Source organism: Triticum urartu, chromosome 3A (genome assembly GCF_056163025.1).
Source record: "Triticum urartu cultivar PI428250 chromosome 3A, HENAU_Tu73, whole genome shotgun sequence".
Taxonomy (NCBI): Eukaryota; Viridiplantae; Streptophyta; class Magnoliopsida; order Poales; family Poaceae; genus Triticum; species Triticum urartu.
Genome location: NC_141875.1, coordinates 443,226,250 through 443,298,338, shown reverse-complemented (window position 1 = coordinate 443,298,338; position 72,089 = coordinate 443,226,250). Strand labels below are relative to the sequence as shown.

General features: G+C 45.8%; 1 protein-coding gene across 1 annotated transcript; it reads right to left on the bottom strand.

Moving 5' to 3' along the window:
• Window positions 1-38,994: 38,994 nt before the first annotated feature.
• On the bottom strand, window positions 38,995-44,591 carry ORG1 (OBP3-responsive protein 1). The gene is made up of 13 exons (XM_048707875.2): window positions 44,134-44,591; window positions 43,991-44,034; window positions 43,836-43,914; window positions 43,610-43,732; window positions 43,197-43,379; window positions 43,028-43,114; window positions 41,790-41,896; window positions 41,607-41,694; window positions 40,746-40,826; window positions 40,580-40,656; window positions 40,345-40,480; window positions 40,093-40,155; window positions 38,995-39,782 (listed from the first exon to the last, which is right to left on the bottom strand). The coding sequence occupies exons 1-13, from the start codon at window positions 44,386-44,388 to the stop codon at window positions 39,156-39,158; spliced, it is 1,950 nt and encodes a 649-aa protein (XP_048563832.1). The 5' UTR covers window positions 44,389-44,591; the 3' UTR covers window positions 38,995-39,155.
• Window positions 44,592-72,089: the final 27,498 nt, after the last annotated feature.

The following is a 72,089-nucleotide window of genomic DNA, read 5'->3' as shown; positions in this document are numbered from 1 at the left end:
GCTACAGAGATGGTATCAGAGCACACGCTGACTGTAGGACACGACCACTAAGCTAAAAAACTAGATCACTAGATCACTCTCTTCTCTTCTGACTTCTCATCTTTTCTACTCTTTAGGATGGCGGATGCAAGGAACAAGTTCACACAACCGGATGTAGATACACCCTTTGGACACCACTTGAAGGAAGTCACTAGATACCTGAACATAGGAGTACCAAGCTTCACGGGAACCTACAACGCCACTTTAACTAAAGAAGAGCGCTGGATGATTCAAGTTCAAGTTCCAGGAAGGACGTTCATGCCAGTCACTGAGCCCATAGAGTTTTCTTTTGATGCACCAACTTGGAGTCTAGGAAAGAGTATGGCAGCTCACATCGCCATGGGACGCATTGGAGAAGTCTACCGCAAGGATCTTAAGGATACTATCTACCAGATTTGTGGGCGCCGAGATGAACACTGGGAGATGATTAGCACCAGGAAGGATAGATCAATCGCGGCTTTTATTCAGGAGTTAAACCAGCACATTCGACGACAGGAGAATCAGATGTGCGCCGACATGATAGATCTGAAGAAGGCTAAGACTAGAATCAAGGAACTGGAGGAAGAACTCAAGGTTACATGTGAAGATTATGAAGAAGAAATTGAATTATTGGTGGAGAAGAATGACGACCTGATCAAGAAGATTGGAATATTTATGGGAGGCCCGACACCAGTAGGTGAAGACGAAGAACCCAAGGAGATTAGCCCGGAAGACTACATCATCATTGACGGCACCGACTCGGAACAAGATAGTAGTGATGATGACTATATTGATGAAGCAGGAGCGGATATCATGGAGTCTACAACCGTAGAATATTTCTAGTAGACCACCTTATCAGTAGTAGTAGTCCACCATGTAAATATAGTAGTCCGAGCACTTTGCGATAGTTAGATCGATTGTATGCCTTTGTTTGATTGATTGAAGTGAAATTGTGTGCTTTTGCCTCATGTGCATATGGGTAGTGTTTTCCCTTTAGACCCCCTCTATTCTTATATCTCGTCTTTTCTAAAACCCTCAGATGCCTCCGAGACGTGACCCCGGATTTGCCTTTCCGCCGGAGCTCACCCAGTTGATCCAGCAGCAGAACACCTTGATGCAGTTGCTAGTTCAGAATCAGAATCAGGGGAACAACAACAACACACCACCACCACCACCACCTGTTGACCACTTAGCCCGTTTTCTTAGGCTGACTCTGCCGGTGTTTTCCAGTAGCACCGAGCCGATAGTAGCAGATGATTGGCTCCGCAAGATAGCTAGGGAGTTGACCACAGCAGGATGCACAGATGCGGAGAAGGTGAAGTTTGCCGCACATCAGTTAGAAGGACCCGCAGCATCTTGGTGGGAGAATTTCACAGCCACCTTCCCAGTTGACACTGTCACATGGGACCAGTTTCAGCAGGCTTTTCGCATTGCCCATGTTTCAGCAGGAGCAATGGCCATGAAGAAGCGTGAGTTTCGTAACTTGCGCCAAGGAGGGCGGACAATTGGCCAGTATGTGGAGGAGTTTAGTAAGCTAGCACGTTATGCCCCAGATGACGTTGCTACAGATGCAGCTAAGCAGGAGAAATTCCTGGAAGGACTGAATGATGAGTTGAGTATGCAGTTGATGGTAGCCACCTTCACCAACTACCAGGAGTTGGTAGATCGTGCTCTTATGATTGAAGGGAAGCAGCAGCAAATTGAGAACCGCAAGAGGAAGTATGGACAAGGAAACTATAATTTAGGAGCTCAGCAGAAACCTCGTTTTACCCCTAGACCGGGAGGACATTTTCAGCATACCCATGGAGTAAGTAGCTCGCACAATCACAATGGCACCAAGAATGGTAATGGGAATGGAGGAAGTAATGGACAGAACCGCAGCACCCCATCGACCCCAGCCAAGAAGGACTGGAGCCACGTCACTTGCTATAAGTGTTCGAAGCTAGGACATTTTGCAAATGAATGTCCTGAAGGCCAAAATGGCAATGGAAATTATGGGAAGAAGCCGAACCCTTTCAACAGGGGACAGGTGAACCACGTTAGCGTGGAGGAGGTTGAAGTTCAGCCCGATGCAGTAATAGGTAAGTTTTTGGTTAAGTCATTTACTGCACTCGTTCTTTTTGATACTGGTGCATCGCATTCATACATCTCAAGGGGATTTGTGGATAAGTATAACCTACCAACCCAAGCCCTTAGGTCACCCATGTTAGTAACCTCGCCAGGAGCAGAGTATGTGGCAAGTCTATGGTGTGATCGGTTACCATTAAGGATTGGTAACTATGTTTTTCCCTCAGACCTAATAATATTGGAATCTCAAGGATTGGATGTGATATTAGGCATGGATTGGTTATCAAAGTATAAAGGGAATATTGAGTGTGCTAGTAAGTCAATTTTGCTTACCACACCAGAAGGGAGAAGGATCAAGTATGTATCCCGGCATGTGCCAAAGAGGACCCAAGTAAACTGCCTAACAGGAGTTGTGCAGGAGGAAGTACCAGTGGTAAAGGATTTTCCTGATGTATTTCCCGAAGAGTTGCCAGGCATGCCACCGGATAGAGACATTGAGTTTTTGATTGAGCTATTGCCAGGCACTGGGCCAATATCAAATAGACCATATAGGATGCCAGCAAAAGATTTGGTGGAAATTAAGAAGCAGATTAAGGAGTTACTGGATAAGGGATATATTTGCCCAAGTTCTTCACCTTGGGGATCACCAGTACTTCTAGTAGAGAAGAAGGATGGATCGTTAAGGATGGTTGTTGACTATCGAGGATTGAATGAAGTAACAATCAAGAACAAGTACCCACTACCAATGATCAACGATTTGTTTGATCGGTTGCAAGGAGCTAAAGTGTTTTCCAAGATCGATTTGCGATCAGGGTACCATCAGTTGAAGATTCGAGAACAGGATATACCTAAGATAGCATTCACCACAAGATATGGACTATATGAGTATACCGTTATGTCATTTGGACTGACTAACGCGCCTGCCTGTTTTATGAACATGATGAACAAAGTGTTTATGGAGTTTTTGGATAAGTTCGTCGTAGTGTTCATTGATGATATCCTGGTTTATTCGAAGAATGAAGAGGAGCATAAGGAGCATTTGCGTTTGGTACTTGGAAAGCTCAGAGAACACCAATTATACGCCAAGTTCAGCAAATGTGAATTTTGGTTGAAGGAAGTAGGATTCCTCGGACACGTTATATCTTGAGAAGGTATAGCAGTAGATCCCGCTAAAGTTGAAACTGTGACCAAGTGGGAAGCACCAACAACAGTTGGAGAGATCCGGAGTTTTCTTGGACTCGCAGGATACTACCGGAGATTTATTGAGAATTTCTCAAAGATTGCAAAACCTATGACGGAGTTGTTGAAGAAGGATACTAAGTTTAAATGGACTGAGGAGTGTGAGGCAAGTTTCCAGGAGTTGAAGAAACGTTTGGTTACCTCACCAGTGTTGATTTTGCCAGATCAAACCAAGGATTATGAGGTGTATTGTGACGCTTCACGTCGAGGACTTGGAGCAGTGCTTATGCAGGAAGGAAGAGTTGTTTCGTATGCTTCACGACAACTGAAGCCCCACGAATTGAATTATGCTACGCATGATTTGGAGTTAGCAGCCGTAGTGCATGCGTTGAAGACATGGAGACATTTCCTCATCGGAAATCATTGTGAGGTGTACATGGATCATAAGAGTTTGAAGTACATTTTCACGCAGAAGGAGTTGAATCTCAGACAAAGGAGATGGTTGGAGCTCATCAAGGATTATGATATGAGATTGCATTATCATCCCGGGAAGGCTAATGTAGTAGCTGATGCATTAAGCCATAAGAGTCATGTCAATACATTAATGACGGGAGAATACCCAAGGAGTTAGCAGAAAATCTTCGTGAACTATGTTTGGAAATAGTTCCGAGAGGCTATGTAGCAGCGTTGGAAATTCAGTCAACTTTGATGGATAGAATCAGAGAAGCTCAGAAAACTGACAAGGAGATTGCTTCTATAAAGGAGAAAATGAGCCAAGGAAAAGCTAAAGGATTTCGTGAGGATGAGCACGACACCCTATGGTTTGAAGACCGTGTTTATGTGCCCAATAACCCGGAGATTAGGAAGTTGATTCTGCAAGAGGCCCATGATTCACCGTATTCGATTCACCCAGGAAATACCAAAATGTATTTGGATTTGAAGGATATTTTCTGGTGGACCGGAATGAAGAAGGATATTGCGGAGTATGTAGCAGTTTGTGATGTATGTCAGAGAGTAAAGGTAGAGCATCAGAAGCCAGCAGGATTGTTGCAACCATTGCCGATACCCGAATGGAAGTGGGATAAGCTAGGCATGGATTTTATCACGGGATTACCAAGGACTCGTTCAGGCTATGACTCGATTTGGGTTGTAGTCGATCGATTGACGAAAGTATCTCATTTCATCCCAGTAAAGACCACTTACACAAGTGCTAAGTTGGCGAAGATATACATGACCAGGATCGTATGTCTGCATGGAGTTCCGAGGAGTATTGTATCAGATAGAGGAACCCAGTTTACCTCAAAGTTCTGGAAGCAGTTGCATGAGACTTTAGGTACTAGGCTAGAATTTAGTACAGCTTTTCATCCGCAGACAGATGGACAGACCGAGAGAGTCAATCAGATTTTGGAGGATATGCTGAGAGCTTGTGCACTATATTATGGATCTAGTTGGGACGACAATTTGCCATATGCAGAGTTTTCTTACAATAATAGCTATCAGACCAGTTTGAAGATGGCACCTTTCGAAGCTTTGTACGGAAGGAGGTGCAGGACACCGTTGTCATGGGACGAAGTTGGAGACCGCCAGTTGTTTGGACCAGATTTGATTAAAGAGTCTGAACAGAAAGTGAAGTTGATTCGCGATAGGCTCAAGGTAGCCCAGTCCAGGCAGAAGAGCTACGCAGATTCTAAACGCAAGGAGACAGTTTACGAAGTTGGAGACAGAGTTTATCTCCGAGTATCCCCACTTCGAGGGATTAAGCGTTTTGGAGTTAAGGGGAAGTTAGCGCCACGATTTGTAGGACCATATCGAGTTTTGGAGCGTATGGGAGAAGTGGCCTACAAGTTGGATTTGCCAGAAGGATTGACAGGAGTTCATGATGTGTTCCACGTTTCTCAGTTGAAAAAGTGTCACGCGGAGATGGCTGACATACCTTTGAGAGACACCGTACCATTGGAAGCAATTCAGTTGGATAACAATTTGACCTATGAGGAGAAACCAGTCAAGATTCTTGAGTTTGCCAGCCGAGTTACTCGTAGCAAGGTTATCAAGTTTTGCAAAGTTCAGTGGAGCCACCACACGGAGGATGAAGCCACTTGGGAGCGAGAGGAAGATTTGCTCAAAGACCACCCTCACCTATTTTCTAGCCAACCCGAATCTCGAGGGCGAGATTCATCTTAAGGGGGGTAGGTTTGTAACATCCCAAATTTTCAATTTGGAATGTTATACATTAGGTCATCATACATATCATATTTTATTTTGCTTTTGGTTTTGATCCTAGAAAATCCTAAGCAACTCAAGGACCCATGGAGAGAGTTGGGGATTTCGTTATTTACATATTGGAGTTTTCTCAAATTATGTAAACAGGATCATTTGATTTTATTTATTTTATCATCAATTATTTCTATTACAAAAATATGAGAGTGGGAATAAAATGACTTTCCCAAAATATAGAAATATTGAGGATTTAATAAAAAAATCAAATAAGTTTTATTTCGGAGTTTTTCGGTATTTTTATTTGAATATAGGAAAAATGCGCGTTTTTCAAAGTTGTAGTTTGGGCCCAGATAAATGTTCACTTTATCGGACTTGATTTTAGAAACCCGGCAAAATTTATTTCGTGATTTTTGGAGTCCGTTTAGTATTTCTTTTTATTTTTCTTTCGAGCGGAATTATATAAAATAAAAAAACTGGAACCGGCTACGGGCCGTACCCGGCCAGGAAACCTCCGCCCGGAGCCTTTATATAGCGCCCGAGCCGGCCCGAGAGAGCCGAGCCAGCCCACCCCGCCTAACCCTAACCCTAATCCGCCGCCGCCGCCGGAGCTGCGCGCCTTTCGAGGTTCGCCGCCGCCTCGTTTTCCGTGCTGTTTTTTTTAAAAAAAATCTGTTCGTCGTTTTTCTTTTACGTCGGATTTTTCGCGGTTATTTTCTGATCGCGATTTCTGATCCGATTTTCGTTTTAGTATAACTTTTCGCTCGTTTATCGGAATCAGGCGATTCAAGCGCCTGGAGTTTCGTCTCAAAACCCTCTTTCCGAATAACCAACTTAAACATGTTTTTGCTATTGTAAAATTTGCCCTAGATCCAGATTACTAGAACGAAGTTGTTTTCTTTTGCCGTTTGATTTCTTTTGCTTCGTTCGATTTGATTCTTTTTGCCAACCAGGGTTCTTAAGTTGAACTTTCTGGTTAGATCTTCTACTTGAGTTTTACCTGTGCATTAGATGAGTACTTATTGTATGCTTGTTTGTTTGTCTGCGATAGAATACCCGGAGTGCGCCGCCTGTTACGTTGAATCTCTAGGTTTCGCGGATCATCAGCAAGGCAAGTAACACTTTGATCATACCTTTTCTACAACCCAGTTTTATTGCATTAGATCAATCCTCACACATTGCATGAATAGGATCTAATTAAACTGTGGGATGGGAAGTAGATGAGGTAGTACCTATTACCTGTTTATTATCAAACCTTTGGGAGTTACTTCTACGTTTGCTTATTATGCCATGCTATGCTAGTAGACGTGGATTGGGTGACTGATATCCATGACAGATGTGAGATTGATAATTAAGGGTTTATCTAAGGTGGCAACCTAACACACATCTGGGTGGATTGAGGCACCTGGGGTATCCAGGACTTGCCTGTTTTATTTGGACCGCCACCCAGGCTCAAAGGGATCATGAGATTATTCATACTAGAAACTTACGTGTGCAGCCACAAGCCATTATGGGCTCTGGCATAGTTAACTAAGTTGTGCGAACTCTTACAGTGGTAGACTAGCAGATGTAGGGGATGTAGGTGGTACGGTCTACCCGATCGTAAGGTGCTAGCGCTTCTGAAAGACTATGTCTCGGTCATCCGTTTTCTCAAACACCCTGTAGTGCGAGAAACCAAACGGAGGCGATTGAGTCTTGTGGGGAAAAGTGCGCAAACCTCTGCAGAGTGTAATAAACTAATCATGGTTAGCCGTGTCCCCGGTTATGGACATCTTGAGTATCTAGTACCTGGATTATCATGTGAATCTCAACATGTTACTCTAAATTAATTTTGATGGGTTTTAATGATGTTACTTAATTGGGATTGAGAATGCTGTCAACCATTCTCAATGTTTAACGACCACCATGATAGTAATAAAATTTATTCCTTTGAAGTAGGGAAAAATTGGCTTTACGCAAAAACAGTAACCATAGAGCTTTCCACCAGCCAAATATGCATATAGTATAGCTGTTGCATTCCATTATTCTCTATGTGTTACCTTGCCAGCATATTCCATGTGCTGACCCGTTTTGGGCTGCAACGTTAATGTTGCAGACTTTTCAGACGATGATTAAGGAGTTTTAGGTCGTGGTTCTATACTCAGTGATGCCGTTGGAGTTGATGGACTCACTTATCTTCCAAGCCTTCCGCTGTTATCGTCACTAGATGGCCTTAAGCCATACTTATTGTAATAAGTTCTCTTTTGAGACACTCGGTGTAATAAGTGTGTGATTGCTACTCTGCTATAAATCCTCCGAGTACTGTGTGGTGTCAGCATTACTGATCCAGGGATGACACCGGAGCACAGAGATCAGACTGTTTGAGGTCTGGTCGCTACAGTGATGTATCAAATTCTTTTTGCTTGTAGCTTCCATCCAGTGTTGCGTCTTGAGAAACAATATCGTCAATAAAAGAAATTGCAGGAAAGGAATAGGTGCATCGAGGAGACGGTGAGAGGATGAGGTAACAGTCATATGGGACGATTTAACTATCATGTACCGGTGCAGGATCGCTTCCAAGCAGGGCATAATTTTCAGTGCAATCATGTATGGAGACGCAGATGGTAGACGAAAGGCCCTCTAAGAAAACCCCACGACAAGGCCATGGAAGGAGCATCCGAGCGGCGCACACCTCAAGCTCTGGCCGTCAAAGAGAACATGGGACTCGATGTCGTCGTAGTACAGGCCGGTGCACCAAGAACCATCAAGGCGGAGCTGCTGGCGCGGGTGCAAGGCACCCCTGTTGAAAGAGGAAAGCGGATCCATCAGTTACTATTGCATTTGCTTGATAAACAAGATGAGGAAAAATGCAATCATGCAGGAGACGAAGAGAGCGAAACTGCCGGCTTAATTAGTGGGCGGAGGAGATGATACAGCCGTACGTAACACACATTGAGAGTTCTAGAATATATATGAAAAACGAACGATGAGCTCAATAGCAATCGATGGGCTGGATTTATGGGCTGCATCAGACCTCAATAATTGGATGCCCCGTTGGTCTGGCTTGAATGAAACCAAACGCACATAAATTGACGGAGCGACCGAGCGATCCTAAACGAAAAAGAAAGAACGGGAGGGAGTGGGCAGTTTTTGCTGATGTGGCAACTTGCTGAGTTGGATAGGCTGCATGTTTAGAGAAATAGGTTAGTGGAGATGAAATATTTAGGTATTATAGATGAGGGCGGTATTGTAACTGTTGTTCTCCGTGCACCAAGGACAAAAGGGGAATTTCACATGCTAAAGACTAGGTGGCGGAAATTTTAGAAGGAGGCAGGAGATTTTGCCGCCCGCGGGATCGTTTATATCCAGTTTCAACTAATTTTGGATAGTGCTAGCGGGAAGGTCATGCGAGATTGTGTACATGGGGCACGCATCAGCAGTTAATAACTGGTGTGAAGTCCACCCCCAAAAAATGACAATAACTCAGGATGATGCATTGATAATTTGGACGTTCAGACGGGTGTAGCCAATCGTACGGTGTAGAGGCGCGTTCACAAAAAGGGATTAGACGCTCAGCCTATGTATTTCTTGTGTAAGTAGATAATTTAGTGCCATTGGTTATTTACTTTAAACATAATGCATTGACGTGTTATTGTAGAGGCACACAAAAAGAAATGGATATTGTAGTCCCACAAAAGAAAAGGATATTCTAGTCTGCTACTTAAAAGTGTTACCTCATATGATTACATAGCCTCCATTTCATAAATTGCGTACCCGTTGAATTCATATATGAATATTACATATATTACTTCATAATAGAACCTTAAATCATCCAAGACTAATGAATTTGATTGCAAGACTAACAATGGTGAATGTACATGATAGCTACATTGGTTGTTTGAAGAAACATCATTGTAACTTTGGCATGCACAATTGAAAAGGATTATTTAGAAGAAAAAAATGTGATATGTGAGTGTCCAATCTTTATAGCGTTGAATCGATATTGTATCTTTGGCCACGATACGAAGTAGATATTGACTTATGTTCAAGCGATGCACGTCCACGATCTCTAGATAGTGATACGTGAATGAATTGTGCAATCTCTCTCACATGCATACATATCTCATTTCTCCGTGGGCATCGGAATCACACACGAGCACTTCGTGTATTTCTCTCCCTCCATCAAGGTTAGAATTTGTCTTTCTACCCCGTCCTACAAGTCTCTCACACAGAAATACACACGCTCTCTCTATCGAACACGCCCACCCACCGCCACTAATGTCTCAAAAGTATAATTATGTCTCTCACACATATGCCTAAGGTTAACTCGAGTTCCAGAACCATATGAATACATACAATGGCATTCCAGCAGAGCACCTTTTGTTTTGAGATTTTGCTCTCTCTCTCTCTCAAACACACACGCGCGCGCGCGCACGCGCGTAGACATTGTTTCTCTCTTCATTTTTTCCCGCACTTGCATGCACACCATTTGTTTATCTCCGTGATGCTTTAAGTATGCCTCACACACATGCTATCTACATATCCCTTAATATAGATATGTGTCACACAAACTCCTTCTCCCTATATCTAAGTGTCACTGCCCCCACACACCCACACACACACTTCCTGACACCGAAGGAGTAGGGTGACACCTCGAGCTTGATACTAATCTATCTACTGGCTTCTCTCTCAAGCACACACACACTACCCGACACCGAAGGAGTAGGGTGGCACCTCGATCTTGATAGTAATCTATCTACTGCCTTCTCTCGCAAACACACACACATACACACACACTCGCTAGTTGTGCCTCTGTGCCTACCGCGTGCACAGTCTCGATACGTCTTTCTCTCTCTCCCCCTCCCCACCCCCAATAATGATAGCAGAAGGGTGACAACTCGATCTTGATCTTAATCTATCATTTGGTTTCTCTCTCAAACACACACACACACGCTAGTTGTGTCTCTGTGCCTCGCTCAGACACACTCGATACGTCTTTCTCTCCGTAGCCCCCTCGATATGTAGACTTCTCTCACGTGCACAACTATAGTGACGATGACACTGAACCCAGTGTGCCTTGTTTTTACCGGCCTCATGTGATAGTTTTCACCCTGTTTTCTGTTAATTAACAAGGCAACCTTTTCTTTGTTACTACTAGTGAATCTGAAATCATTCAGGGTAGACATAAAATATATTACTTCAACCCAATTATCGCAGTGACTATTTTAAAAGAAACTAGCTAGATGCTCGTGCGTTGCACGGAACATCAAGATGCATTTGTATGAGTAGTTTATCTTGTGAGAGAAAAGGATGAAGGAGGGAAGGCCTTATTTACAAATGTGGATAGGGGTGTGGGTATCTTTTTGCAAAATTGCCATAGTTTCCTCCGTTAGATATAAATCTGTCGGCCTATATTGCAGGATGGCACGCACACCAACATCACAAACTCTGTTTTCTACTCCATCCGTTCCTAAATATTTGTCTTTTAGAGATTTCAACAAGTGACTACATACGGAGCAAAATGAGTGAATCTACACTCTAAAATATGTCTACATACACATCCGTATGTGGTATTCCTTTTGAAATCTGAAAAAGACAAATATTTAGGAACGGAGGGAGTATAAGAGTAGACATAGAGATATATCTCTAGCATGGTCCACAACGAAAATGTGTTGGACTGGTTAGCGCCGGATGCTCGCAATGCGATGACCTGAGTTCGAATTCTGTCTTTAACTTTAGATTTTTATACTATATATTATTTAATATATACTTCTTTCACTACTGTACTAACAATGGAACCCACATAGTACTTGAATACAAGATTAAGGATGGATTTGTTTCTTTTTAACTTTCTGTACGAAGTTGTAGCCACCCTGCAAGTCACGTGTACATTGTACATGCAATTAACTTTTTATAGAGGGAGAATCATACATGCAATTAACTCAAATGGATTGGATGTGACTAATATTTCTAGCATAAGAGCATCTCCAACGGCAGCCGTCAAATTCCCTCCCGCTTCCTTCCGCAGAGGACGACATCAAACGCCAGCAACATACATTTTCACAACTCTAACCAACCAGAGGAAATTCGTGCAAACATGAACTAATTTCATATAAGCATCAAGGATTTCGTATAAAAATGTCGGATCTTCATATAAACATGATGGATTTCATTACATTTACATGAACTAAGTGGTGCTAATCTGGCTCTCGTGGTATAATTAATACTCCCTTCGTCCGGAAATACTTGTCCTAGAAATGGATGTATCTACACTTATTTTAGTTATAGATACATCCAATTTATCCATTTTGAGAACAAATATTTCCAGACGGAGGGAATACCTAATCTAAATGGCCGCACGCGGATCCCTTTGTCTTCCTCATGTCTGGCAGACACTTGCAGGGTCGACGAAGGTCCTCAGAAGAGACGAAGCAGCAAAGAAACCACCTGAATATGCAGACGGTGCCTCGACGGTGACCTTCATGGACCCAAGTGGCGGTGGCCTCCCGTGTTCTACTTCTCCTCGATGATGGCGGCGGACACGGAGAAGCTGGCCACCGACTCATCGCTCTCCATGCACCCAACTTTTGTCTCTGCCTACATGGCACTGCCACTGGCACGGGAGGCGTGCCCACAGACACGGGAGGCGCGACCACCACAGACATTGGTAGCGCGGTATGACGCTGCAGCGACAACGCCTGTGTCGCCATGCTCGCCTCCATGCCAGCGTGGAGCAACTCGCCACTCCTCATCGAGCTGAACTGGAGCGGCGAGTTGCTGAACCATGCGCCAGCTTGGGGCGGCAACTGGCTCTGTTGGGCGAAGCGAGGTTAGTGAAGCACCGAGCGGCTTCGCTCGTATTCGGAGGGCTCGGCGGGCCACCCAGCCGGGTAGTATGCCGGAGAATGGCTCCTCGGAAGCCATCGGAAGAGTGGAGAAAATGGTGAAGGAGGAGATGGGGGAGCGTCGAAGGGGTGCGATTCTTGCCCGTTGTCTGTCTGGCCTCGTTTAAATAGAGGGAGGACGGTAGGAGCTTGGACGGCGTCTGGCCTCGTTTAAACTGAGGGTGGACGGGTGGAGCTCGGCCGGCGTTGCGTTTAATTTCAGCCCGCTCATGAATGGACATGTGGCCGGATTAGGTTTATCGGTTTGCATGTGGGTTTAACGGAAGTGTTTGATGGAGGCGAGGAGGCGTGTTTAGCCGGGCGTGTAGCGGGCGGCGCGGTACTATTCGATTTGACAGCTACAAGTAAACCACGACAGTTCCCGATACGGCTTTAATGCAGACGAGGGAGAGGGTAGCAGTTCCTGAAATGTTGAACGGCCAATGATGCATCCTCCTTCAATTAGCATCCTGAATGCATGAGGGAAGTGATGGGAGGAGGACGGGGAAAAGAGGCAGCACGATGTGAATGCAGCGCAGTTTGCACTCATATAAAGGTGCCCCTCCATTCCAATGCATCTACCACATCGTACGCACCTAAGCACCTACAGTAAGCGCAAAAGTGCTCACTCCAGACCCATGGCGGCGATGCACGCGAGCGGTCAACGGCTGTGCCAGATGGTCCACGACACTGGCCTATGGCATGGCACCGAGGATCGTCTCCAGACGGTGTTGGCAACCGGCTGGTGGATGGCCATCATCGACGCCAGCTACGACTCTCAGTTGGACTAGATGATCGTTGCCACCATCAACAAGTTCACGGTCGTCAAAAAGATCATGGACGACATCGCCATACTCCTCCAGCCTGCCCACCCGGGCTCCTCATTGCCTGCCACCCTCATCGGCCTCCATGGCGAGAACCTCTTTCAAGCATTGGTGGCCCTGCGACTGCCCGCCGACACAACGAAGAATGTCCACCTAGAGGTCGCGCTCGCCATGAGGCGCCTCGCCCTACAAGAATTCGTCAACCTACACATCCACGTGTATGAGCAAGTTGTGTACATAGGTATCTACAAGGCCGGTGAGGACGCTGCGACGTTGGCCTTCGTCAACCCACTGGAAGCATTGGACGCTTTGTTGAGAAGCACCTTGACCTCGCCACAAAAGCCGCCGCTCCTAAGTCGCCGTTTGGTCGCCCAACGCACTGAGTTGAGGAGGAGGAGGTCGTACGTTGATGGATGCATCTTTCTTCTTGCCTCTTGTAACCACCACTGCGATCGCATCATCATGGACATAATTCTTATTGTGCTATTGCATTCTCGTTCCAGTCAATAAAGACATGTGCGATCCCTTTGCTCACATTTGGAGGCAATATGCAAGTTGTGCTTACCTTTTCCATAAACTTCGTGCAACACACGGGCATCTCGCTAGAAACATGATAACATGTCGAACCGCATGTGACCAAACCGATGATGCGCCAACCTAGCTACTACCCTTCTTATCTGGTGGAAAAAGCCCCGCCCTCACCTCATCAAAACAGTCTGAGAAATATATTTTGAGTGAAAAGTAATATATTTCTAGTGGTATATATGTATATCAAAACAAGAGTGTTTTCTTTCAAGTCTGTGAACAAGTACTATTCTACTTTGGATCCATTGCAACGCACACGCACATTGCTAATAAAAGAAAAAGGCCTGTCGCGTTCGCGTCGCACCCCCACACGCCCGGGATCGGGAGTACTCCATGGCCCATCCGGCATGCCACATAGCTAGGGAAGGCGTATTGCCTAGCATTTTCACTTTCATGTGGGACCGCAATTGAGCAAGCCGACTATCGGCAAACCGCACCTCGCCCGCCGCGTTGGAAAACAGAAACAAGGAGGGGAAGATCTTAGCTGTAGCACGGAAGCTAAGAAATTTGGTGTCAGATGGGGCTCATTGATAGAGTAGGAGCACTCTGTACTACTACTCCTACTAGTACGAAGTTTGTACAACAACTAGTACTACCACTATACAACTAGGTACGTGCACGGCACAACATCGTAGGAACAAAAAACAGGAAGATCTTGTTTTGGGTGATTTATCGTTTTTTCAGTCAACGTAGTATGAATAATATGATGTGGGGGGGCAACCATGAAGCTTATGTGGCTTGGTTGCATGGCTAGGAAAGGCTAGAGAAAAATAAATAGATAATGTGTTTAGAGTGCACTCCACTAAATAGATAATACTTTGGATCCATTGCAACGCACGAGCCGACACATTGGTAGTAGTAAGAAACAAATTCCGGGTTTGGCACGAGTTCATACTGTGGGAGCACCACAAGGCCTGGCGCAGGAGTTACATTTCCTTCTCGGGGCCCATGGGATCAAGCTTCATTGGCTTAGTGCACCGGCCTATGAGTCAATGACATGTGGACCTTAAATGCGGCTGACTCACATGTCATTCTCATGAAAGCAGAGCGGCGGTGGGACCGAGAGGGGTGAGGCGCAGGTCAGCGAACGAGACTTGCCTGCTCCCCTCCCATGCTCCGATCCGTACTCCCGCACCACTAATTTTCATCCAACGGTTATAATAGATTTCCTCGTGTGGGTCATCTATATCCTCAAAGAAAGGTAAACAAAGGCCGTATTTCTAGGAAATAATTTCCTGCATGAATCTGTACACGCATGCAAGACCCTTTCCTTTCCTGCTCGTCCTCCTCTAGATCATCAGCTGCGTTGACAATGACGGTGCCAACACCAGAGCGTCACAACAGGTGCCTGCCTAAACCATGTAGCACACTACGGCGCTAGCGAGTACCACCTCCTCCATGCCAACATCGGCGTCTGGGCCATGCACATGCAACTACTCCCGTAGTATTTTACCCGCATGTTCGACTGCAGTACCACACTGATCTTGGACAAGACCATGGAGCTTGTGGCCAAAAAAATTCTCTGCCCGGCTGATGCATGTCGAGGTGCTTGACTGATGTGACGTGCCGCACGATGTCATTTACTAGCTTGCGCTCCGGATGAGCGAAAGGGTGTTGCTCCCGATTGTCAGTGGTGCGACGGCAATGACGGTCGGGTGGGAGCCCGGGCGGGAGCCAGTGATCTACCCGGGCACATAGCTCGACTTGGGCTCGAGATTCCGACCGCTTGCACCGTCCCGAGGATGTACCACTCAACAACAAGGCTAGAATGCTGGATATGTATAGGCGTGTGCTCATGGGCAGGAGAAACTTGCTCAACGGATACTGGTTTGCGAACATGATGAACTCGACGTAGTTGACCTAGTGAGCCTAGAGGCGTTCCTGCCGTCGTACGTTGACGCGCGGCTTAATGGCGTGCGGCCACATGCCAACATAGGTCGACTATGGGGAAGCGGCATCGGTGTGGTTCGATATGCCCAGCTGGCCATTGTCGCGGCGGCGTTCGTGACTCACTCGTTTGAGTTGAACCGGCCGGTGGTGGCCTGGCCGTGGCAAGGGTGCCACAGCTGGACGTCGGGGCGTTATGAGGCGTAGGATGTCCATCGAAGGAAACTATGGCAATTTTGCAAAAAGATACCCACACCCCTCTCCATATTTGCAAATAAGGCCTTCCCTCTTTCATCCTTTTCTCCCACAAGATAAACTACTCATACAAATGCATCTTGATGTTCCGTGCAACGCACGGGCATCTTGCTAGTAAGAAACAAATCTCGAGTTTGGCACAAGTTCATGCAGCGGTAGCACCACAAGGCCTGGCACAGGAGTTACATTTCCCTCTCGGGGCCCACAGGAGTGAGCTTCAATGGACCCGATAGGTGGCTGGTCCACATGTCATGCTCTCGAAGGCAGAGGGGCGGTGGGGACGAGAGGGGCGAGCCGCAGGTCGGAGTACGTGTGGTGTCATGGGTTCGAGCGACATCATGGGAATCGCGTGTGACTGTGGTAGAAACTTGATGCTCGCCGCATTTCAGCTGGCCCACATGTCATGCACACAAAGGCAGAGGGGCGGTGCGACTGAGAGGGGTGAGGCGCACGTCGGGGGACGTGGTGCCGTGGTTTGGAGCGACATCGTGGGAATCGCAAGTGGCAGTGTATGAAACGTGATGGTCGCCGTAGTTCAACTTCCATGGACAAGTTGTTATGTCTACTGACACATGCATTGCATACCGATCATTGGAAGGATTAGTAGAGAAAGCTAGGCGGATAAATAGTTCCTTATAGTCAAGCGGACCTACGCTGCTACTTGTTCCAAAGACATGCACACCATCGAAATAGTTCATCTATATCAATATACACGGAGAGGAAATAATTTTTTACAAGAGAGGAAATAGTTCATCCATCCATAATGCCATGCTGCTGGTGCAACTTCTTCTTCTTCTTCTTCTCATTTTCTATGGGAGACGCCTTCGCAACATGCTCTTTGGACCTTGCAGCTATTTTGAAACTCACACGGGCATCGAGGGCAGCATATTTTATACGCTCGTACGTCAAGGGATAATTCTCCCATCCAGACGACCTTAATGCCAGCGTCTCGTCACCCTTCTGAAGATTTGTACCGAGCACAAAATTTGCTACGTCGAATAGGGATGGTGTCTGTTTATCACAATCTTCTACAGGAATTTTGATTCTGGTTTGTAGGTCAGCGATGCTTTTCAAATCAAGGTTGTACGGCGCCAGCTTCTGTTTGTCCCCTTCGATGGCTGCCCCACAGAAGTATATATCCTCTCAAGACAAGAAATTGTGGAGCTCACCTGGTATGGAGGGCGCGTGTATGATGTGGTACACCAAAACATCATCTTCGAGGCACAGTTGAAGGACGGCGGCGCGTTGGATCTTCCCAGTGGCACGCTCCATGTACTCTGCGTCGAGACCGATGACCTTCATCTCTACCTTTTGGAGTGAGTTGGATACATTGTTGATCCACTTCCGAACAACCCTTGGGTGGTCGGGGACGGTGGCAACTATACTCAACGAGCCTTCGACGAGGACATGTTGGACGCTAAAAACCTGCATCTGGATCTCTTTCACCATTTGGAACCGCTGGACCGGAGGGCTATGGTTTGGAGAATTAGGATTAGATGGCTAGTCTAACTGAAGAAGATGATTATTTAAAGGGGCTTCGGAATTACTCCAGGAGTATGTGAAGACGTTAAAACAATGTGAATGCAGTGGGGTTTGGGTGCAAATGAAGATGAAGGAGAGGTGAAGAAGCCAAGGAAAATCGATTCCCGGTGGAGAAGTAAATGGGAGAAGTGGCCTGTAGGCAGTTGATTAGACGGCTAGGTAGACTAAAAGAAAAGGCTATGCGGGTATACTGAGTAGTGGTACCTGTACGTCTACGTGCCCATCCTTCTAGCGCTACATGTGCCACTGGCTAGTTGAGGTCACTCCTTCGAATCACCGTGGCAAGACATCTTATGATTCTTTTTATTTCTGCACCGACCTATGCAAACAAATATAAAAAATGTGTTGTAGCTAGTTCAGATGGATATTGGCGCGTGCATGGGAGACACAACATTCTCTGGTTAAGGAATATGCGGTTATCCTCAAAAAAGAAAAAGAAAACCTTCTTCGCACTTCCGCATGCACGAGAATTTGGTTCTGCTCGCAATATGGATGATACCTGGAGAATGAAGTGAACCCAGAGGCATGCTAGCATGGGAGACCTATTTCCACTATACAGTACTACTCCGTATGTTCCTACTAGTAGTATTACAACTGTGGTACACTTGATGGTCAAAATATTATTCATCTGGTCCTCACAGTGAAGTGACAAGACCCTGCACCCGAGGTGACCCTAGTCCAGGCGGCATGTTCGGGTTACCAAAGTTAGCCTCACCTTGTGCACTGTGTAGTTGATACGTCTTCAACGTATCTATAATTTTTGATTGTTCCATGCTATTATATATATTCTGTTTTGGATGTTTAATGGGCTTATTTATACACTTTTATATTATTTTTGGGACTAACCTATTAACCGGAGGCCCAGCCCAAATTGTTGTTTTTTTGCCTATTTCAGTGTTTCACAGAAAAAGAATATCAAACGGTGTCCAAACGGAATGAAACCTTCGGGAGCGTGATTTTTGGAACAAATGTGATCCAGAGGACTTGGAGTGGACGTCAAGCAATCAACGAGGAGGCCACGAGGTAGGGGCGCGCCTACCCCCTCGGCGCGCCCTCCACCCTCGTGGCTCCACCGACCTACTTCTTCCTCCTATATATACCTATGTACCCCCAAACCATCGAGGAGCACCACGAAAACCTAATTCTACCACCGCAACCTTCTGTACCCGCATCTTGGGGCCTTTTCCGGTGCTCCGCCGGAGGGGGCATTGATCGCGGAGGGCTTCTACATCAACACCATAGCCTCTCCGATGATGTGTGAGTAGTTTACCTCAGACCTTCGGGTCCATAGTTATTAGCTAGATGGCTTCTTATCTCTCTTTGGATTTCAATACAATGTTCTCCTCGATTCTCTTATAGATCTATTCGATGTGATCTTCTTTTGCGGTGTGTTTGTCGAGATCCGATGAATTGTGGGTTTATGATCAAGATTATCTATGAACAATATTTGAATCTTCTATGAATTCTTTCATGTATGATTGGTTATCTTTGCAAGTCTCTTCGAATTATTAGTTTGATTTGGCCTACTAGATTGGTCTTTCTTGCAACGGGAGAAGTGCTTAGCTTTGGGTTCAATCTTGCGGTGCTCGATCCCAGTGACAGTAGGGGAAACGACACGTATTGTATTGTTGCCATCGAGGATAAAAAGATGGGGTTTATATCATATTGCATGAGTTTATCCCTCTACATCATGTCATCTTACTTAAAGCGTTACTCCATTCTTATGAACTTAATACTCTAGATGCATGCTGGATAGCGGTTGATGTGTGGAGTAATAGTAGTAGATGTAGGCAGGAGTCGGTCTACTTGTCACGGACGTGATGCCTATATACATGATCATACCTAGATATTCTCATAACTATGCGCAATTCTATCAATTGCTCGACAGTAATTTGTTTACCCACCGTAATACTTATGCTATCTTGAGAGAAGACACTGGTGAAACCTATGGCCCCCGGGTCTATTTTCCATCATATTAATCTCCCGTCAACAAGCTATTTCTTGCGCCGTTTATTTTGCTTGCTTTACTTTTAGTCTTTATCGTAAAAATACCAAAAAAATTATTTTATATTCTCTATCAGATCTCACTTTTGCAAGTGGCCGTGAAGGGATTGACAACCCCTTTATCGCGTTGGTTGCAAGGTTCTTATTTGTTTGTGTAGGTGCAAGGGACTTGAGCGTGGCCTCCTACTGGATTGACACCTTGGTTCTCAAAAACTGAGGGAAATACTTATGCTACTTTGCTGCATCACCCTTTCCTCTTCAAGGGAAAACCAATGTAGTGCTCAAGAGGTAGCAAGAAGGATTTCTGGCGCCGTTGCCGGGGAGTCTACGCACAAGTCAAGACATACCAAGTACCCATCACAAACTCGTATCCCTCGCATTACATTATTTTCCATTTGCCTCTCATTTTCCTCCCCCCCCCCACTTCACCCTTGCCGTTTTATTCTCCCCTTTTCCATTCGCCTTCTTCATGTATGTATCTTTCTTTGTGTTTCCATGTGCCTTCTATTTTCTTGCATCTTTGCTTGCTAAAAATCTATTGATATGGATCCACTTAAAGTGTTCTACTTGGATCATCTTCGATCCTTATGCGCTCGTGCTGAAACCCCAACTAGCCTTGTTGATAGGAAATCTTTAGATGAGCATTCTCATTTTGTGCATCACCGTTTGTCTGAAAAAGGGAGACTCTTATGGGATCAAATAAATAGATTGCTATGTTATGCTTGGAATCTTTGTGAAATTTGTGATCTTACTTGTTGCTCTAAGAACCCTAAAAAGCACCTCCCCTACCTATGTGAGTTTAATGATAATGAAATCTTATCTTCTTATGCAAAGGGTGTTTATAGTTACTACGATATCGAACAAATTGAAGAATTTGTTGCTTTTAAGGGTGCTTATGAAGTTTCTTCTTTGATTGAAAAGTATGATATTACTCTCTACGAATCTGAAAATTTTGACACACTTAAATATTGCTATGAAAACTATGCTCATAATGTCTATGTCAAAGAATTTATTGAAAGAATGACCGTTGCTTCAGAAGAAAATAATGATATGCATGAATCTATAGATAATGATGATTCCAATGATTTGATTGAAATATCCCTTGATGATCATGATGATCGCTATTCTTGTGGCCATGATGCCAATATTTATGAAGATGAGTTTGCTATCGTTCCTTATGTTAAACATGAGATCGTTGCTATTGCACCCATACTTGATAGTTCTTTCGATGAAAAGCGTGATTGCAATGATGTTACTATAAATTCTATTGATGTCAATTGTGCTAATAATATGCAAAACCCTAAACTTGGGGATGCTAGTTTTGCTATGACTACTATTTGTTGCAATGATCATGATTGGGGTGATTCTTCTTATGACCTTGAAAATTTATTTAAGCCCCATGATGAATATGAGATTGATAATAGTGTTTGCAATATTATTGAAAGTGGGTTTGGAAGAGTGTCAACTTTAGATCCCACATATTTGGAGAATGTTCAATCTTATGAAATTTTTGATAAAAGTGGGTTTGGAGAGGTCATGACTTTAGTTAATGTTAATCCCACTGTTTTGGAAGAGTGTCAACTTTACATGGATGTGGATCGTGTTGAAAATATTTTATGTGATAGCTATTTTGTTGAATTTGCTTATGATCCCACATTTAATTATTATGAGAGAGGAAAATATGATTGTATGAATTTTCATCTTACTAAATTACCTCTCGTTATGTTGAGATTGCTATTGTTTCTTTCTGCTTCCTTGCATATGCTAGTTTTTGCTTGCTATGGTAATTTGTTTGCCTATAAGATGCCTATGCATAGGAAGTATGTTAGACTTAGATGTGTTTGTCACGCGTTTTATGATGATCTCTTTTGTGCTTCAATTCTTGTCTTTCATGAGAGCATCATTGAATTTATCAATGCCTAGCTATAAGGCTTTAAAGAAAAGCGCTTGTTGGGAGACAACCCAATATTTTTACTTGCTATTATTCAATAAATAATTCATCTAGCCTCTGTTTAGATGTGGTTTTATGCTTTTAATTAGTATTTGTGCCAATTAGAACCTTTGGGAAGACTTTGGGAAAGTCTTTGCGATCTTGCTGTAAAAAACAGAAACTTTAGCGCTCGCGAGAATTGATGCCATTTATTATTGGAGAGTGCTATTTAGTTAATTATTTTTGAATATGATTAATAGATTAATTCCTCACATCCAACAATTTATTTTAGAATTTTTGGGGTTCCAGAAGTATTCGAAACCTACAGATTACTACAGAATATTCTGTTTTTGACAGATTCTGTTTTTCGTGTGTTGTTTGCTTATTTTGATGAATGTATGGCTAGTAACAGAGTTTATGAACCATAGAAAAGTTGGAATACAGTAGGTTTAACACCAATATAAATAAATAATGAGTTCATTACAGTACCTTGAAGTGGTGGTTTGTTTTCTTTTACTAACGGAGCTCACGAGATTTTCTTTTAATTTTGTGTTGTGAAGTTTTCAAGTTTTCGGTAAAGATTGGATGGATAATGGAACAAGGATTGGCAAGAGCCTAAGCTTGGGGATGCCCAAGGCACCCCAAGGTAAAATTCAAGGACAACCAAAAGCTTAAGCTTGAGGATGCCCCGGAAGGCATCCCCTCTTTCGTCTTCGTCTATCGATAACTTTACTTGGGGCTATATTTTTATTCACCACATGATATGTGTTTTGCTTGGAGCGTCTTGTATGATTTGAGTCTTTGATTTTTAGTTTATCACAATCATCCTCTCTGTACACACCTTTTGAGAGAGACACACATGATTCGGAATTTGTTAGAATACTCTATGTGATTCACTTATATCTTTTGAGCTATATAGTTTTTGCTCTAGTGCTTCACTTATATCTTTTAGAGCACAGTGGTGGTTTAATTTTATAGAAATTATCGATCTCTCATTCTTCACTTATATTATTTTGAGAGTCTTAAACAGCATGGTAATTTGCTTTAATTGTGAAATTAATCCAAAGGTGATAGGCATCTAAGATGAGCATAATAAAAACTTCCATATTGAGTTCATTGAATACCATGAGAAGTTTGATACTTGATAGGTGTTTTGAGATATAAAGGTGGTAATATGTGCTAGTTGAGTAATTGTGAAATTGAGAAATACTTGTGTTAAGGTTGGCAAGTCCCGTAGCATGCAGTATGGTGAAAGTTGTGTGACAATTTTGACACATGAGGTGTTCTTTTATTGCTTTCCTTATGACTGGTGGTCGGGGACGAGCGATGGTATTTTCCTACCAATCTATCCCTCTAGGGGCATGCGTAGTAGTACTTTGCTTCGAGGGATAATAAACTTTTGCAATAAGTATATGTGTTCTTTATGACTAATGTGAGTCCATGGATTATACGCACTCTCAACCTTCCACAATTTTCTAGCCTATACAGTACCGTGCATTGCCCTTTCTCGCCTTGAGAGTTGGTGCAAACTTCGCCGGTGCATCCAAACCCCGTGATATGATACGCTCTATCACACATAAACCTCCTTATATCTTCCTCAAAACAGCCACCATACCTACCTATCATGGCATTTCCATAGCCATTCTGAGATATGTTGCCATGCAACTTTCCACCGTTTCGTTTATTTTGACACGCTCCATCATTGTCATATTGCTTTGCATAATCATTTAGTTGACATCATATTTGTGGAAAAGCCACCATTCATAATTTTTCATACATGTCACTCTTGATTCATTTCATATCCCGGTACACCGCCGGAGCATTCATATAGAGTCATATTTTGTTCTAAGTATTGAGTTGTAATTCTTGAGTTGTGAGTAATAAAAGTGTGATGATCATCATTATTAGAGCATTGTCCCATGTGAGGAAAGGATGATGGAGACTATGATTCCCCCACAAGTCGGGATGAGATTTTGGACTAAAAAAAAGAGGCCAAAAAAAGAGAAGGCCCAAGAAAAAAAAGAAAAAAAGAGAGAGAAAAAGAGAGAAGGGACAAGTTACTATCCTTTTTCCACACTTGCGCTTCAAATTAGTATTGTGATCTTCATGATAGAGAGTCTCCTATGTTGTCACTTTCATATACTAGTGGGAATTTTTCATTATAGAACTTGGCTTGTATATTCCAATGACGGGCTTCCTCAAAATGCCCTAGGTCTTCGTTAGCAAGCAAGTTGGATGCACACCCACTTAGTTTCTTTTGTTGAGCTTTCATACATTTATAGCTCTAGTGCATCTGTTGCATGGCAATCCCTACTCCTCTCATTGACATCAATTGATGGGCATCTCCATAGCCTATTGATTAGTCGCGTCAATGTGAGACTTTCTACCTTTTTGTTTTCTCATAACCCCCATCTTTATACTTTATTCCACCCATAATGCTATATCCATGGCTTGCGCTCATGTATTGCGTAAGGGTTGAAAAGGCTGAATCTCGTTAAAAAGTATGGACCAATTGCTCGGCTTGTCATCAGGGTTATGCATGATGAGAACGTTTTGTGTGACGAAATTGAAACATAGCCTAACCATATGATTTTGTAGGGATAAGCTTTCTTTGGCTATGTTATTTTGATAAGACATAATTGCTTGGTTAGCATGTTTGAAGTATTATTGTTTTTATGTCAACATTAAACTTTTATCTTGAATCTTTTGGATCTAAATATTCATGCCACAATAAAAATAATTGCATTGAAAATTATGCTAAGAATCATTCCACATCAAAAATTCCGTTTTTATCATTTACCTACTCGAGGACGAGCAGGAATTAAGCTTGGGGATGCTTGATACGTCTCCAACGTATCTATAATTTTTGATTGTTCCATGCTATTATATATATTCTGTTTTGGATGTTTAATGGGTTTATTTATACACTTATATATTATTTTTGGAACTAACCTATTAACCGGAGGCCCAGCCCAAATTGCCGTTTTTGCCTATTTCAGTGTTTCGCATAAAAAGAGTATCAAACGGAGTCCAAATGGAATGAAACCTTCGGGAGCATGATTTTTGGAACAAACGTGATCCAGAGGACTTGGAGTGGATGTCAAGCAATCAACGAGGAGGCCACGAGGCAGGGGGCGCGCCTACCCCCTGGGCGCGCCCTCCACCCTCGTGGGCCCCTCGTGGCTCCACCGACCTACTTCTTCCTCCTATATATACCACGTACCCCCAAACCATCGAGGAGCACCACGAAAACCTAATTCCACCGCTCCAACCTTCTGTACCCATGAGATCCCATCTTGGGGCCTTTCCGGGCGCTCCGCCGGAGGGGGCATTGATCATGGAGGGCTTCTACATCAACACCATAGCCTCTCCGATGATGTGTTAGTAGTTTACCTCAGACCTTCGGGTCCATAGTTATTATCTAGATGGCTTCTTCTCTCTCTTTGGATCTCAATACAAAGTTCTCCTCGATTCTCCTGGAGATCTATTCGATGTAATCCTCTTTTGCGATGTGTTTGTCCGGTGAATTGTGGGTTTATGATCAAGATTATCTATGAACAATATTGGAATCTTCTCTGAATTCTTTTATGTATGATTGGTTATCTTTGCAAGTCTCTTAGAACTATCAGTTTGGTTTGGCCTACTAGATTGATCTTTCTTGCAATGGGAGAAGTGCTTAGCTTTGGGTTCAATCTTGCGGTGCTCGATCCCAGTGACAGTAGGGGAAACGACACGTATTGTATTGTTGCCATCGAGGATAAAAAGATGGGGTTTATATCATATTGCATGAGTTTATCCCTCTACATCATGTCATCTTGCTTAAAGCGTTACTCCGTTCTTATGAACTTAATACTCTAGATGCATGCTGGATAGCGGTCGATGTGTGGAGTAATAGTAGTAGATGCAGGCAGGAGTCGGTCTACTTGTCACGGACATGATGCCTATATACATGATCATACCTAGATATTCTGATAACTATGCTCAATTCTATTAATTACTCAACAGTAATTTGTTTACCCATCGTAATACTTATGCTATCTTGAGAGAAGCCACTAGTGAAACATATGGCCCCCGGGTCTATTTTCCATCATATTAATCTCCCGTCAACAAGCTATTTCTTTCGCCATTTATTTTGCTTTCTTTACTTTTAGTCTTTATCATAAAAATACCAAAAATATTATCTTATCTTCTCTATCAGATCTCACTTTTGCAAGTGGCCGTGAAGGGATTGACAACCCCTTCATCGCGTTGGTTGGAAGGTTCTTATTTGTTTGTGTAGGTGAAAGGGACTTGAGCGTGGCCTCCTACTGGATTGATACCTTCGTTCTCAAAAACTGAGGGAAATACTTACGCTACTTTGCTGCATCACCCTTTCCTCTTCAAGGGAAAACCAACGCAGTGCTCAAGAGGTAGCAGCAGTCACTATCACCGCCGTTGTATAGCATGCCTCGCCTCGTCTCACTCTCCCCTAGCACCACTCCATCTTCATCTCCGTCTCGCCGGAGATCTTGAGGCACTCTTCATCATCTCACCGTGCCCCCGCGTACCCTCGCCTCGCTCGCCTCCCCCAGTACCACTATTCCCTCGCCAGCTGCTCCAGCACCGAGAGCCTTCTCCCCCGTAAATCAAGCCCCCCAAAACCCCACCTTCCAAACTCCACCATGGCCGAACGTGAACCGCGCATCATCCATATGAGCTGTGATTGGAGCAATCTCCCCAGTGACATCCTCGACCTCTATTGTTCATGTATGGATATGTTGAGCGCCCTGCGGCTGGCTACATGCTCGAGGGACATGCACACGGCCATCATCGAAGTGAGGCCTAAGCTTTTCAAGACACCCTGCTTGCTGCTATCTGGTCTTGCAAGATTTTCTCACCATGATACGGAGGCGTACATGATGCCCCTCAACTTCAATTCGACCTCCATTAGCCGAACCTTCTTTACAGGTATGTAGTTGGTCGCCATACATCATTTCCCTCAACTTCGATCCGATCACCATCGCCCGAAACTTCTTGGCAGGTATGTACTAGGTCGGCATGAACTCCCACTGGATGGCTGCCTTCAGAGAAGATCGTAAAAAGTTGGTGCTCGTGAACTTCCAGACCTCCCATGAGATTATGCTTCCTCAGTTGGATTATATAGAGTATTACCATCGTGGTCCAAGTCATCTAGATTACTACGTCAGTTAGACGGACCTTGTTTTGTAGAAGATTGTAATCTGCCAAGTGCCCACACGAGATGCGAATTACATAGACTTCAAGCTAATTGCCTTGTTCGACCGCGAACTCTCCTATCTTTCCGCTGGTGCCTTCTTTAGCTAGAGACAGCTCACCTTTCAGTGGATCGTCAAAGCTGATACACACTTCTGATGCTATTGATCACAATGGCATCATCTACGCGATCGACAAAGCTGATGGCACCACGTATTGCTGGGACGGCGTGTGTAAGTTGTTTCCGTCTGATGTTAATGATAACGCCATGAGACTGTTTGAACTTTTTGTGATGATTGGCATATCCCTGTTTGAGCAGAATTTGAGTAGAACTATGGCAATGTATTAGAGACGCCGTAAATCAGCTATATTTGGAATGAGTTAATTCATGCGATTGTGACCATGTCATTACAGCCAATTTGTACCCCTGAATAATCAAATGGTTAGGAAGATATGGATATTCTCCTTATTTTATAGTAATCTATATACTACTAAATATGAGTGTGTATCAATGGCCATGTTAGTTTCCTCATTTTCATGATGTAGAAACATGCATCACACTGTTGGTTTCATCTAACCACACATTAGGGAAGTAAATGTGCATATGGAGAACTCTATATTTGGAAGTAGTGAAATCCTGTAATGCTTATCATGTGTACATACCTATATTCGCCCTTCAGTAATCAAAGGCTAGAATAATATCCTCACAAAAAATTTGCCCACAGAACATGAGTATATAACAATGCATGGTCTGTTAGTTTCCTTGAAGAATTTGTTTGTGAAGATAGAACATGATTACATAACATGCATGGCATGGTACTTTCCTGTGAAGAATCGATTTCGAGATAACATGAGTATAACCATGCATGACACTTCTATATTTTCGAATCCAGTATACATTTCCCTATATTTTCCTCCCAGTTCCAACAGGGACATATCAATGTTGTTTCTTGCATTATCCTACTCATACTCTGAACAATGCTGATCTTACATTAACAATGCATGTCCTTTGTGATATGATGTGGTGTCCCTATAGTTACTGCCCTTTGTAATCACACCACCTTTGCCAAAAACATGGAAGCACAACTGGTTCCTCGCTCGATCAAACGACAGCAAAAGACTGATGACCATTCGCATACATGAGCCGGAAAATTTATATTGCAAAAACCCCACTGTGTACAAGCACCGTGAAATACATGAGTATCCAGACAGTGGTTGTTATGTCTATGAGCATGACACCAGCTTGTTCGGGCCTTCAAGATTTTTGAGTTGGAGGCGGGTAAACAACCTTGGTTCACACTCTCTGTTTCTTAGACTCAATTATCTGATTAACCAGGAGATCACCGTTGGCAAGGACCTTGATGGCAGAGAGGCTCTGTTTGCTATGGAAAATCGTGTCTACATGACGAGCCCTAGGACTTCGGGAGCAAACTCCCCTGATTGTCAACGATACAGCCTGCAGCCAAAATAAGGTAAGAATGACAAAGGCATCAGGATTAACTTTGATCCTTGGATGTCTCAAGTCTGACAGGCAGTGATGTGGTTCAAGCCTTCAGGTTGATAGGTAACTGGGCTGTTGCGTCGAAAGGGTGGAGTACTGGTGTCTCTGGATCACTGGTCGATGAAGCGGGGCTGCAAATTATGATGGTGTTGGATCATCCCTCTTTGAATGACTTGTTGTCTTTGTTGCTTGTTCTGGATGGGTAGTTCTCTCTTTTATTATGCATATTCCTTGTCATTTGGTCATCCTCGTCTATGTCACTCTTACTATATAATAGTTGCCTCTATTTAGAATGTCATTCTTGTCTGGATCACGAGAGTCTGAGCGCTGCAGATGGGTGTGTTTTGGTGGTGTAGCAAGACTTCTTATGAACTATCATGTCTTGCTGTTTATGTCAGTAGTAGTCACTAGTCAGTGTTTTAATGTTGTATATATCATTGTTTCAAACTGTTTATTGTCTCGAACTGCTGGTGGGCTAAATGAGGACATCACCATTCTCTAGTGTTCAGAGTATACCTCCTTTTTTCAAGTTATAATTTGAGCTCGGTGTCTTTTTGATGATGTACACTTGTTTGGGCCAGTGAGGTGTCGTTGAATATGGGTCGAGTAGTAATGCAATGCCAAACAGGTCAATTATGACTCTCAGGTCGAGCTCTCAAAAGATCCTAAAAAAGGCCGGGCTCTCAAAAAAGAAAGAATAAGGACTCTTAGGCCGACATGTGGGTGCCACCGGTGTTTTCGTGCACTTGCGCGCCAAGAGCATATTAGCGCGTGTTATAAATTCATGCTACCTTTTCATCTCCAATCTCCCGCCCCTCCCCCACCACTGGAATCTCGGTTCCTACTCCAGTTCCCCCAAGTCCCCCTCTTGTACTCCATGTACTCAAGCGCACTATCATGTCGCTGGTCAACGCGGATCTCCGAGCCGGAGATCCTGGTGTCCGTCCTGCCTTCGGGCGCTGCATGCTGTCGCTCAACAGTGGCATGGCGGCGCTTGACGACCAGTTTGCTAGCAAAGTGCTGATGGGAACCATCAACGGCGACCGGCCTCCTGTCTCGCCGGACGACCTTGTCAAAGCTCTTGGCATTGCGCACGACATCCAAATAAGTGACTTGCTCATCGAAGTCTGTCCGCCATCGGCTGATTTCTTCGTCAGGTTCCGAACAACTTTCAACTGCAGTCGTGTGTTCGAATCTTTCCGGCGTTTGTTCTGCGATGGCGCGCTGGTGAGCTTTGATCGGTGGCACCCAAGATGGGGCTCGGTGCCCTCTGAGTTTGAGTTTTTAACAAAGCTTACCTTCCACGGCATGCCTCGACGTGCTTGAAACAGCGAGTCCATGAATGAGCTTATCAACGACCTTGGAGGTGAGCTCGTAAGTATGTTTGTTCCTCCAGACAGCTGGGCTCTAACGGTTATGGCATGGATGAAGAAGCCGTCCACCATACCGAAGTTGATTGGTGTTGAGATACCGGTGTAGGAACCGGGGTTGTACTATTCGTCGCCACCAAGGCCACCGCAGAATACGTTAGGGATGTACCTGTATCGAGTGTTCGTGCATGACAAAGAAATGGTCAATCCATCAATCGAAGTCCTTCCACCGCCGCTGGTGCCACGGTCCGTCGATGACGTCCATTACAAGAGTCAGTGTCAGACTTTCCCCGTGTTGCTCGGAATGATGGATGGCACATGGCCTACTCCATCGCGCGGCGGAGGCCACTTCTTCTTTGGGAGAAGTGGCAGGATTGGCTGCCTAGACGTGCTCTAATTTGAGGTAACAACCGATCTTAGCTATGGGTGTGAAGCACTGATGTGCTAGTATATTTGATTGTGACATGTTCTATTTTTCTACCTGGACTTTTTTTAGGAAGGGTTCTACGTCAACTTAATGTGCTAACAGAACTTATTGTGTTGTCTATTTGTTTTCTTTGCACAACATTGAAGATATTTCCCCGTCATTGATAAAGTTCGTTGGTTTCAACATAGCCCTACCCGTAGCGATCCACTACTTCCACCCTGATTGTGCCGTCTACGTGAAATTTTTGTATGCAAGTTCAGTGTGCTATGTTGTTCTATATGATTGTGTGAACTATATAAGTTTTTACTGAGCATCAGCAAGGCATATGGCTGAAATATGTATTTACGAGCATGGACTGATGGGTCTCTCTCTCTCACACACACACACGCGCGCGCGCACGCGCACAAGTGGGACCCTTTGAATTATTTCTTCGCTCGTGACAGCTTTTAATTAGGTTCCACTGTACTCTGACTTTTTTCTTAAGTTATTAATTGAGCTCATTGACTTCAAAAAGTTGTATAGAAGCCATGTTTGGGCCTTTTCGGCGTCGCTGAATATGGGCTGAGTAGCCATGTAAAGTTGTACTGTACTACACAGGCCTTTTTTGAATATCAGCAATGCAACTGGGCCGACAATTGTACACAATATCTGGATCAACTTGTTATTCTCCCGCCCATTGGGCTACAAATCTTTCCTACGAGGGATGCATTAGGCTTAACAAGAAAATGAGCTTTAAGAAATAATAAATGGGATGTAATTATAAAAACTAGACACTAACTATAAAAAATGCACCAAACACGTAATTAGTTAAAAAAATGTTATTTTTGGATTTTGAAAATTTTAATTTCACTACTTGTTGCGCGCGCAATATTTTGTTGGATTTTACGTAATACAAATTTATTTTAAAATTATATTTAATCTGACTAGAAATTTCAGGATAAAAATATTTTGGATCCCTTAAAAATGTGGGAAATTTTGTTGAATTCTGTTTTGAGCGGTTGGTTGAAATTATTAAGCATTGTCCTAGCTAGAAAATGGACTGTACTTTTAACAAACTATAAATGGGCTGTAATAAATTCCATTAGAATTCAAAAATGGGTTGTACATTCTTACAAATCGCAAATGGGCTATATGTTCTCTGCCACACACTTGTGGGCCTACTAAGTTGACGCGTACGCAAGGCTGGCCGTTGGATGTCCATCCAACAGATGTCGTGCTTCTCCTTCAATCTCGGATATTCTTGCTTCAGCCGCCCAAAAAATGATTCCTCCCCTGACATCTGGGGTGCACCATTTCGAATGCTGACCTGTGGGCCTACTAAGTTGACAGGTACCAAGGGATTTGTCAACTTAGTCAATATAAACGATTCTAGCTGCAGTGACCGTACGATGTCCATCCAACGGCTGTCATGCTTCTTCAACCTCTGGTCTTCTTGCTCCGGCCGCCCAAACCAGCGCCAGCCGTGCTGCCTGCTCCTGCCTCCCGTGTCCGGCTGTGCTGCCACCGCTGGCCATGCCACCCCTCTATACTCACCCACACCTCCTGTTACTCTCCGGCAACGGCAGCCTCACACCGCAGCTGAAGCAGTCAACCCACATACTCCCCTCCGCGTGGGCATCCACTGCCACGTCTTCCCGGTCCGCGTCGTTCCCTTCCTAGGCCTCGCCGTCGTCCACCGCCTTGGTGCTCTCGACGCGGCGTGGTCAACGTGGTCAACGAAGGACAACCATCGGAAGAGGACTTTAGGCGGTGAGGCTGACAACTGGACCCACCAGCTACATGTGCCTCCTTATTACTCGCAAAATAAAAACGATTCCTCCCCCTGACAGCTGGGACTGACCAGCTATATCTTCGCACGCAAGGAAGTGAGTCCTCACCCTCCCTGACCGCTGGGACCCACCCGATCAAAGCGTAGGTAGCGTTGTCTGTCTGGTCACGAACGGTGTACGTACATACTGGTCGATCGGTCTCTTTGCAAGTATGAATTGTGGCCGAGTAAGTAGCGGCACGTGTAGTTGTAGAGCACCCGACATAGCAGTTCATGCAGCCCCGTCTAAGTCCTGTACACGTACGTACAACCACAGGGCAAAAAATATGGTCACGTATGTACATACGGGTGGGGTCTCGAGCGCGTACTCGCGCATATATACGGACGGCCAAGGCTTGTGTACATGGAGAGGCAACGGATGGCAGCAACGGCATCCTTCTCATCAGGCAGCGAACCGGCTGGGAAGGAACGGAGAAACAACGTCCTGTTCATCGGGAGGCAACCGGCTGGGTCAGAATGCGTCCTGTTCAACGGGAGCCAACCGGCTTGGACAGAACAGCCGAAACAGGGTCTGGCGTACCACAGAATGGAGGAAACGGCCTTCTGTTCGACCGGCCATGGTCGAAATGGGATCTTGTTCATCGAGAGGGGTCTGGCGTACCACAAAACGGAGGAAATGGACTTGTGTTCGAGCGCCTACGGTCGAAAGGGGGTCCTATTGATCGGGAGGGGTGTGGCGTACCGCAAAACGGAGGAAACGGACTTGTGTTCGAGCGCCTACGGTCGAAACAGTGTCTTGTTCATCCACTGTCTACTGCCTCGCTCTAGCCTCCACGGGCTACTGTTCATCCACCGTCGACCTCCTCTAGCCTCCACAAGCAACTGTTCATCCATGGCTATTGTTCATCCAGCCTCCACTGGCTTCTGTTCATAGAGCCTCCACGGGGTCCTGTTCATCCAACAACAATGGCCTACTACCACGGGGTCCTCTTCATCCAACCCCCACCGGGAACTGTTCATCCACAGCCAACCAACCAGCTCGACTCACCACGTCTCGACTTGTTCTACGTACCGCGCGCACGGTAGCAACGGTCACTGTTCATCGAGAGGCAACCCAACATCGGCTGGCTACGTCTTGCACGGGGGCTCGATCGGCTTCAGTAAGCAGCAAGAGTGATCGATCGCTCGGGTTCAGTTAGCAGCAGCAGCGAAGGAATTGCTCGGGTTCAGTCAGCAGCGAATGAATCGCTTGAGCTTAGTTAACAGCCAAGGGATTGATCGCTCGGGTTAAGTAACATGCGACCGCTCGGGTTCAATTAGCCAACGCCTCGCACACACACGCATACACGAGAGAAACGCGCAAACCACTGTGCATCGCTTGGCCCCGACCACCCACCATTACCGGAACTCCGCGATATTTTCCTCGTCCTCGCTTCTACCATGATTTTTTCCGTCATGCACGGCCCAAAGAATGTCATGCAGCTGCGTCTCTGGCCTCCCCAGGACAAAAAGCCCATTTTCTGTCATGATTTTTTGTCATAGAAGTAGGAGCCCACCACATCTATGATGATACCGGGTTTTGTAACAATTATCGTCATAGAAGTGTCATAAGCATGACAGAAAAAATTCGTTCAGCCCAAAATGTCACGGATGTGTCTCTTTTTGTAGTGTATAATGCTACTGTCGTACTAAGCAAAATAAGATGCATAAAAGATACACATCACATGCAATCAAAATATGTGACATGATATGGCCATCATCATCTTGTGCTTTTGATCTCCATCTCCAAAGCATCGTCATGATGTTCATCACCACCGGCTCGACACCTTGATCTCCATCGTTGCGTCGTGGTCGTCTTGCCAACTATTGGTTCTACAACCAGCGCTAACGCATAGTGATAAAGTAAAGCAATTACACGGTGTTTGCATTTCATACAATAAAGAGACAACCATAAGGCTCCCGTTGGTTGCCGATAACTTTTACAAAACATGATCATCTCTTACAATAACATATATCACATCATGTCTTGACCATATCACATCACAACATGCCCTGCAAAAACAAGTTAGACGTCCTCTACTTTGTTGTTGCAGGTTTCACGTGGCTGCTACGAACTTCTAGCAAGAACCGTTCTTACCTACGCATCAAACTACAACGGTGTTTCGTCAAGTTTGTTGTTTTAACCTTCTTCAAGGACCGGCCGTAGTCAAATTAGATTCAACTAAAGTAGGAGAAACAGACACCCGCCAGCCACCTTTATGCAAAACTAGTTGCATGTATGTCGGTGGAACCGGTGTCATGTGCATGGACATGTAAGGTTGGTCCAAGCCGCATCATCCCACAATACCGTCGAATCAAAATAAGACATTGGTGGTAAGCAGTATGACTATCACCGCCCACAACTCTTTGTGTTCTACTCGTGCATATCATCTATGCATAGACCTGGCTCTGATACCACTATTGGGAAACATTGCATGGAAAACAAAAAAAATTCTATGCACACGCAATGATCTATCCATAGAGATGCATAGCAACAAGGGGGAGAGTGTGTCTAAGTACCCTTGTAGACTGTAAGCGGAAGTGTACCTCAACGCGGTTGATGTAGTCGAACTTCTTCGCTCTTCAACCGATCAAGTACCGAACGCACGACACCTTCGCGTTTTGCACACGTTCAGCTCGGTGACGTCCCTCGCCTTCTTGATCCAGCAAGTTGTCGAGGTAGTAGATGAGTTCCGTCAACACGATAGTGTGGTAATGGATGGTGAAGTGATCCTCGCAGGGCTTCGCCTAAGCACTACGAAGATATGACCGTGGGAGTAAACGGTGGAGGGGGCGCCGCACACGGCTAACAATCGTCTGGGGTGTGCTAGGGGGTGCCCCCACATATATATAGGTGGGAGGGAGAGGGGAGAGGCCAGGAGGCGCCCCAAGTAGGATCGAATCCTACTTGGTTCCTCCTAGGCCGGCACCCCCCGCCCCCTTCCTTATTTACCGGAGGGGGAGGAAAGAGGAGGGAGGAGCGAAGGAAGGGGAGGCCGAATCCCCTCCTTTCCTTCTCCCTTCCCCTCTTTCCTTCTCTGGTTCGGCCCATATGGGGGCGCACCAGCCCCTGGTGGCTGGTGTGTTTTCCCCTCTTGCTCATTAGGCCCATATCTTTTGCCGGGGGTGCCCGGAACCCCTTTCGACGACCCGACATGTACCCGGTACCCTCCGGAACACTTCCGGTGACCCGATATGTACCCGGTACCCTCCGGAACACTTCCGGTGACCCGATATGTACCCGGTACCCTCCGGAACACTTCCGGTGACCCGATATGTACCCGGTACCCTCCGGAACACTTCCGGTGTCCGAATACTATCGTCCTATATATCAATCTTTACCTCTTGACCATTTAGAGACTCCTCGTCATGTTTGTGATCTCATCCGGGACTCCGAACAACATTCGGTCACCAAATCACATAACTCATATAATACAATATCGTCATCGAACGTTAAGCGTGCGGACCCTATGGGTTCGATAACTATGTACACATGACTGAGACACCTCTCCGATCAATAACCAATAGTGGAACCTGGATGCCCATATTGGCTCCTACATATTCTACGAAGATCTTTATTGGTCGAACCGTTATGACAACATACGTTATTCCCTATGTCTGTCGGTATGTTACTTGCCCAAGATTCGATCGTCGGTATCTTCATACCTAGTTCAATCTCGTTACCAGCAAGCCTCTTTACTCATTTCATAATACATCACCTCGTGACTAACTCCTTAGTCGTTTGCTTGTAAGCTTATGATGTGTATTACCGAGAGGGCCCAGAGATACCTCTCCAATACTCGGAGTGACAAATTCTAATCTCGATCTATGCCAACTCAACGAACACCTTTGGATATACCTGTAGAGCATCTTGATAATCACCCAGTTATGTTGTGACGTTTGATAGCACACAAGGCATTCCTCTAATATTTGGGAGTTGCATAATCTCATAGTCGAAGGAATATGTATTTGACATGAAGAAAGCAATAGCAATAAAACTGAACGATCATTATTCTAAGCTAACGGATGGGTCTTGTCCATCACATCATTCTCTTAATGATGTGATCCCGTTATAAAATGACAACTCATGTCCATGGTTAGGAAACCTTAACCATCTTTGATCAACGAGCCAGTCAAGTAGAGGCTCAATAGGGACATAGTGTTTGTCTATGTATTCACACATGTATTTAGGTTTCCGGTCAATACAATTCTAGCATGAATAATAAACATTTATCATGAATAAGGAAATATAAAATAACAACTTTATTATTGCCTCTAGGTTATATTTCCTTCACCTCCTTCTGGACATCCAGAAGTCCTTTAACTGGCGGGTCATTCCCCAATCCCCGAAAGTTCCATATGAAAACCTCCATTGAGCGGTGCAAGACTGCTCCGCAGCCCGCCCTCATTGGTTTGTTTCATGTCATTAACGTGTTCCCCTTCTCCCTGTCGTGCCTTCTTATGCAATCCGTCATCCTGCTCGTCCACCTCCATCTCAACATTATCTCTTTTACCTCCTACCTTCACACTCCTAATTTGACATCACTCCCAGTCACCTCCCAGCTACGCCTATGGAAACTCCTTTGCCCATCTTCCTTATTAGCTCCCTTTCCTCTGTTGCTATTCTTTCCGGAACCGATGCCCTTATTTTTGTTATGGACGTTCAAGCTACCAAGCACTATTGGGTCCATAACAGTAGGCTTCACACCAATAACTATTTTGTCAGGGTCATCCTACTCCGCCTCCTTGCCTAGCCCATCCAAACCAGAAATTGCAGCGCCTCCCTTTTTGTTATTACTTGCAATTGTAACAACAGCTACGACCTGGGTAGTTACATTATTTTCCTTGTTTACCAAGTTATCAGACTTCTTATACCCATCACCATCCTTTCTCCATGACAGCCTATCACTCCCTAAGGATCTAGTCCTATCTCCAAAACCATACCCCAAACTCCTGCTACTACTGCCCACACTCCTCGAACTAGACCATGATGGTCCATCTTCTTCAACTGTCTACTCGGCATCAGTGCCTTCATCCATCTACCATACTACTAGATCTCGCCCCTTGCCAATTTGGTGGAACATAACTTGTCCACGTGACCTATGATTCTACATGTGTAACAAAAATCTGGCAAATATTCATACTCTAGAGGACATAGCTTCTGATCATCTCTCTTCTTTTTATCCTTGTCCACTTCCATCTCTATATAGGTACCCCTAGCTTTTTCCTTCTCCCTCTTAATGTCCAACGTAACACCCCGTAGGAGAGGCATGGATATGTCCAGTTTCACCTTCACTCTTAGAAAGCTACCTATTGCCGAATCATCCTCTCCAATCTCCACCTCCAGCGTATCACCAATTTGGTTACCAATACTTTCTCCATTCTCCTCATTCATCAGACCTAGTGGCATTTTCATGACTCTGGCCCAGGTCGGAATATACTTGAATTCATACTCTTCGATAGTCTTCAGCGGGTCAAAATCCTCCAAAACTATCAGATCCTTCCCCACCATCCAAGGGACATTCCCAGGCGCTTTTCTTTTACCTGAAGCATGCAGAAAAGTGAATAGAAACACATTTTCACCCAGATCCTTGCACTTTATCCCTTTTAGCGGACACCAGGCTCTCCCGAGGGATTTGATCATGCCTTCAACATAAACTGGCTTCTCCGCCAACACCTTACCCATGGCTTGGGGGTCTGCAGCCGTCCCCTTCCCCCCTTCCCCTCTTCCAATCCTCACCCCCTTCGTCTCCGCCTCCGAAAGGTTCAACTTCTGTAGTAATCCTTCCACCTTCTCCATGGCCTACACCTTAACCCCTTGAAACAATGCAACTAGTGGCTTGGTGGTTAGCTCGGTTCCTCGGATCACAACACTTGGAAATGTTGTCGGAGATTGCCTTAGTCCAAAAGGAGACCAAGGTTTAGGGTTTCGCTGTCGCCGCCCCCAATCGCCTTGGAATCGCCAGAGCGCAAAATACGGAACCGTCACACACGGGACAGACAATCTCTTCTTAATTTGCCCTAGTCAATGTTTGACCTACTAAGGTGGGCAGGGGTCCCACTGGTCTGCCTCACACCTCCTTCTTCCTCCTCGAATTTCTCTCTTTCCTTCCCCTTCTCGCCAGATCCACCGGCGGCTGGAGGCCGAGCTCAAGCAGGCGGACGCGAGGGTTAAGCCCGCCCGCATGCCCCGCCCCGCCCGCGACTGGGTGCCTGGATCCGGACATGACAGTCAAGCCCACCCCACGCCCACCGACAATCCCGCGGTTGCAGCTCCGCCGCCCCGCACCCGTAGACAAGCTTTTATTGTAGTGCTGCTGCCCCGCGACATCACCCTTGCCTCCTTTCCCCTGAAGCGCGTCGCCGCTCTGTCATCGCCGTGGAGCTCCGGCTCGTCCAACCCACCGCCGACCCAATTTCCGGCTCCAGCGCCATTGGCTCCAGCCGCCGTTGACTGTGGAGGAAGAGAAAATGCATGAAAATAGATGAGGGGCAGACTGCTAGGGCCATCTTCCACCTCAGTGTATTGTCCATGTAGGCATGCCAAATCAGCCTGACGTGTGGGGCCAACTGGCCAGTTCCCGAATTTGTATGATTTGTTACTCACTTGCCGCGGAAGGGGTGGTTTTTTGTGTTTTTTTTGACAAAAACGGTGACAATCCGTTATCCTAGCCACAAATGTGGTGATTTTCAGCAATCAACTCTATTCTTTATGGCGGTGCCATAGGCTAGAGAGGCATGTGTTTTCGTGCAGATGATTATTCAAATATGACGAGTTTATGTTATTGTGTCATGTTGCTTTTTCTTTGTGGAGTTCAAATATTTCATCTACATTATGGCAATCTTGTGGTTCGACAACTTGCACTTCTACAGAATCATCCCCGGTCCAAGTACGACTTCCCATCTTTTGGATAGGCAATTCAATAATGCTATTCCCATCTAACTGCAGTCTTGATGGTATTTTTGTTTTGCATGGGAAACTTCTAATATATTTATTTTCAATCATGGCAATTCAAAGAACACCAAAGATAATAAAAATTACAACTAGGTTCGTGAACCACTTAACAACGACTACAATCATTGGAGTGAGCCAAAGACGTACCGCCATCATCGCCCCTCCCTTGCTGGAGTCAGGCCAACCTTGTAGTAGTAGGGGAAGCCTCCAGGATATTTTATTGTATCTCTTAGCTGTAGAAGTTACTTTGTAATTAAATTTCGTGGATCATGGATCCAAAGCTGTGTACCTGCAATGGTTGTGAGCATGAATAAAATCATGTGTGTTTCTAGAGAAAAAAGTCCCTTTCTCAAGATTGTGTAGAACCCTCCCAGTTTATGTAACATACTAGTACATTTTTAACATAACACTGATTTTATTTCTAGAACCTTTATTATGTACACTTGCTAAAAAAGAATAATGTACACCTACAGATACAAGAATGCTACAGGAGACAATGGGTTACAAATATGCTCCTCAGGGGTCAGACGTACGGTTTGATCTAACGAAAAGTAAAGCCGACCCATTAACACCGCGAAGAACCATCAACCTTGAATCAATGTATGTACCGCAAACAATCTTTGACAGGTCGAACATCTCCGGTGGCGTCTGCGTACGGACCTCTTGCAGCACATTGCGTGCAGACTTGACGTTCAAAGTTGAGCCGCAACTCATGGACACGTCGACGTCGTCCTCATCCACGTTAACGCTAGCGGTGGGGAGGCTGGCTGGCAGCTCCTTCATCTTTGCGGCTTTTCCCCATTTACCACCAAGATATCTGGAAGATGTAATCCTACTACTACTCTCTTTACCATCCTCGGCATTGGTGTAAATCCTCCCAGGAGTTATCCTTGCCGATGTGGTAACTGACAGATTTCCTTCGGTTCCAGATTTGTCATGGGGCCAGTCGGATTCCGGCATGATTTTGAAACCAATATCTGAGGTCAGAGATAAAATGGGATCCACAGATTCTGGGGCTTCGGCGAATGTGAGGAACGCATCGCTGATGAGGACTCTGGGGGTAGGCTGACGAAGTGTTAGACCGATGTGCCTTCCAGTGCAGTACAAGAGGCACCAGCGACCAGGTAGGAGGCGAAGCCAATTCTGAGCAAACAAAAGCAGAGAGGAATATATGAAATAAATGAAAATAGATTGATAGGACTTAAGTAGAACCATCACATACACAAAATATATGATCTCTCGATATCCTTATACGGAGGACACACGCGCTCTGAATGTAACGGATATATCAAGTGAACTCATCACACATACACCCTAACAATTGCTGTAATGAAGAAACCATAACGGCTTATCACCAAACTAGAAACTATCCCCCAGGTAAACAATTAGCTCAAAACAAAGTTCACCTTGCATGGTATTCATAATTATCAGGACTTGGAGCAGGAATAATTACCTCTGTACTTGAATTAGGGTTTAGCACCTCCATCAACTCAATGAAATATGCTAACCGTCTACGCTGTAAACATGGTAAAGGAAGCCTAATAAGTTAACTGGAGTTCCACCATACTTCTTCATACAAGTAACAAACAAATGATAGCTTTCAGTAAAAATATCAGGTTCATTTTGGATTGACACTCGAGCATCTTGTGAACATTTGGATGGAGATGCAGCTTGAGTCATCCATTTTTTGCGAGAAAAATAATACCTGATGATGCCCATAAATATAATCTTCAGCCAGGCGGACAGCAGTAGATCCCAAGCCCCAGCGTACGACATTCACTGTTGGACTTATACGCCATTTAGGTCCACAAAGGAAGGGGTGACGCAGTGCATCGACACAACTGTAAATTAAGTTGATACAGCAAAGTGAGAATCTAATGTAGATACAAACCTGTTTTAAATCTGCAACTTTAGCTTACCAACAGTAGGACTAGTCTTACCTTATCCTTTTGTCAGATTTTGTTGCCAGTAATAAGGCCAAAAGATTCCAGCCAGCACCCCAGTGCCTATCTAGCATCTAAGAAATAGCAAGAGTAAACCCCAGTATCATCAGACAACTTCAAGAAATAATATGCCGACGGTAATACCGTAAATACAAATTCTTACCTGCAGACCAATATTCCCAGATGGAGAATTTTGGCTTAGAATCGGTACAAGGAACTCACGCAGACATGATGGATCATTTCCCTGCAATATGAGATACTGATCATGAAGTCATAGCTTTTTTAGTTCCACCATTGATATTTCTAGAAACTTACAGAGTTGAAATCGCTTGCAAAAACATGTGGTGTTGAATCTCAAACAGAACTAAACAGAGTATAAAATTAAGTCAGAGGACATCCACGATCTTGCAACAGAACACTTAGCAACATGAAATCTCCAATATTAATTAAACATTATGAAGTCCATGTTGGCATGCCCGACCGCCAGAAGGGAATGAGGCACTAGCTGCTTAGTTTGCACTCCCTCCGTTCCTAAATATAAATCTTTCTAGAGATTTCACTATGAACTACATACGGAGCAAAATGAGTGAATCTACACTCTAAAATGCATCTACATACATCCGTATGTGGTTCGTAGTGGAATCTCTTCAAAGACTTATATTTAGGAACGGAGGGAGTATATAATTGGTAGAATACCTTAAGGAACGACATGTCCTTGTCCTTGTGACTTCGTAATTATATAGCTATTTTGTCCTTTTATTTTTAACGAAAAATATGTGTATTCGACAAGAAGAAATGGGGGCCATGTTTTCATTAAATATGCCTTATTATTAGCTTAGGATGGTATTTCCCTAACTTCTTTCTTTATTTCGATGCAAATTTTACCAAATAGCAGCCTGAACGTTCAGGGTTAGAATGCAAAGTGCTAAACTATAATACAATGACGAACACAAATATTCGTGAGAACAAGGAGGGAATAGAATATGGCGGAAACGATAAAACTCAAAAGATGCACAAGACAAACCTTATTCAAGAATGACTTGAATTTTTGGAATGTCGATGAATCCATGAGCTCTCTCAAAACCATCTTTGCCATTATGAAGCCCACGCACCTAGAGAAAAAACAGTTAATACTTTTTATCTTATACTAGTATATATGCGTACATATTAACCACTGTTAACTGTAAACAGAAGCTCTCAAACCTACCTCATGTCAAATGCTATCATCATTTTCCGCCTCTCATTGTTACTTGCTACTGCACTGTTGCTGGGGTCATTGTCATGAAAATCAACAGCATTCCCAAGAATACCAACCTAAAAAAGATGAAGAAAACACGAAATTGATCGGCTGTTTTAACTTTAGATGAAATGAAAGCTACAGAGCACTGGGACACAGAATGTGCAAACTTTGCAGGGTTTAATCACACATTACCTTTATGGTCTGGTTTGATTAAAATTTATTTTTTCAGATAGAACAAGGAGATCACTCCCTGGTTCCATCTCATCAGTGGAACCTGGGGTCAAGTTTTCAATTCAAATATTTTGTACCTTAACAAGACGAATACACATGTGGCAAGTGATACAAGTGCACTTATGTACACCGGCATGCTTAAAGAATGCAGCTCAAATGTCGTACTCAGTTATTTACATAAGGAATGGCTTGATCGGAACGCCTCACCTACTATTATCTGAGACAGCAGCTAATTCTTTTCATATGGATGATTCAGAAAAAGCACAGAGTAGGATGACATAGAGTACATTTGGTTCATTACCTAGCCTTGCTTAGCTAGGCTAGATTTTACTAGCCGATTCAAGCAAGGGCTCGTAGGAGCAAAGCTGGGTGTTTGGTTGCAGCTTGTAACTCGTCCGAGAGCATATCGTAAAAAGGGGACCATGGGGCCGGTGCATCATGGACCACGACTCATAACATGGAAGTTAGCTACGGGTGCACGCACGATTCAGGTTGTTTTTTTGTGCTTGTTCGTTTGCCGGGGTGAGCGAGCCAAATGGGCTCTCCTTCGTGGGCAAGGATTTAGCGGCAGTTATGGGCTAAATTGCCATCAAAAGCCAGATTTACTTGTCCAAACCAAATGCCTAGCCTTGCCTAGCTAGGCTAGTTTACCTTTTGCCGTGGATCCAAACGAGTCCATAGTACTTTTGTCATCAATCAACACATAGAGGGAAAATATACTACAGAGTTGTCCTGAGCACGATCTCACTTATGTCAGCAAATCAAAATATGAATACACGGTTAAACGGAAATGATTAATACACGCTGATGCAAAATCATGATGAAACGGGAATGTTATGTTTAGTAGTTCAACTGTATTACATGAAATGGGCCAAATGACATTGATTTATTAATGTTCCCAGTAACCTAAGCATGATTGCAAGGACATAATACAACCACTTGTGTAAACAAGAATAAAAGGAAATGGTGCTTACTTTGACATGCTTGTCTACTGGGCTTACATGAACATTCTCCAGTCTAAGCTCAGTATGCGCCATTCCATGGCTATGCAGATAATTTACCTGCATAAAGTAAGACATATCTTCAGTCTAGATCAACTGGTAACTGAATAACATTAAAAAATCTTTAACTTTTGAAGCTTACACCAATCAGAAGGTCTCTCATCAATATCCTGATTAAACGCAGCTGCCGAGTTACAGCAGGCCCTCCAACCGAATCATCTCCTACCCTCCTTACTTGTTCTTCATCCAATGCTAATGTTGCTTCCAAGGTTGGAAGCCAATCCGAGAGTTGCAACCAGTGACGCAAGGAGTAACTCCCATGGTACTGCATTAACATTTTTTTATTGTAAAATAACGATTATACCAGCACATAGCTCAATCCAGCAAGAACAAACAAACCTAAAGTAGCAATTACATCTAGACTAGAAACACCCCTAAACGGCTAAACCCAGGCAGGCCCTGACATGAATATGAGATCATGAAAAATGATACTCCTACTTCCACATTTAACTTAAAACAAGATCAGCTCGAGGAAATTAAGGCAAAAGCTCTGACCCCGTGCACCAAGACAAGCGGACTATCACCCTCTTCCATGGCCTTGCTCGGAGTGACGTAGCCATGGACCTGCATCGCGTAAGAGTGGTACATCATCTGGCGACGGGCCAGCTTCTTCAGCACCTGTGATGACACGAACGAAACCCAATGGAGCTCAGCCAGATAGATCCCCATATATTCCAAACGCACTAAACAGCACCAGAATTTAACAGGAAGAAAAAAACACCTCTAGCGCGCGGCGGCCCCTCCGCTTCGCCTGTGAGCTAGTCAGCTGCCGCAACACCACCGTCGACCCGTACAGCTCACTGAATTAAAAAAAAGGTAATGATTGTGGGTTCAAAGAATTCGTACTGTCCAGTGTGTTACATGCCGCTGACCGACCTGCTAGGATCGCGCACCGTGGCCTCGAATATCATCTCATCGGACTGTAGTAGAAAAGGCAAATCGCCGACTATTAGCAACAAGGGAGAAGCGCGACCGAATTAGCGCGTGGGGGAGTGAATCAGTGGGGGCTAAACACCGACCCGTCCGTGGAGCCCGACGCTGACGCGGTCGGCGACAGTGAAGTCGGCCATGTCGAACCTGACCACGGGGCACGGCCCCGCAGCGGCCCCATCGTCCGCTGTCGCCGGCGCGGGCGCCGGCGTGGAGGCCGACAAGCTCGCCTCCAGCCGGAACCGCGGACGGCGGCACGGATGCGCGGAGGCGCGGCATAACGGTCGGGGCAAGCCGGCCGGGGAGGGGCGCGAGGCGGCGACGGCGGCGGCCGCGAGAGCCATGGTTCCGTTGCGGTGGAGGAGGGAGGGGCCGGGGTTGGGGGAGTGGACTGATGGAGGGAGGGGCGCGTTAAGACTTAAGAAGAGGAGGAGGCGCGAGGCGGTTGCGTGCGGGGAAGCGGCGCGGGCGTACAGCCATGAGCTCGGCGCGCGCTCGCCTCACCCCGCGCCGCGGCAGCGACCGTGCGGCGGCACCGGGCGTGCGATCTTTTTGGGCATGGTGCACCAGCTCGGCCGTGCGCCGGTGTTGACAGCTTCTGCCACTTGGGCAGTGATGAGACGGAGTATTATCCAGGTAGTGGTCCACCGGTGAGTGTGTAGCCACAATGGAGAGTAAGGGGCTGTTTGGTTTCATTAAATCACCTGACTTATAAGGGCCGGTTTTTTTGATGGCTTTCAGAATAAGCTGCAATAAGCTGCCCCCTACCTAGCTTATTCTAGAAGCTGAACCAAACTTATTTTTTTAGAAGCCTAGTAGTTAAGACTTGACTAGTAGGCTTTTAAAAAGAAAATTTCGATTGGGCTTCTAGAATAAGTTGGATAGGGGGCAGCTTATTCTGGAAGCCCAAAAAAGCTAGCAAAAGAACTGGAAGTCAGGTGACTTAGGGCCCGTTCGGAAGTGCTCCGCCTCCGCGCTTCTCCAGAAGCAGGCAAGAAGCTGGCCGAACGCGACGGCTCCTAGAATCCAGCTCTTGGAGAAACCGAACGGGGCAGTGCAATTTTCTGGAGCGGCTGTTGCGCAGCTTCGCGGAAACGAGGAGTAGGAGTTGGTCGTTATTACATGAGAGATGCCCTTTCGAAGTGCTAGTAGAACCGTTTTCTCTCGCTAATTACATCGATACTGCCCTTCCGAAGAGCCGTAGCGAGAGAAAACGCTTCGCTGCTGCCGAACGCTCGCTGGGCGCCACGAGAAGCTGGCTCTTGGAGAAGCCAACAGACTTCCGAACGGGGCCTTAAAACCAGTGACTTATAAGTCATGCCTGTTTGGTTGTCACGTGACTTATAAGTCATCTGAGCACACCTTCTCAACTTGTTTTTTTATGTAAATGTTGTGGGACTCATGTAAAAGGGGGTGACTTATAAGTTTTAAGTTGGGGTGGAGCAACTTATGACTTATAAGTTGGGGTGACTTATAAGTTACTCCCTCCGTTCGGAATTATTTGTCTCGGATATGGATGTGTCTAGAACTAAAATACATCTAGATACATCCATTTCTGCGACAAGTAATTCCGAACGGAGGGAGTAGGTCTGTTTGACAAAATAAGTCACTTTTTACACTTTTCAACTTATAAGTTGGTGACTTATTTGGAACCAAACAGGGCCTAACATACACTAGTAACATACACGTATTCGTAGACTATGTTACTACCTTCATAGTGGGTAGTAACATAAGTGTGGTGCACACTTATCACCACACTTATGTTACTACCCACTATGAAGGTAGTAACATAGTCTACGAATACGTGTATGTTACTAGTGTATGTACTGTAATATAAGTCTATAGCCTAATAAATGAAGCTATGCATGTTACCACACTTATGTTACTACCCACTATGAATGTAGTAACATAGTCTAGGAATACGTGTATGTTACTAGTATATGTTACTCTTCATTGTGGCTAGTCTTAGACTGGTCATAGTGGGAGTAACTTAGCTAGTAACATAACGTTTTTCAAGACAGTTTGCTTATGTGGCATGTAGTTAATGAGGAGAGAGGTGTTTGGAGTAACATAATATGTTATTGTAACATAACGGAACCCAAAGCAGAATGAGTCTGCAATATAATAAATGCAATCATCTATGACACTATTTCTATGTTATTTTGCATTATGAAGATAGTAATATAGAGTAGTGTCATATGCATGACACTAGTCTAAGTTACTCCCAACTATGACTAGCCTTAGACTAGTCACAACGGGGAATAACTTAGACTAGTAACATCACATTTTACTAGGCTATGTTACTACCTCCACAATGGGTAGTAACATATGTGTGGTGTCATGTCATGATTCATTTATTAGTCTATCGACTCATATTGTCTTGATATATGTGATGTTATAGTAACTAGCTAAGTTACCACCATCACTTCTCTCATTATTAAGTATGTGCCACATAAGCAAAATTATCTTGAAAAATGTGATGTTACTAGTGATGTTACTCCCACTATGGCCAGCCTTAGTTACTGTCGTTCTGTGCAGATGGCCCTCCCCGTCATGAATAAGGTTGCGGTCATATGCGCGGTCGCATGCCTCCTCCTCGACGAAAGGTTTGGTGACAGAGCAAACGACGACCTATCATGCGATCGGTGGAGATCGTATGAGCGATTGCATGAGTATATCATAGTAACAGGTCAGAAAAGAAAAGATAAAAGACTTTATTACAACGAATTTTTCCTGATTTTTTTTTGATTTCTTTTTAACTAACTCTATATTTATTCTCGTGATTACCAGGGACTAAACCTTTATAAAGAGGGAAGGGGCACGTCTTTAAGCCCCAAACCCATCTAATCTCACATCCTCTTTGTCGGTGTGAAATCCGGCAGACCTCGGGATAGGGGGTCCCGAGCTGTGGATCTCGGATCGGTGGTAACAGGAACAAGAGAGACGATGTTTATCCAGGTTCAGGCCCCTTAAGGAGGTAAAACCCTACGTCCTCCTCTTGTTTATGTCGATGGAGATATATTAAGTACAGAGTTGGTCTACCTCGAGATCATAGGGGCCGAAGTACCAGCCCGCCGTCAAGGCACGGGAGGCAAGCAAACGGGCTCGAGCCATGTCTCAATTCGAGGAGCCTCCCTACACTCAATGTAAATAGGGACACGCACCCCACATCACTCCCACCCTAGTCGCACAATAGGTGCCTCGTATGCACCACTTCGCGCTTAAAATACCATGGGCAACTGTGGGGGGCAACCACCTAACAACCAAGTGTCCGGTTCAACCGAGCTATGGTCAAACACGTCTCCAGACAGTAATAGGTATCATCTAGGACCTATTCGGCATCAAGCTGACACAGTACAACGACTTCTCAAGACCCTCTCTCAAGGGCTCGTCAGCCGAATATCATCCCCTCCAAGGAGTTCTTCCTTCCCTGAAGAGCAAAGGTGCAGACGTGCAGCAGGGCATAATAGGGACGTCAAACCGCGTATTAAGGCCCTGTGTAAACCTTTTCTCTGTAAAATTTATATATTTTTATGAAGTATCTATAATAGTTGCTTCGGCAGTTCGAATTGTACGGCTAGATGTCATGAGTTCATTCGAATAAAGACCACTCTTTACGGTCCTCTTACAGTCATTTATGTCGCATAACCCTTCCTGCTCTTCGACGCCGAAACAAACTAGTTCGGTACACATCTTCTTTAGATGCGATCGACTAATAAATCGGGGGCTCGATTATAAAACTTGACCCAAGCATCAGTCCGGCACTATCTTTTCTCCTAAGTGTTCAGCATCTCAGATATTACATTATATGAATCGGTTCCGAATTATGTCTTGGGTTAGTAGTTGGGTTGCCCGACTCCTGTGTCTACCATCTTACGTTCCGTTCGGCTAGGAGGGTAAAGGGAGAACCATGGCAACTATACTTCCAGCTCGCCTGGTTAAGTACCTTAGTGGAGAAAGCTGAAAACTGACCATCATAATAGGCTAGAACTGTTCGGCGATCCAATGACAAGTGTTAAACTATAAATCATTGGAGAATACACCATGTTATACGAAGTGTTTCTTCGCACAACCATGTGATGAAGGTATATACCTTGGCTCACCCGAACGTCACAAAACACCGGGGGCTGGTTACTAGTCCCCACAGTCAAGCTCATATGGCTAAGTGAAAGCACTAAAACCGCATAGTCTGATTGCCTCGTTTCCCTCACATACTACCGCCTTCGAGTACCGAGACGTCAGCTAAGGGTTACAATGCAGAGGTCGAAACACCCTGAGGGAGTCCTGGATTAGGGGGTCTCCGGACAGCCGGATTATATTCTTTGGCCGGACTGTTAGACTATGAAGATACAAGATTGAAGACTTCGTCTCGTGTCCGGATGGGACTCTACTTGGCGTGGAAGGCAAGCTAGGCAATACGGATATGGATATCTCCTCCTTTGTAACCGACCTTGTGTAACCCTAACCCTCTTCGATGTCTATATAAACCGAAGGGTTTTAGTCCGTAGAACAACAATCACAACATACAATCATACCATAGGCTAACTTCTAGGGTTTAGCCTCTCTGATCTCGTGGTAGATCTACTCTTGTACTACCCATATCATCAATATTAATCAAGCAGGACATAGGGTTTTACCTCCATCAAGAGGGCCCGAACCTGGGTAAAACATCGTGTCCCCTGCCTCCTGTTACCATCCGGCCTAGACGCACAGTTCGGGACCCCCTACCTGAGATCCGCCGATTTTGACACCGACATTGGTGCTTTCATTGAGAGTTCCGTTGTGTCGTCGCCACCAGGAAGGATGTCTCATCCCGTCTTTAAAGACGACACTGTTGCTGAGGGAGCTTTGGCTATCGGCCAAACTCTCCGGCTAGGTGGTTTTCTTATGATCGCCTGTTCGGCCACTGTGCCGACGATGACTTCTTGGGTCATCGAAAGCAATCTTGGGTCGTCGAGCAGTTAGATCCAATGGAGCTCTCTTCCCTGAACGAGCTCTTGGATCGCATCGCCGCCCTGGGAGTCACTACAAACTACGATCAGATTGGGCCTAAACCCGATCTGAGAGAGATCAACTCTCCCCAGGTCACCAATCACGTCGCAGTGGTGGAGGAACAATGCGGCAACCCTTCATCTATCTTAAGGACTAGCTATGTCCGGATTCCCGATCCCTCCAAGCCGGATACCCGCGGAGGGGAGCACGTCACTCAAGGCCTGAACCTAGAATCAGGCAGCGGGCTAGATTAATCGGAAAACATCCAAGAATCCAAACTTCCGAGTTCGGAAACTCCTTGGCCCCTGAGTCTCAGATTGGGTGAGGATTCGGATTCAATTACACCCACCCACCCAAACATACGCGATCTATCCCAAATTAGGCAAGAGCCCGAAGAAACAGTACACCATTACTGGGCCAGATTCCTCCTGGTCATGAACAGGATAAAGGATTGCCGCGAGGAAGACACAATTTCATTCTTCTGCAATAATTGCACGGACAAGGGAATCCTCAACGCCATAAGTCGCTGCGAAATTACACGCTTTGCCGACTTGGTGTCCATAGTACGAAAGTACTGTGCGATGGAAAGCACCTGGAAAACCGAAATAAAATTTTGGGATAATCCGGCCCTGAATACAAACCTAGTCCGAAATAAAAGGGTGCATTATCACAATACACCTGGGTTAACTACCAAAAAGCAAAAGCCCTATACGGGGCAAGGAACCGTACTGGAGGGATGGCTTAAGGGACCCTGCAAAATTCATAGTACAGCGGATGCAATACCAACTCACAGCCTTAGAGCATGTTGGATACTCCGGCAGGTGGCCAAAAGTGGTGAGGATCTACTCCTCCCAAATACCACAGAGCACCATCCCATGGACAACAATATGGTGTTAACGGTCTTTGAGACCTTCGCGTCAAATAATAGACGCAAGCAAACACTCCGCAGCATGGCCGAAATCTGCCACGTAGCAGAAATAAATCCTTGGAGTGACACGGCTATTACCTTCAATGCCAGTGACGAACCCAAATTTCGAACAGCCCGAGCACCAGCCGCACTGGTCCTCAGTCCAATCATGGACGGCTTTCGACTCACCAAGGTACTCATAGACGGCGGCAGCGGATTAAACCTCATCTATGAGGAAACTCTTCAAAAGATGGAAATAGACTGGAGCCGCATTGAGCAAAGTAGCATAACCTTTAGAGGAATCATCCCCAGTCGGGAAGCACGTTGTGCTGGGAAAATCACACTAGATGTGGTATTCGGCACGCCGGATAATTACAGGTCCGAAGAAATTACATTCCAAGTGGCCCCGTTCAGCAGCGGATACCACGCTCTATTAGGGCGGGAGGCGTTTACAATCTTCCAAGCCATACCCCATTACGGGTACATGAAGCTCAAAATGCCCGGGCCCAACGGAATCATCACTCTTGTTAGTGATCCGGACATAGCACTCCGCGCCAAAAATATGACAACCGCACTGGCCCTCGAGGCACTGTCCGAAGCCCTAGCGGCTGAGGAACTAACTGCGCTGCGCTCCACGGTGAACAGGGACGACGTGATACTCGATAAAAGATCCAAGTCCACCTCCTTTAAATCGGCGGACGAAATAGTCAAATTCGAAGTCCATCCAACGGACCCTACAAAAACAGCTTCCATCGGGGCACAATTAAGCCCTGATGTTGACGCCACACTACGGGAGTTCCTACGCGAGAACTGGGACATTTTTGCCTGGCACCCTTCAGACATGCCAGGAATCCCACGCAGGCTGGCCGAGCACAGCCTAAATATCCTAAAAGGATTCAAGCCAGTCAAGCAGGCCCTTCGGTGTTTCTCCGAACCTAAGAGACAAGCCATGGGAGAGGAACTAGCCAAGCTATTGGAGGCCGGATTCATCAGAGACATAAAACATCCGGACTGGCTAGCAAACCTGGTGATGGTACCAAAGAAGGACAAATCCTGGCGCTTGTGCGTCGATTTTAAGGACCTTAACAAGGCCTGCCCAAAGGATCCCTTCCCCCTCCCCCGCATCGATCAAATCATCGACGCTACCGCAGGACACGATTCATTGTGTTTCCTCGACGCATACTCCGGCTACCATCAAATTAAATGGCAAAGCCAGACCAAGCCACAACAGCATTCATCACACCATACGGCCCATTCTGCTTCAACACAATGCCCTTCGGGCTCAAAAACGTCGGCGCAACATATCAGCGCATGATTCAGACATGTCTGGCAAACCAGATCGGCAAAACAGTGGAGGCATACGTAGACGACATGGTCGTTAAAACCAAGCATGTCGAAACTCTAGTAGACGACTTGAGGTTCACATTCAACAACCTCCGAACATATGACATCAAGCTCAATCCGGAAAAATGCATTTTTGGCGTACCAGCCGGAAAGCTCCTGGGATTCATTGTCTCCAGTAGAGGTATTGAAACTAATCCGGCCAAAATCCAAGCGTTGTCACAATTGGCTACCCCAACAGACCTCAAACAAATACAAAAATTGACTGGATGCGTGGCGGCTCTAAGCCGCTTTATCTCCCGCTTGGGAGAAAAGGCATTACCCCTTTATCGCCTCCTCCGGTGCACCGAACACTTCGAGTGGACGGATGCCGCCACGACCGGACTCAACGAAATAAAATCCATATTGGCAACAAACCCAGTCCTGGCCGCGCCAAACATTGGCGAACCAATGCTATTATACATTGCGACAACTCATCAAGTAGTAAGCGCAGTGCTCGTCGTCGAACGAGAAGCGGACGGACACAAATTCCCCCTTTAGAAGCCGGTTTACTATGTGTCCACTGTCCTTACTCCATGCAAATCACGGTACCCGCATTATCAAAAGATAGCGTACGCGGTATTTATGGCATCGCGGAAGCTGCGACACTACTTTCAAGAGTGTTCGATAACGGTAGCCTCGGAAGTACCACTTAACGATATTATAAACAACCGCGATGCGACGGGCCGGATTGCCAAATGGGCCATTGAGCTCCTCCCGTTCGACATAACTTACAAGCCACGAAGAGCTATTAAATCGCAAGTTTTGGCTGACTTCGTCGCTGAGTGGACGGAAGCCGAACTCCCTAAGGAGTACGGCACATATTCAAACTGGATCATGCACTTCGACGACTCCAAAATGTTGGCTGGTCTGGGGGCTGGCGTCGTTTTGACGTCCCCAACAGGAGATTCAGTTCAATACGTACTACAGATAATGTATACGGACTCCAACAACGCACCCGAATATGAGGCCCTTCTACATGATCTCTGGATGGCAGTATCCATGGGCATTCAACGCCTAGAGGTGCACGGGGATTCGAACCTCGCGATATCCCAAATAAGTGGAGACTTTGATGCTAAGGATCCGAAAATGACAGCTTATCGCAATGCCATCCTAAAGATGTCAGCTCGGTTCGAGGGGCTCGAATTTCACCATGTGGCTCAGGAAAACAATCAGGCGGCGGATATCCTCGCCCGCATCGGCGCAAAACGCGACGCGCCCCCCCCCAACATATTCCTAGAAAGGCTCTTCAAGCCATCCGTAGCATGGGAAGGGGACACCGGTAACAACAGTCCGGACCCGGCCAAAATACCCGATACCGAACTCTCTGACATAATCGGAGGCTCCGCCACCGAAATAACACATTCAGCCCATGAAATAATGGCCATTATTGCCCTGTGGACAGAACCATTCCTTGCCTACCTAACTAGACAGGAACTTCCGGAGGACCAAAATGAGGCACGCTGCATAGTGCGGCGATCCAAGGCCTACAGGGTCCATGAGGGAGAATTGTACAAAAAAAGCGCTACCGGAGTCCTTCAAAGGTGCATCTCTGAAGAGGAAGGGCGGAACCTTTTGGCAGAAATTCACGCCGGACTCGCCGGTCATCATGCCGCAGCCCGGGCTCTTGTAAGCAAGGCCTTCCATACAGGATTCTATTGGCCAACGGCCTGGGCAGATGCACATGACTTGGTCCAACGATGCGCCGGTTGCCAGCTCTTTGCAAATCAAAGCCACATGCCACCCACCGCCCTCCAAACAATCCCCATTACATGGCCCTTCGCGGTCTGGGGGCTTGACATGGTTGGACCCCTTAAAGGGGAACCCATAAGAAAAAAATACTTATTGGTCATGGTGGATAAATTCACCAAATGGATAGAGGCTAAACCGGTTAAAACAGCCGAATCCGGACCGGTGATAGATTTCATATCCGGGCTTGTACACCGTTACGGCGTCCCCCACAGCATCATCACTGATAATGGCACGAACTTCACGGCCGACGAGGTAAAACTCTAGTGCAGCAAAATGGTAATCAAGCTCGATTATGCTTCAGTCTATCACCCACAAACCAACGGTCAAGTCGAACGAGCAAATGGTCTTATAATGAGTGGCATTAAACCCAGATTAGTGCGCTCCTTAACGGAGTCTGACACGCACTGGGTAGAGGAGCTCGACTCCGTACTTTGGGGGCTGCGGACCATGCCGAATCGTAGTACCGGATATACACCGTTTTTTATGGTGTACGGCGCAGAGGCGGTCCTGCCCTGTGACATAATTCATGACTCACCTCGAGTGCGCATGTACGAAGAAAGAGAAGCCGAGCTCGATCGGCAGGACAGTCTGGACACCTTGGAGGAAGAGCGCGACGTAGCCAAAGCCCGTTCCGCATTTTACCAGCAACAGGCTTGCAGATACCAAAGCAGAGAAGTACGGGCCAAAACTTATAACGTTGGCGAACTAGTTCTAAGACTGCTGAATAAGAAAAAGAACAAGCTCGAGCCCAAATGGGAAGGTCCCTTCATTATCGACCAAGTTCTGACCGGTGGAGCGTACCGACTGCGGGATGCATCGACTAGTCGACTCGAGCCGAACCCATGGAACGCAGCCAGGCTTTGAAGATTCTACGCCTAGCACCGGACTCTATGTTAGTCCCCTCCCTTTGTCCATTTTCTGCATATGCATCATCTGTCTTGTTTCCCTTTCTTTCTTTTATTTCTCCAGGCCTTCAAGGGTCACCTTGTGCCTCACTCGTACATAACAGATGCGCTAGCCGCACTCTTCATACCTGGGGGCTTCTTTCACAGAAGCTTAAATTATTTACCTGGGCCTTACGCCCAACACATGTGTTATACTTCCGCATGTACCTTTTTTTCACCATTATATGCACCGATATGACTTAAGTTTTGGCCAAGCTGGGTTGCCTGGCTCTTGTATTTATGCCTTACGTTCCCGTTAATTCGGCTAGGGCATAAGGGGAGCACCTCTACGATTGTTACCGCCGGGTCAGCCGGACGTGTACCTCAGACTGGGTGAAGCCGAAAGCTAGCGTTCTTAAGGGAATATTCAGTCGGTGAACAAAAGATGACTTTTATTTATTATCCATATCTGCCCCGAGATGCTTTTTCTGCGCTTCTTGTCGCAGTCCGGACATGCACTTTAGGGCATGCTTACCTAGGGAAAGGAACCCTTAATGGAACTATTCTCTCTGGAAGATGTTTCTTACTACCCATGTAATATAACATAACTAGTTGGGCACTTGTCTGATAAAGCACTAATGACCCCTACGCCTGGTCTCCACGCATGCCCCGGTTCTTACATAACCGAGAGGGTATTCGGATACACTCCGGACCGTTGGGTCCCGAGGTCGAAGCGAAAAGGTCCGCCACGACAAACGATCTACAATCCGGCTAGAAGGCATTACACATGTCACTTTAAAATTACATAGTCAATTTGACTGGTTGAATTCCTCTTCAATACCATCCAATAGGCTGTCTAGTCTACAGTCCTGTTGGGAATACTTTGCGGCCAATTCTACTTGGCCGTACACTAAGCTCACAGGGATCTCCTTCCCATCGGGCCCCACAGGTCTGACTTCGGCCATGTGGTTCGGGTCAGCCTTCGTGTATCGTGTCTTCACCATTGCCCAGGCTTCCTTGGTGCCCTGACGGCAGGCCGATATCTTCCATAATCGGAAGCGCCGCTGTGCTCCCTTTAGCTTTTCTGAAAGCTCTCCAAGGCCTTCGGGTATGGAGACGGATGGCCACAAGGCCTGGGCGACGCCTTGCATCACCTGCCGAACTCGTTCGTGCAGCTGTGAGAGCTCGGGAAGAAGGTCACCCGTTGAACCGGGCATTTCCTCGGCAGGACGACCTGTTAGCATACCTACAGACATAACTCTGTCAGCCAGCTTCCTCGCTGAACTCTTTTTCAAAGTTTGTTCAAGCACTTACTAAATATGCCGCGTCGAAGCCGCCGATTTTCCTTAACAGAGTCCGACAGTTGGGCACGAACATCTTGTAGTTCCACGCCCAGCTTGGTGTTGGCATCTAGGAGATCATTTTTCTCCTGCCTCACCCTCGTAAGCACGTTCTCACCGGCCTTCAGCTGGCGTAGGAGCTGTTGCTTATCCGGATTTACTCCAGTGTCATCTGCAATTTTATCGTCAGATCTGCATATACGCCGCATTCTATATGATACTTATCATTTGAAGGATATGTTACCAGAGGGGGTCTCTTGGGGCTCCCCTGCTGCGGCCAGTGCGGCCTGAAGTTGGGCTTTGCACTCTTCTAGCTCCTGGGACAGTTGAGTATTCTTTTCTGTAAGAACCTGCATAACAAATGATCCTTAAATCAGTTATCCTCACTGTTTCAAGTCTCAGGGGCTACTGATATATATAATCACCAAATTTTCTCACCCGTATGTCTTTTACATACTGCTCCATGGCTCTGGCTAGACCATTTTGAGCGGCACGGAGGTGCACGTCTCCCGAGTTGAAGGCATCCAATGCCTCTTGGGAGAAACAAGCGTCACGAAGAACAGTCCGGCGACGCCTGTGGTTCATGGCACTTTCCACCTCGGAATTGGTGACGGACATTTTATCCGCATCCTCTATCGGAGGAGCACCCGGCGCACGCCTCGTATTCGTTCCCGCCTCCGAATCCAGTCTTGGAGCCTGGCTAGTGGAGGCGCGATTGGTAGCCTCTCCGGGTATAGTCCGGCGAGCGCTCTTTTTCCTGAAAAGAAGGCATGGGCGTTAGTATGCCTCTGAGAATAATGTCTTGCAATAAAGACGGCGCGCCATACTGTTGCGCCGGTGTCTCAATCCGGACTGCGGGTCTTTTCAGCCTGCCTGGCCTCACGGCCCCTTGTTGACCAGTCGCCGCAGGCTCGGCCTTCTGCCTCGAGGACCTCCCCTGCAAAACACGGCTGTTATACGGCGATCAAAAACACGCAAGGACGGATCCCTTTTTGAAGTGCTGGGACTTCGGTCTCAGTCACCTGTGAGGCTGGAACTAGCCCAGGGTAATCGGCCATAATGGACATCAAAGCATTATCATTGCTCAATTGGTAAAACACCCCATCGATCAGCTCCACAGATATGTCCAGATCCTCCTGGGAGGCCGGGTCGAGGGACCGTCCAGGGTCCTCGGGTTGTGGAGGGGGGTTGTTTATCTCCCTTACAGCCTGGCGCAGTTCCTGCATGGAAATCTCTAGACTGAATACTTAACTACGGAAATATGAAACGGATGGGCGAGAAGAAGTCTCCGCTTACCCAGCTCGGAGGATTGTACATAGAAAATCCGCCCTGCGGGTTGACACGAAGGAATTCCTCCTCTTCTCCCTTGTACAAAGTGGATAAGATCTTTATTAGATCAGCAACCGATCCCGGCCCTTTATGGCCGTAGCGGGTGGCGTCATCCTCCCCGTTGAAATCCCACATGGGATGGCCTCTATACTGAAGCGGATGCACCCCCCACATGATACATATGGCCATGACCTCGATCATGGTCAATCCGGATCGAGCTAAAAAACTTATCCGGCTCATCAGGTAAAGAACGTCCCTGTCATCTTCCTCCAGGGAGCTCCGTGGATGCCAGCTCTGGCGCTTCTTCAAAGGGGCGTTGTCGAACTCAGGAAGGCCGATCCGAATAGGATCCGGGAGGGGGACGTCTTCTATATAAAACCATTCTGAAGGCCAGTCTTCGGACGTATTCTTTGGGGTTCCGGACAGGTATCCGGTCCCGGCAATACGCCACACTTCGGCTCCGCCCACTTGATATACTGACCCCTTCTGAGAACGGGGCACAAGGCAGAACAGCTTCTTCCACAGAGCGAAATGAGCCTCACAGCCCAAAAACAACTCGCAAAGGGCTACAAATCCCGCGATATGCAGCATGGAGGCAGGCGTAAGGTTGTGCAACTTGAGGCCGTAGAACTCCAGGAGCCCCCGGAGAAACGGATGAATTGGAAATCCGAGCCCTCTTACCAAATAAGGGACAAGGCATACCCGCTCTCCCTTGGAGGGATTGGGAAGGCTCTCCGCTTGCTCTCCGCCATTATAGGTGGCGAGCCCGGCTCGAACCGGGACCATGTACGCTGGGGGAAGAAATCCCTTGGTCTGAAGCATTACTAATTTGCTGTGTGGGACGGAACATCTCTCCCAATCTCCAGGCTTGGAGCTAGGGGAGCGAGAGGAGGAGCTGCGTCGACCGGCCATGATGAAATGGATCTCTGTCGGGTGCGCTCCGATGAAGGCTCGCCAAGGGAGGATGGTGTGATTTGGATCTGAATCCTCGTCTTTTTAATAGGCGGCTCATTCACACAGCTAGGGGGGTAAATGTGAAAACACCCTGGCTCTTCACATTCGCTCGACACGTGGAGAGTGGCCATTATTGGGCGTGGAAGCCAAGGAGTGCAACATTCACAAGAGACCGGACACTATTTCGACAGGTACACGGAATTTGGAGAGGAACCCGCCTTGCAATGCCGAAAACAATACTGCGCGCCGGACTCATCGTCATTGAAGCCTGGTTCGGGGGCTACTGAGGGAGTCCTGGATTAGGGGGTCTCCGGACAGCCGGATTATATTTTTTGCCCGGACTGTTAGACTATGAAGATACAAGATTGAAGACTTCGTCTCATGTCCGGATGGGACTCTACTTGGCGTGGAAGGCAAGCTAGGCAATACGGATATGGATATCTCCTCCTTTGTAACCGACCTTGTGTAACCCTAACCCTCTTCGGTGTCTATATAAACCGAAGGGTTTTAGTCCGTAGAACAACAATCACAACATACAATCATACCATAGGCTAGCTTCTAGGATTTAGCATCTCTGATCTCGTGGTAGATCTACTCTTGTACTACCCATATCATCAATATTAATCAAGCAGGATGTAGGGTTTTACCTCCATCAAGAGGGCCCGAACCTTGGTAAAACATCATGTCCCCTGCCTCCTGTTACCATCCGGCCTAGATGCACAGTTCGGGACCCCCTACCCGAGATCCGCCGGTTTTGACACCGACACACCCTTTGTAGCATCTACGTGGGCGCTAAAACCGACGACGGGTAACTTTCAGATCAAAACGACCGCACGGGAGTCAAAATAAACAAAAGTAGACAAAGTATGATAAACCATACAAAGCAACCGCATTCTAAAGCACAAGGTTCAACTGTCATTTAACACATGATAGTGCGCTCACTCAAGGATTACATCTTTCGAACACTGGGCCTCTATTGCTTGAGCATCATCCATCACGATGGGGAAATACTGCTTTGGGTGCCTATGCTCCTTTCCAGAGGGCGGGGTTCTAGTGGCCATCTCGACCGGCTTGATCTTGGGCCAGTGCAGCATGGTCCTCGCGAAGGCCATCCGAGCTCCCTTGATGCACACGGAGCGCTTCACAGCGTCAACCCGGGGCGTGACGTGACGTCGCACAACTCCTACACCTGGCCAAAGTAGCTGCTTGGTATCGGCTCTGAAGTCCACAACCGGACACAAAGGTCCTCCATGGCAGGCTTCGCCATCCGGTACAACTCCATCAGCTACTTCATTTGATTACTCAGGAGGGGAGGGTGTTCGGGTGCCTGGAACCGCCCTGAATAGCCTATGCTCGGCATTGCCCTTTTGAGAGGCAAAGTGCCTTGCCGCATCCGCCGCACTCCTCGGAAGATCCGCAAACGCGCCTGAGGAACGCCACACTCATGTGCGCAAAGCGAACTTGTGACCGCCAAAGGCACCCTACAATAAGTGTTGGTGCAATATCTGCCTTCCTATGTTTTGGAGATTGTTGACAGAAATAGGTATGGACTATTTTGTTTGCTAGTGCATACAAAGAGAAATAGTCCATACAGAACCGAAGAGACTGTTGTCTCTGGTGCTAAGTTTTAGGAACTTCACCGAAGTATATCTGCGTTGTAGCGAACAACGAGCTACATCTATTGAAGACATCTAGACGAGAAGATTGATGTGAAGGAACCAGCCCCTCGAAAATTATTGCTAACGTGAAGCAATTGGTTCGGAGTTGTTGTCCAAAGAAATTGACTGCAGCGAATGGAAGTCGAAGACAAATTGAAGACATAGTATTCTTTTCGTTGTTCTTCTTTCATTTATTTGAGTCATAGGACCTCCGTACTATTAAGAGGGGTATAGGTTCTCGAAGCATAGATCCACTATGATGCTTAGCCCAAAACCTATGAAAGATGCGAGAGAAATCTCTTTATGCTTCCGAATGATTACCTGGCAGCTGTAGACGTTGTTCTTCATGCTGCATGAGATATCTTTCGGACTAAGGAGTTAGCATTACTTGCTACGAAAATAATGTTACCGTTGTGCTCAATTTCCACCCGTTGGACTCGTGTCGTTCAGTCATTGGCTACTCCTCGTGTCCAATTTGGCCATTTCCCATGAGGGGAGGCTGCGGCTATAAATAGCCACCCCGCAGGCTGCTGATACGTCCATTTTGCATCATGTTTTCTTACTGTTATTTATAATGTTTTTATCCATAATAATGCTTTTTGGAGTAATTCTAATGCCTTTTTATAATATGCAAGGGATACACAAGGAGGGAGAATTCCGGCAGCTGGGAATCTGGACCTGAAAAACCTACGCCAAGCTACCTATGCTGCACAACTCCAATGAGTTGAAACTTCACGAGGATTTTTTATGGAATATTTGAGAATTATTGGAGCAAATAACTACCAGAGGGGCCCACCAGGTGGGCACAACCCACTTGGGCGCGCTAGGGAGCCCAGGCGCGCCCTGGTGGGTTGTGCTCATCCATGCTCACCTCTGGTGCCCATCTTCTAGTATATATGTCATTTTGACCTAGAAAAAAATAAGGAGAGGACATTCAGGATGGAGCACCGCCGCCTCAAGGCCGAACTTGGGCAGGAGCACTTCTGCCCTCCGGTGGAGTGATTCTGCCGGGGGAACTTCCCTCCCGGAGGGGGAAATCATCGTCATCATCATCACCAACAACTCTCCCATCTTGGGGAGGGCAATCTCCATCAACATCTTCAACAACACCATCTCATCTCAAACCCTAGTTCATCTCTTGTATTCAATCTTGTTACCAGAACTATAGATTGGTGCTTGTGGGTGACTAGTAGTGTTGATTACATCTTGTAGTTGATTACTGTATGGTTTATTTGGTGGAAGATTATATGTTCAGATCCAATATGCTATTTAATACTCCTCTGATCATGAGCATGTTTGTCATTTGTGAGTAGTTACTTTTGTTCTTGAGGTCATGGGAGAAATCATGTTGCAAGTAATCATGTGAACTTGATATGTGTTCGATATTTTGATAGTATGTATGGTGTGATTCCCTTAGTGGTGTCATGTGAACATCGACTACATGACACTTCACCATATTTGGGCCTAAGGGAATGCATTGTGGAGTAGCAATTAGATGATGGGTTGCGAGAGTGACAGAAGCTTAAACCCCAATTTATGCGATATTCCGTAAGGGACCGATTGGATCCGAAAGTTTAATGCTATGGTTAGAATTTATTGTTAATACTTTTCTCAGAGTTGCGGATGCTTGCGGGAGGGTTAATCATAAGTAGGAGGTTTGTTCAAGTAAGAACAACACCTAAGCACTGGTCCACCCACATATCAAATTATCAAAGTACCGAACATGAATTAAACCAACATGATGAAAGTGACTAGATAAAATTCCCGTGTACCCTCAAGAACACTTTGCTTATTATAAGAGACCGTTTTGGCCTATCCTTTACCTCAAAAGAATTTGGCTACCTTGCTGCACTTTTGTTACTACTACCATTACTTGCTCGTTACAAATTATTTTGCTATCAAACTACTTGGCTACTTGCAATTTCAGCACTTGCAGACATTACCTTGCTGAAAACCACTCGTCATTTCCTTCTGCTCCTCATTGGGTTCGACACTCTTACTTATCGAAAAGAGCTACAATTGATCCCCTATACTTGTGGGTCATCAAGGCTATTTTCTGGCACCATTTCCGGGGAGTGAAGCACCATTGGTAAGTGGAATTTGGTAAGGAAACATTTATATAGTGTGCTGAAATTTATTGTCACTTGTTACTATGGAAAACAATCCTTTGAGGGGTTTGTTCATGGTATCTTCACCTCGCCCGGAACCACAATTAGTTACCCCTCAACCTACTGCACCTACTGAAAAATATTGAATATGAAATTCCTTCGGTATGATAGAACAACCGCTAGCTAATCCTTATGCAGGAGATGGAACCGAACGTCCTGATATGCACTTGATATACGAGAACAAATTTATGGATTGTTTAAGCTTGCAGGTTTACCCAAGGATGAAGTTATGAAAAAGGTTTTGCCTTTATCTTTGAAGGGAAAAGCATTGGCATGGTATAGGCTATGCGATGATATCGGATCTTGGAATTGGAATCGTTTGAAATTGGAGTTCCACCAAAAAAATTATCCTATGCATATAGTTCATCGTGATCAGAATTATATATATAATTTTTGGCCTCATGAAGGAGAAAATATCGCTCTAGCTTGGGGGAGGCTTAAGTCAATGTTATATTCATGCCCCAATCATGAGCTCTCAAGAGAAATTATTATCCAGAATTTTTATGCTCGGCTTTCCCATAATGATCAAACCATGCTTGATACTTCTTGTGCTGGTTCTTTTATGAAGAAGATATTGAATTCTGGTGGGATCTTTTGGAAAGAATTAAACACAACTCTGAAGATTGAGAACTCGATGAAGGTAAAGAGTCAGGTATTAAACTTAAGTATGATTGTGTTAAATCTTTTATGGATACCGATGCTTTTCAAAAGTTTATCACTAAATATGGACTTGACTCTGAGATAGTAGCCTCCTTTTGTGAATCATTTGCTACTCATGTTGAACTCCCTAAAGAGAAGTGGTTCAAATATCACCCACCTACTAAAGAAGAAACTAAAGAACCGGTACCGGTTAAAGAAGAAACTATACTTTATAATGTTGATCCACTTGTTCCTTCTTCTTATATAGAGAAACCACCTTTCCCTGTTAGGATAAAGGAACATGCTAAAGTTTCAACTGTGGTTAACAAAAGCTATATTAGAACACCTAAACCTGATGAACAAATTAAAGTAGAACCTAGTATTGCTATGGTTAAAGATCTCTTAGAAGAAGATATGGATGGTCATGTTATTTACTTTCGTGAAGAAGCTGATAGAATTGCCAAACCTGATAAAAAAGATAAACATAGACCTGTTGTTGGCATGCCTGTCATCTCAGTTAAAATAGGAGATCACTGTTATCATGGTTTATGTGACATAGGTGCTAGTGTGAGTGCTATTCCCTACACCTTATATCAAGAAATTATGAATGATATAGCACCCGTAGAAATAGAAGACATAGATGTTACTATTAAACTTGCTAATAGAGACACAATATCACTGATTGAGATTGTTAGAGATGTTGAAGTCTTGTGTGGGAAAATTAAATACCCTATTGATTTTCTTGTTCTTGGTTCCCCACAAGATGACTTTTGTCCCATTATCTTTGGTAGACCTTTCTTGAACACCGTTAATGCTAGAATAGATTGTGAGAAGCAAACTATCGGTGTTAGTTTTGGCGATGAGTCTCATGAATTTAATTTTTCCAAATTTAGTAGAAAGGTTCATGAAAAAGAATTGCCTAGTAAGGATGAATTAATTGGTCTTGCTTCTATTGCTATACCACCTACTGATCCTTTAGAACAATATTTGCTAGACGATGAAAATGATTTACATATGCAAGAAATAAATGAAATATATAAAATTTTCTTTGAACAATGTCCTCTGCTTAAACACAATTTGACTATTGAAACTCTAGGAGGTCCTCCTCCACCTAAAGGTGATCCTGTGTTTGAATTAAAACAATTGCGAGACACTTTGAAATATGCTTATCTTGATGAAAAGAAGATATACCATGTTATTATCAGTGCTAACCTTTCAGAACATGAAGAAGAAAGATTATTAAAAGTTCAAAGGAAGAACCGAGCTGCTATTGGATATACTCTTGATGATTTAGTCCCACTCTATGTCAGCACAAAATTAATATGGAACCTGATGCTAAACCCGTTGTTGATCACCAACGTCGGTCAAACCCAAAGATGAAAGAAGTGGTAAGAAGGAAATATTAAAACTTCTGGAAGCAGGTATATGTTGGGAACATAGTAATTTCAAAATTTTCCTATGCACACGCAAGATCATGGTGATGCATAGCAACGAGAGGGGAGAGTATTGTCCACGTACCCTCGTAGATTGTAAGCGGAAGCATTATGAGAACGCGGTTGATGTAGTCGTACATCTTCACGATCCGACCGATCCAAGTACCGAACGTATGGCACCTCCGAGTTCAGCACACGTTCAACTCGATGACGTCCTATGAACTCCGATCCAGTAAAGCTTCATAGGAGAGTTCCGTCAGCATGACAGCGTGATGACGGTAATGATGTTGCTACCGACGCAGGGCTTCGCCTAAGCACTCCAACGATATGATCGAGGTGGATTATGGTGGAGGGGGGCACCGCACACGACTTAGAACAATCAACTTGTGTCTATGGGGTGCCCCCTGGCCACGTATATATAGGAGCAAGGGGAGGGGGCCGGCGGCCTCATAGGGTGCGCCCAAAGGGGGGAATCCTACTCCTACTAGGAGTAGGTTCCCCCTTTCCTAGTCCAACTAGGAGGGGAAGGAAAGAGGAGGAGAGGAGAAGGAAAGAGGGGGCCGACCCTCAAAGCCCTAAACCAATTCGGTTTGGGCCTAGGGGGGCGCACCCCACACTTCTTCCTTGCTTCCCTCTATTTCCACTAAAGCCCACGAAGGCCCATTGACCCTCCCGGTGAATTCCCGTAACTCTCCGGTACTCCGAAAAATACCCGAATCACTCGGAACCTTTCCGATGTCCGAATATAGTCATCCAATATACGATCTTTACGTCTCGACCATTTCGAGACTCCTCGTCATGTCCCTGATCTCATGCGGGACTCCGAACTACCTTCGGTACATCAAAACACATAAACTCATAATACCGATCGTCACCGAACGTTAAGCGTGCGGACCCTACGGGTTCGAGAACTATGTAGACATGACCGAGACTCGTCTCCGGTCAATAACACTACAAAAAAGACACATCCATGACATTTTGGGCTGAACGAATTTTTTTCCGTCATACCTATGACACTTCTATGACGATAATTGTGACAAAACCCGTTATCATCATAGATGTGGTGGGGTCCTACTTCTATGAAAAAAATCATGACAGAAAATGGGCTTTTCGTCCTGGGCGGGCCGGAGATGCAACTGCATGACATTCTTTGGACCGTCCATGACGGAAAAAACCATGGTAGAAGCCAGGGCGCGGAAAATATCGGGGAGTCCCCGGTTACGGTGGGTGATCGGGGGCCGAGCGATGCGCGTTTCTCTCATACGTACGCACGTGTGTGCGAGGCGTTGGGCTCTAATTGAACCCGAGTGAGGCGTTGGGCTCTAACTGAACCCGAGCGATTGCACTGCAGGCTACGCGTTACTGAACCCGAGCGATCAATCGATGGCTGTTAACTAAACCCGATCGAGCGATTCCTTCGCTACTGCTGCTAACTGAAGCCGATCGATGCTGCCTCTAGATGAACAATGAGCATTGCAGGGGGGAGGGTTAGATGAACAGTTCCCGGTGGGGGTGGATGAACAGGGCCCCGTGGTGTTGCCTCTGGATGAACAGTACCCCGATCGATCGAGCTGGTTGGGGCTGGACGAACAGGACCCCGTGGAGGGCAGGATGAACAGGACCACCCCGTGGAGGGCAGGATGAACAGTAGATGGTGGAGGGTAGGATGAATAGTAGCCCGTGGAGGGGTGGTTGAACAGGAGCCCGTGGAGAGGGATGGTTGAACAGTAGCCGGTGGAGTAGCGCGCGGTGGAGGCTGGTTGAACAGGAGCCAGTGGATGAACAGCGCAGGTGGAGGCTGGAGGAGATCGACGGTGTATGAACAGTAGCCCGTGGAGGCTGGAGGGGGTCGACGGTGGAGATGAACAGGACCCCCGTTTCGACCGTAGAGCTCCAACACAAGTCCGTTTCCTCCGTTTTGCGATATGCCACACCCCTCCCGATCAATAGGACCCCTGTTTTGACCGCAGGAGGTCCATTTCCTTCGTTTTGCGGTACGCCAGACCCCTCCCGATGAACAGGATTCCGTTTCGAACATGGCCGGTCGAACACAAGGCCGTTTCCTCCGTTCTGTGGTACGCCAGGCCTCGTTTCCATCGGTTGTTCCGTCCAAGCCCTCCCGATGAACACGACGACGCATTCCATTCCGACCTAGCCGGTTATCTCCCCATGAACACGACGACGACGTTGTTTCTCCGTTCCAACCCAGCCATGTACACGAGCCCTAGCCATACGTATGCGTGAGTGGGCGTTTGAGACCTTGCCCGTATGTACGCACATGGACGTATTTTCTTTCTTGCACACTGGCTGTTGTATGTACGTGTACATGCTACATGCGCGCCTGTACTACAACACGTGCGCCCCTCTACATCGACCAGTATGTACGTACACGTTCGCGACCAGAATGACAATGCTACGTACGCTTCGACCAGGTGGGTCCTGACTGTCAGACACTTCCTTGCGTGCGAAGATGTAGCTGGTGGATCCCAGCAATCAGGGGGCGAATCGTTTTTTTTTGCCCGGACGCACTTCCTTGCGTGCGAAGATGTAGTTGGTGGGTCCCAGCAGTAAGGGGGAATGTTTTTTTCACAAAATATGGTGGCCCGTCTGGTGGGTCCCCGCTGTCAGGTGGAGGAATAATTATTTTGCACGTAATAAGGATGCACTTCCTTGCTGCGGCTGTGGACCCATCTGTCAGCCTCTCCACGTACAGTCCACGTCCGATGGAAGCCGTTTGTTGACCACATTGACCACGCCGCACCGAGAGCACCAAGGCGGTGGACGACGACGAGGCCTAGGAAGGGGATGACGTGGAGCCAGGGAGGACGAGGCAGTGGATGCCCACGCGGAGAGGAGTATGAGGGTTCACTGGTTCGGCTGCAGTGTGAGGCTGCCATCGCTGCAGAATAACAGGGGGTGTGGGTGAGTCGAGGGATGGCCTGGCCAACGGTGGGGGTAGTAGGGGGCAGTGAGGCCTCCGCGGCATCGCAGCCGGCCACGGGAGGCAGGAGCATGAGGCACGACCGGCGCTGGTTTGGGCGGCTGGAGCAAGAAGACCAGAGGTTGAAGAAGCACTACGCCCGTTGGATGGACATCGTATGGTCAATGGAGCTAGAATCATGCATATTGACTAAGTTGACAAAGCCCTTCATCCCCATCAACTTAGTAGGCCCACAAGTCAGCCTCCCACTATACTGGGTCCCAGCTAGCAGGGGGAGTATTCATTTTTTGTGCGTAATAAGGAGGCACTTCCTTGCGTGCGAAGATATAGCTGGTGGGTCCGAGCTGTCAGCGGCGGTAACATTTTTTTCGCGAAATACAGAGGCCCTTTCGGTGGGTCCTAGATGTCAGGTGGAGGAATCATTATTTTGCGTGTAATAAGGAGGCATTTCCTTGCGTGCGTCCATGGACCCAGCTGTCAGCCTCTCCATGCACAGTCCACTTCAAATGCATGTCGGTCATTGACCACGTTGACTAGGCCGCGCCGAGAGCACCAGGGCGGTGGACGACGGCGAGGCCTGGGAAGGGAACGACCCAGAGCTAGGGAAGACTCGGCAGTTGTTTCCCACGCGGAGGGGAGTACGACTGTACGAGGGTTTACTGGTTCGTCTGCCATCGCTGGAGAATAACAACAAGTGTGGGTGAGTAGAGGGATGGCTAGGCCAGCGATGGGAGTATGATGGGGAGGTGAGGCCTGCGCGGCAGCATAGCCGGCCGCGGGAAGGAGGGAGTAGGCAGTCTCGCCGGCGCTTGTTTGAGCGGCTGGAGCAGGAAGAGCAGAGATTGAAGAAGCACGACGACCATTGGATGGACATCCAACAGTCACTGCTTGTGCGTCAACCTTTTTTTAGGAAAGCCTCAAATATGTGGAAAACAACATACAACCCATCTGCCATTATTTCTAATAATTTACAGCCCATTTGTTAATTTTTAAGGTTTTTTGGAGCCCATATTCTTTTTGTTAGCATTACAGCCCATATTGTGGCCACGGTTAAAAAATTATACAAAATTTTGCATATTTCGGTGCGGTCCGAACTCTTTTTAATCCCGAAATTTCGAGTCGCGTTCAAACCGATTTCTGATTTTAAAAATAAATATATATCAATATAAATTCCAACAAATTGTCCACGCATAAAAATCAATGCAATTTAAAATCTCGAAATGAAAAAAAAGAAATTTGAAACTAACTGCCAGTTTGATGTGTTTTAAAAATGTACAACCCATTTCTCATTACTGATAGGCCATTTTCTCAGCCAGCCGAATGAAGCTCTCCTCATCTTGAAAGATTTGCAGCCCAACAGGCCTGACAAAGCGACTTACTTGGCAAATCACAAAAAAAACTGGGCTGTGGCCGTGGACCCAGCTGTCAGCCTCTCCACGTACAGTACTCTTCCGATGGAGCAAGAAGACCAAAGGTTGAAGAAGCACTATGGCCGTTGGATGGACATCGTACGGTCACTGGAGCTAGAATCCTTCATATTGACTAAGTTGACAAAGCCCTCCATCCCCGTCAACTTAGTAGGCCCACAAGTCAGCCACCCACTATGGTGGGTCCCAGCTAGCAGGGGGTATTCATTTTTTTGTGCGTAATAAGGAGGCACTTCCTTGCGTATGAAGATATAGCTGGTGGGTCCGACCTGTCAGCGGGGGGAATGTTTTTTCACGAAATACAGAAGCCCTTCCCATGTACAGTCTACGTACAGTGTGTAATAAGGAGGAACTTTCCTTGCATGCGACCATGGACCTCGTGGGTCCCAGCCGTCAGGCTCTCCACGTACAGTCCTCTTCCGATGACTCTCGTATGTTGACCACGCCGCGCCGAGCGCACCGAGGCGGTGGACGACAGCGAGGCCCCAGACTGGAACGACCTGGAGATGGGGAAGACGCGATAGTGGAGTCGGAGACGGAGATGAGTGGGAAACTTGACTGGTTCGGGTGCGGGGTGGGCCTACACTTGGAAGAGAATAACCGGAGGTGCGGAGTGGAGGGATGGCCTGGCCGTCGGTGGGGTAGCGTTTCGCTTAGGAGCGCAAAACAACGCCGCTGGACGCCGGAGGCTGGAGCAGGCGGTCCCGGCAGCGCTGGGGGAAGAAGACGAGAGATTGAAGTAGAATGCCGGATGTTGGATGTAAATCCACATGTCAGCCAGTCCATTTGTTTTTTAGTCCATTTAGTGGGCTAGGTGAAACAATGATGTAGCATCTATGCAGCCCATTTATATATATGGTAGAATTTAAAGCCCATTTGCATTTTTCTCGAAATCCACGGACTTGCTGGGCTTGGTGAAAATATCATGTTGGGCTAGACGGAGAAATTTTATAAAAACATAAACACATGATTGCACGTCTATTACTGAATTGGTCAGTAAAATCTTTGCAAGCTTATGTACGCAATCACTAGGAGTTAACTTGCCAAGTTATATATAAACAATTATTATTATTATTTTGTAAGAACTTTCAACTTACAAAATAAAATATCATTTAAATTTGATGAGTTAATAGTACGTGGGGTATTATTATTTTTTAGGCTAGATGTGGGACAGTTGAGTTGGTTCTAGGGAAAAGTACTGGGAGAAAACTCAGTTTACATCAAAAAGAAAGTGGGAGAAAATTCAGATATAGGATTAATGAAAACGAAAAATAAAGGAAGTGGGGAGGTCTATAAAATGGTTGGACGGACGACCGGTTTAACGGAAACTTATGTTGTTTCTAATATATATATGTAATAAAATAAGATATAAATATAGGTTCAGTTTTGCATTCTTATAGAAAAATAGAACTGAGTTGTGCGTCATCTTGAAAAAACAAACATAACTTGGGCTGATGATGTTACAGACAAGCTAGGTTGGGAGGCCCAGAGGCCGCTTGATACCTGCTGGATCCAAAAAATGTTGAAACATGTCGTGGCTGCCCATGTTAAACAACAAAACCTAGGCCATGGACCTAGTGGGCCCGGGACTGTCAGCCTCTCGACGAACAGTTGTCTCCTGATTCCTCTTGTTTTGCTGACCATGTTAGGAATGACAGACCGTGGCGCCGCGGCTAGAGCACCAAGGCGAAGGACGACGTCCCGCACAAATACTTGGGCGACGGTGATCCGCTGGTCCCTGTTAGGAGATGAATGGATGGGCACAAGGTCTAGTCATGCAACCTTGTGCTTTCTCGTCCTGTAGGTACTGCTTGAACTCGGCGAGGCAGAGCTTCACCGAGTCCGGATCGTTGGTGTACATCACATTCAACTTGGTGCAACCATAGGACTGAACGGCGAACTCAAAGGGGAATTCCTTGCTGAAGTCCATATCTAGCAGGCTCACCCCTCGAATCGCCATTGGAGTCTTTTCAAGTGAACGAGTGTGTAGGCGGTGGCAGCAGTTCGTTTTTCAGCTCTTGGGGAATTGAATTCAATAGTAAACTGAGTGTGTACAGGCGACAACAGTTACTACCCCTCCCTTGTCCGCTGCACGCCCGGCAGAAGATGCACCCTCGGCACATTCAAACGCCTCCGTTAAGAAACCTACTCCGGGCACACGTCAGTTCACGAGCGAGTCTGTATTGGTACTGTAATAACAGGAGTTAGTGGTCACTTTACTTAAATTTAATTAGCTTTAGTAGAAATTTATACTTAAAACAAGCAATGCATTGGCTCGTTCTATCAGTGCCACAAGATCAACATGCACAACAATTAGAATTATTATTCTCAGGACGCACACGATCAACACATTTATCGCACTTTCACAAAGATAATACTATCAAGTTTGAACTATTTGTTATGGTTGTTGTCCTCTGCATCATCATGTCGTGTTTCCTAGCTTGCAAGATTCAGAACCAACAAATATGATCCAAATAATAAGTAGAACAAAGATGCCTACACATCTCATTGATTCCCAGCTTGCAAGATTCAGAACCAACAAATAAGATCCAAATAATAAGTACAACAAAGATGCCTACACATCTCATTGATTCCCAGCTTGCAAGATTCAGAACCAACAAATAAGATTCAAATAATAAGTACAACAAAGATGCCTACACATCTCATTGATTCCCATCTTGCAAGATTCAAAACCAACCCATTAGAGCCTTTTGATAAAGTGAATATCGGGATTAAATCCATCTTGGCTAGCCATGTCATACAATCGAAGAACTTGCCGAATGCTCTTGACCGTCACAACATCTGTAGTTGAGTATTCCTGTTTGCACAACACAAATAAGAAGAGCATGATTTCACTTTAATAGTGGTCCTTGAACTCAACCTGCAGCTCCACTCGGATGAGGCCTGCCTCGAGTTCCATGATTCAATTCATGCGCCTTTTTCTGCAGTTCACCTGAAATGAAGCAAAGATTGCATCATTCAGCTAGCCAGAAGTACTTGCTCTCGTGAGCTGGCAGGTTCTTCTTTAGTAGTTGCACTAAAATTGAGGAACATTAAGGTTGGTTGTCCGGCTCATGTAAGGTGCAACTATAATTTTCTTATCCTTTTGTGCAGTCCATTGTGGTGACGGCTCATCTTGCAAAGGCTAATAAAATGTTGCACGAGATTACCAGCAGAACTTGACGGAGATTTTGGAAAATCCAATCACCATTTTGTGCAATTCCACCAAAACTGAGAGATGTTGCCCACGTGACATTTTAGTTGAACTGCACAAGACACTCATTCCAAAAGAGTGTTTTGTGCAGTTCACCAAAAGGTCACAATAGCAACAAGGTGAAATGGATATCCCTATCTGCACAAAAAGATAGAAAGTAAACATTTGCTGGTCAATAAGAATATACGAAACATATACGAAATGAAAAGAAGCATCTTAATTATGTTCATGGCAATCACGCAAGGACAGTAGAAATTTTAAAACGTCAGCAATGCTTCATGTTACCAGAAGCATTACGATCAACAATGAGATTCCTCAAATATGGGATTACTTTAATGGTGGCATTGCTTGTTTACCAGATACAGTAAATCAACAGCATCTAAAGAGTTGGTTTAAGGGCATGGGACCATGGGGACACCAGGACACTTAACAGCGTAAAGGAGCAACTTACTTATCATACTGGGGGAAATAGCATGAGTGCCATTTGTAACACAGTTTAATTGCATCTTATCACCGGAGGCATTAGATTAACAATAACACTGGTTAGACATGTCTCTAAGGTAACAGTGTGATCGCTTCATTTTACATGCGCCCTTACATTAACAACAACAAAAGGTTGGTATAAGTACATGTGACAGTGGACGCATCAGCACAATGTACCTACAAGGAGGCATAAAGTGGTGATGCCGAGTTTGTTCATGCTATGTGAGGGCAGCAAATCTAATCCTGGAGACCTTTTACTATGTGAGGGCAGCAAACTTAATCCTGGAGACCTTGTACTATGTGAGGGCAGAAAATCTAATCCCGGAGACCTTTTACTATGTGAGGGCAGCAAATCTAATCCTAGAGACCTTTTACCATGTGAGGGCAGCAAATCTAATCCTGAGACCTTTTACTATGTGACGGCAGCAATTCTAATCCTGGAGACCTTTTACTATGTGAGGGCAACAAATCTAATCCTGGACATACTCTGTTGACTTGTCCACCAGCCGCCACTTTCTATCCTTTTTTCAACCAATAATAGATC

Excerpts from the sequence above, each read along its gene's own strand:
- ORG1 (XM_048707875.2), bottom strand. The coding sequence starts at position 44,388 with ATGGCTCTCGCGGCCGCCGCCGTCGCCGCCTCGCGCCCCTCCCCGGCC. Across the intron at positions 43,380-43,609 it reads CGCTTGTCTTGGTGCACGGG|TACCATGGGAGTTACTCCTT; the intron begins GTCAGAGCTTTT and ends ATGTTAATGCAG. Across the intron at positions 43,115-43,196 it reads TGAGAGACCTTCTGATTGGT|GTAAATTATCTGCATAGCCA; the intron begins GTAAGCTTCAAA and ends TACTTTATGCAG.